Genomic DNA, 71,433 nt, shown 5'->3' on the forward strand with positions numbered 1-71,433 from the left:
GGCCAGAGAGAGAGCTCAAAGGAATAAAAGTCATTTCCCAAATCGTCTTGAAATCCTTTAAATCTCCTTCTCAAAGCCCAAGGATTTCCCCAGCTTTCCCATCCCCCTTGACACTTCCCACTTCCCCTTTTCTTTTCCTGCAGCTCCAGGTGATTAACGGGGGACGTATTTCCAATCAATTCCTCCCACGGCCCCTGCAACCTTTGCCAAAGTCTCACCAAAACAAAGGCCTTTTGCCTAAATACACTCAAAGCACAAAAAATTGCCACCCACCTGCTTCCCGGCTGCTGTCGTCACCGGGACCGAGACGGGACCCACCCTCACCTCCCCCCAAAAGCATCTCGGGCTTTTGAGGGACAATTTCCATCTCCTGCTGCCTCCAGCCACAGTTTCTGGGCACAAACAAGGGCAGGAGGGGGTTTTCTGCCATCAGCCAAGTCAAAGACATCCAAACTTGGCAAATTCTTCTCTGAAATCCCTGCTGAATCCTTTCTCCATTGCTCCACTCTCCGCACTGGAAGGGATCTGCTCCGTGCCCCTCAACCACCAATTAAAGCCAATGAAATGGGGCTTAATTTGCAGAACTGGAGGGCAGGAGGGCAACGAGCCTCCGAAAGGAAATGTGAAAAAGGGGAAAGGAAGGAAGATTTGGCGTTGCTGAGCAAACCCCAAGCCCTACCACAACCAGCCCCAGATAAAAGGTACCTCATGGGAGAAGAAATCCCCATTTCTGGTTAAAACCCCAGGACAGGAGCTGCCGGGCCCCCCAGGTGGGCTCTGGGGAGGGAAGAGGGTCTTTTCATGGAAAGATGCAGAAAGAGAAGGGGCAGAAGCATTTCCCCCACCCTGGGAGAGGCCGAGGGGCAGGAAGAAGGAGGGAAAGGCTGCCCAGGAGTGGGCTTTGGGGGAGTTTGGGGGTTCTCCATGGGGCAATCACTGCTCCCGCCATCGCAGGAGGCAGCGGGACCACCCCAGGGCCAGGTTTTGGGCTGAAGGAGCCTCCATCTCCGAGGGAAAGCCTGCTCTGGCCTCGCAGGAGGCTCTGGGGTCACCCTGGGGATGGGTTGGGGGCAGTCTGGGCTCTGTCACCTTCCTCTGGGTCACACTCCCAGGATGTCACCGACCCCTGGGTCACACCATCTTCCATGACATGGCAGGGTGCCAGACGCTCCTGCCCTCGGGCACGGCATGGGACAGTGACAGCCTGATGGCACTGCTCACACCGCTGCACGGACCCACTCGCACACGCAAACCCGTGACCAACCACCTGTACCTGCTGGCGGATCACCAACCCTTGGAGACACGTCCAGGTGTGTACGGAAAGGACGGGTCTGTGTCAGCCGGTCGGTCAGACCACACAGAGATGGCACAATCCCATCCAAAGGCGCCCCAAAGCCACCTCGGGGAGCTCTCCTTGGCTGGTCCACGGGGGCTGCCCAGCCAAGGAGATGTCCCTTAATTATATCCATTGGAAACTTCTATGATCATCATAAGGTTGATCAGACTTGGTCCATCGACCCCAGCTCCAGCGTCACCACCCCAACGGGCTCCAGTCTGTGAGACTCGCACAGGCTCAGCTGAGAAAATGATGGCTCCAAAGGAAATGTAGCTCCAAGAGACAGAGCTCCACGGCCTGAGCGCAGCACTAACCAGAAGCTTTACTGACTCAACCGCTGCTTTTCTACCCAAACGCTGCTCATCTCCAGGGAGAGAAAGCTGCTTTAGCCACTTCTCCTCCAAAGCCCTCACAGGGCTAAAGCCACACAGTCAGGAGCACCCCTCTGCACAGAGACACAGCCAGCACAAAGGCAATCCTTTGGGAAATCCATCGGGACACCCATTCCAGCAGAAAAGAGAATCCTTACCAGGCTGGTGGCAAAACTCCCCGCGTCTCTGGGCCAGGGGGACGTCACCAATGCGTCCGCACCTCTGAGGGTTGGGGTCCACCACAAGGCTGGTTTCCGTTCTGTCACATCCTCGGAGCTAAAACTGTCGGCAGGAGATGCCTCATCCGGGGACTCGGAACCACCCGGGCACCTGACCTGCAGAACACAAGTACCTCTCAAGAGACCTTGATGTCCTGCATTAACACACCAGCCCGCTCTTGAGATCACACAACCACACAATGGTCACAGTTGGAAGGCACCTTAAAGCCCCTCCAGTGCCACCCCCTGCCCTGGGCAGGGACACCTCCCACCACACCAGGCTGCTCCAAGACCCCTCCAACCTGGCCTGGAACCCCTCCAGGGATGGGGCAGCCACAGCTTCTCGGGGAAACCTGGGCCAGGCTCTCACCACCCCCCCAGCAAACCATTTCCTCCCCACATCTCATCTCAATCTCCCCTCTTCCAGTGGCAAACCCTTCCCCCTCCTCCCACGGCTCCCCTCCCTCATCCAGAGTCCCTCCCCAGCTTTCCTGGAGCCCCCCCCTTTAGGGACTGGAAGGGGCAGAAAGGTCTCCCCGGAGCCTTCCCTTCTCCAGCCTGAACCCCCCCAACTCTCTTAGCCTGTCCTCACAGCAGAGGGGCTCCAGCAGCCCTGGCCCCCTCCCCTCTAGCACCTTTTGGGGGGTGCCTGCGCTCCCTGGCCCCGTGACAGACCCCTCCAGTCACTGGGGTGGGGGGAGGGGGTGCCAGTGTTTTTTAGGTATTTTTTCTCTACAGTGCAGTATAAACAGCCCGGTTGGGGCTGGCGCTGCCCTGTGCAGACCATGGGCTGGAAAGGGGGGGGACCCCAAAAAACACACCCTCTCCCACCCTTAAGTCACCCCTTCTCCCACCCTCCCACCCCAAAACCACCCATTCTCCCAACCCCCAAAAAACCGTCTTCCAAACCCCCCACCCCCAAAGAACATCCCTCTTCCTAACCCTGCACCCCAAAATCTCCTCCCATTCCAAACTCCTCTTACCAGCTCAAAAAACCCAACCCCAAACTCCACCTTTCTGTAACCCCCCAAACTCCCTCTCAACACCCCCATCCCAAAAGACCCTCTCCCACCCCATCCCCTTTTTACATGCATAAGAAGACTTTTCGCCTCATCCAGAAGGAGGTAAAGCCGTTGGAGCGGGGCGGAGCTGGTTAGCGGGGAGGCTTTTAACCCAGAAAGCCCTATTTTCAATCCCCCGTTGGAATCCTGTCCTTAGGACCCTTCTTCCTGCTCAAAACCCAGCGGGAGAAGACATCATTGCCCTCCTTTGTAATGACAAGGGAGTCTTTAATATCCCTGGATTTCTCCCCATAGATCCAGAGGCAAACCGTGGCCCAGTGTGTTGACTCTTGTTACTTCTGGAGGAAGACAGCGCGATTTGGGTGCACCTGACCTCGCCTGCTGGAGAAAAGGGTCAAGAGAGTCCGGGATGAGGTGGAAAAAGCCAAAGGCGAGGTAAAAAAGCTGCTGGGGGGGGTTGTTTCCTCGACGAATCCATCTGCTCAAACGTTCCTTGCCAGGAAAGAGGGATTTGCTTCACGGAAAGAGATATTATTTTAATTTTAGGTGGGCGGGGGAAGGGGGTGGCTGTGTGGCTTCAGTGTGTGGGAATTGCACCTTTTCAGCCCCTTTGATAGATTTTGTGGAGGAAAGTGCTTTTCCGCTTGGGAGAGTACAAATAATACAGTTTTTCTTGCACCCCGTTGTGGCTTTGCACCCCGTTTTCCCATTGGTTTTTTGGCTGTTTAGACTTTACCTGGGCTGATAAACCGCGTGAAATCCATGGCCAAAAAATCTTATTTTTCTGCCTTTTTGAGCCATTTCAAGTTATTTTGTCCCTGGTTTGCAGGCCGTCTGCCACCAGAAGAAGAGGCCACGTGCGACCCCCAAAGACAAGCCCCCGCCGGGGCGTCACCACCCGCAGCCCCACAGCGCCTGCGGCTCCTCCGGGGATGCCGGGACCTCCCTGTGCTGGGACTTGCCCTGAGGTGAGTGCGGAAGGTCAGCCCTCCCTTTTTCTTCCCCAAATGCCTCCTTTGGGTTCAGAAAAGCACCCTGGGGGAGGGGAGGGGGGGCGGGGGCAGAAGGGAAGGGCAGCTGGAGGATTGCCCTTGCCCAGGTGCCTCTTGGTGGTTTTATTTGACTTTCAACCCCCAACATTCTGTCTTTTTGGAGTCGGGGAGACCTTCCCCGGAGCCGTGAGGTTCAGAGCGGCCCCTCCTTGTGCAAAAGCCTCAGGTTTCCCCTTTTTGCCCAGGACAAACTCAAGTTCCATTGAGTTTTGTGGCCCGAGGCTTGCCCACTCCAGTCCCTCACAGCCAGCAAAATGCCTCCAGTTTTAATTTGACCTCATTTGAAGTGATCGCCCAATTAATTCTCCTACTTTAACCCCCCCAAAATCCATCCTCTTTAACCACCAGCATCCAGACCGGTGTCGTTTCTATGAAGCTGGGTCTAATGGATTTCTAGAGGAAGGACTTAAAAAATCCCTTTTTCCTTTGTTCTGCTGCCTTGTCCCTAAGGGCAGTTTCCCACGGGGTCCTATTTCCTAACTCCTTGAAGAGCTGGAAGTTTGCATTCTTAAAATGTGGCGTTAAAAAAGCCAAAGGCGAGGTAAAAAAGCTGCTGTGGTGTTTGTTTCGTCGCCCAATGTCATAGAGGGGGATGTGATGTCATAGAGGGAGGGTTGTGATGTCATATAGGGAGGGTTGTGACATCATAGAAGGGCATTGTGATTTCACAGAGTGTGGTTCTGACATCATAGTGGGCTTTGTAATGTCACAGAGTCGGGTTGTGACGTCATAGAGTGGGGTTATGATGTCATAGAGTGGGGTTGTGATGTCATAGAAGTAGGGTTGTGACATCATAGAGGGCCGTTTGATTTCACAGAGTTGGGCTGTGATGTCATAGTGGGGTTTGTGATGTCACAGAGTGGTTTGTGATGTCATAGAGTGGGGTTGTGACGTCATAGAGTGGGGTTGTGATGTTGTAAAGGGGGTTGTGACGTCATAGAGTGCGGTTGTGATGTCATAGTGGTGTTTGTGATGTCACAGAGTCCGGTTGTGATGTCATAGATTGGGATTGTGATGTCATAGAGGGAGGGTTGTGATGTCATAGAGGTAGGGTTGTGGCGTCATAGAAGGGCGTTGTGATTTCACAGAGTGTGGTTGTGACATCATAGTGGGGTTTGTGTTGTCACAGAGTGGTTTGTGATGTCATAGAGTGTGGTTGTGATGTCATAGAGGGGGATTATGGTGTCAAAGAGTGGGGTTGTGACATCATAGTGGAGTTTGTGTTGTCACAGAGCGGTTTGTGATGTCATAGAGGGGGTTATGATGTCATAGTGGTAGGGTTGTGACGTCATAGTAGGTTTTGCGATGTCATAGAGCTCGGTTGTGACGTCATAGAGGGACGTTGTGATTTCACAGAGTTGGGTTATGACATCATAATGGGGTTTGTGATGTCACAGAGTGGTTTGTGATGTCATAGAGCTGGGTTGTGACATCATAGAGTGTGGTTGTGATATCACAGAGTTGGGTTGTGACGTCATAGAGGGGGGTTGTGGTGTCATAAAGGGAGGGTTGTGACGTCATAGAGGGGTTGTGATGTCATATAGGGAGGGTTGTGACGTCATAGAAGGGTGTTGTGATTTCACAGAGTGTGGTTGTGATGTCATAGTGGGGTTTGTGATGTCACAGAGTCGGGTTATGACGTCATAGAGTAGGATTGTGATGTCATAGAGGTAGGGTTGTGACGTCATAGAGGGGCATTGTGATTTCACAGAATTGGGTTGTGACACCATAGTGGGGTTTGTGATGTCACAGAGTTGTTTGTGACGTCATAGTGGGGTTTGATGTCATAGAGTTGGGTTGTGATGTCATAGAGTGGGGTTGTGGTGTCATAGAGGTAGGGTTGTGACGTCATAGAGGGACGTTGTGATTTCACAGAGTTGGGTTATGACATCATAATGGGGTTTGTGATGTCACAGAGTGGTTTGTGATGTCATAGAGCTGGGTTGTGACGTCATAGAGTGTGGTTGTGATATCACAGAGTTGGGTTGTGACGTCATAGAGGGGGGTTGTGGTGTCATAAAGGGAGGGTTGTGACGTCATAGAGGGGTTGTGGTGTCATATAGGAAGGGTTGTGACGTCATAGAAGGGTGTTGTGATTTCACAGAGTGTGGTTGTGATGTCATAGTGGGGTTTGTGATGTCACAGAGTCGGGTTATGACGTCATAGAGTAGGATTGTGATGTCATAGAGGTAGGGTTGTGACGTCATAGAGGGGCATTGTGATTTCACAGAATTGGGTTGTGACACCATAGTGGGGTTTGTGATGTCACAGTGTTGTTTGTGACGTCATAGTGGGGTTTGATGTCATAGAGTCGGGTTGTGATGTCATAGAGTGGGGTTGTGGTGTCATAGAGGTAGGGTTGTGACGTCATAGAGGGACGTTGTGATTTCACAGAGTTGGGTTATGACATCATAGTGGGGTTTGTGATGTCACAGAGTGGTTTGTGATGTCATAGAGCTGGGTTGTGACGTCATAGAGTGTGGTTGTGATATCACAGAGTTGGGTTGTGACGTCATAGAGGGGGGTTGTGGTGTCATAAAGGGAGGGTTGTGACGTCATAGAGGGGTTGTGGTGTCATAGAGGTAGGGTTGTGACGTCATAGAAGGGCGTTGTGATTTCACAGAGTGTGGTTGTGACGTCATAGTGGGCTTTGTGATGTCACAGAGTCGGGTTATGACGTCATAGAGTGGGATTGTGATGTCATAGAGGTAGGGTTGTGACGTCATAGAGGGGCGTTGTGATTTCACAGAGTTGGGTTGTGACGTCATAGTGGGGTTTGTGATGTCATAGAGTGGGGTTGTGACATCATAGAGGTAGCATTGTGACGTTATAGTAGGGCGTTGTGTTTTCATAGAGTGCTGTTGTGAAGCAATAGTGAGGTTTGTGATGTCACAGAGTCGGGTTGTGATGTCATAGAGTGAGGTTGTGGTGTCATAGAGGGGTTATGATGTCATAGAGTGGGGTTGTGATGTCATAGAGGTAGGGTTGTGACATCATAGAAGGGTGTTGTGATTTCACAGAGTGTGGTTGTGACGTCATAATGGGGTTTGTGATGTCACAGAGTGGTTTCTGATGTCATAGAGTGGGGTTGTGACGTCATAGAGGGGGTTGTGATTCAGAAAACGAACGGTTACAGGTTGTTAGTGCATATGTAATACAGCCTGGGAAAGAACAAAAGCTCGGAGCCCAGCATTCCAAGATAAAGAAATGGCCTTGTGTATAAGATAGCGGGAGCAGCCTGCATGCTAAGGAGGGACCCAACTGTCTGGGAAAGGTGTCCATCTGGTCGGGACTGGCTTTGCGGTTTGGGATCTGGCCAACCCGGCAAATATGGGCCAAAGGTGAAGGTACCCGGTGAAGAAGACAGCGAGCCTTCCTCCAGAAGACCCCGGCCCATGACCACCAGGCGGCAGTGCGCATGCGGCAAGGGGAGGAGATTTATGATAATGAGTTCTTAGAAATAATTACAATAGTAACGCCTTTTCTTAGAATTAATTAGAATAACCCAGCCCACCTTAATGAATATGTACGCTTTTCACCATAAATAGACGCTTGTTTCACAAACCGGTGTGCAAGTTTGGAGGAGAAATCCCCCTTGCACCCGGCGCCGCAATAAACACACCTGCTTTATAACTCTCTGCGAGTTGTAAGGTTTGTTTCCGCGCGTCAATTTGGCACCCCAGATGGGACCCTCTCTGTCCGGCTGCGGGACCTGCTGAGGACGGGACTCCTCTGGGCGCCCCCGAGATTTCTCGGAAGGACTCCCCAACTCATCCAGATCACCGCGGGGACAGACAAGGACCATCTCCTGCGGACCAGGTATGTTCAGGGTTTCTTAAGGGGGGGACCTGTAAGTCGTGAGGAGACGTCCTACGCGTGGTAAAGAGTCGGCGTACTCGCCCCGGGGTATGCTCAAGCTTGGGCTAATGGTTGGTGTGGGATCCCTCGGTTTCGGGTTTTTGTGTTAGTATGTAGAATTGCAATACTGCTGGCTACTTGTTGTATTTGTCATAAGGTACCGCTATTTCCGCTATTTCTGCTATCGTGTTATTGTCTGACATAAGGTGGAAATTGTTGTATGAGTGAAATGAGTGATTGAGACGCGGCACTGCTGCGGAGCGAGTGCGGAGTTCTGATCCACAGTTCCGTGTTCTCCGTGAGGAGAGCGGCCGGAGACGAACGAAGCGTGTGACAGACTGTAAAGAAGCATTGTGTGAACCTAATATTGAGAATATTAAGTGGCAGTGTCTTGGACATTCAGATAACGTTTGTGATCCTATTTTTGTCTTAAAGTGCTTTGCTTGTAATACAGAGGTTTGGGTAGATCAGGAGGACGATTTTTGGTGTTCACAGTGTGGTAGCTGGACTGAGTGGGAAAAGATCGAGCGGGCGGGAGAGTTGGAACAAGTAATCTGTGGAGACATAGCCTACCCCTGGAGATAAAGGTAGCGGCAGGGATATAGCTGTACCGTTTCCCGGGAGGGGAACAGGGGTAACACCCAAGTGACACACGGAGATCAGGGTCACCTCTGAACTAAGGGGGTAAGGGGAACATAAAATGGGCAATAATCAAGGAAGTGAGATACTGAAAAGGAGTCCCCTAGGGTGTATTTTAGCACACTGGAAGGAGATCGGGGGCTCACCAGGTGGCAGCGTGAACAAGAAAACCTTAATTAAATATTGTAATCAATGGTGGCCCCTTTACAAGTTAGATGATCAGGAGAAATGGCCCGTTAACAGGACCCTTAATTACAATACTGTATTACAATTAATGCTATTCCTTAGAAGGGAAAGAAAGTGGGATGAAGTCACATATGCGGACATGTTTTTCACCCTTCGGAACCACCCAGAGTACCAACGGGACTGCGGGCTGTTACCTCCACAAGACCCGATGGTATTAGCCTTAGAGAAAGAAAAAATGAAAGAAATGAAAGCAGACATAAAAAGATGTTGCTCAGCCTGCAGCATAGGGCAAAGGTGCACAAGGCCTGAAAAGATTCAGGGTTTTGAAGAAGAAGATTTACTTAGAACTTACCGCCGGTTAAGGTAATTGGAGACAAAAATGTTTCCCAAGAAGATAGAGACGCTGATTCCGGAATCCCACCTGATAGCCCGGTATCGTCCCGTACCCGAAAGAGAACAGGGTGAGCATTGATTCAGGCACCCTTAAGGGAAGCCGTGGGTCTGGAAGGGCCAATATTGATAAGAGTCCCTTTTTCCTCATTTGATTTAGAAACCTGGAAAAACGTGGCAAAGAATTATCGGAATGATCCTGTAGGGGTTACTAAACATTTTCAGTTTCTGGTAAAGCAGCACAATCCTGACTGGGGTGATATCCAGTTATTATTAGATCACCTGACAGAAACCGAGAAACAACTGGTTTTGAAAGCTGCTCAAGATATAGCCACGGACCACCTGAAAGATTCAGGAAGAGACATTAAAGATTATTTCCCCTTGCAGGACCCTTATTGGGACCCAAATAGGAGCATTCACTCAGAAGCACTACAAAGTTATAGAGATTGGGTTATAAGGGGGATGGAGAGGGCTATCCCGAAAGCTATTAACTGGTCGATGCTGTATGCTGTAAGACAAGGGCCGAAGGAGAGTCCCTCGGAGTTCTTGGATAAATTATGAGACGCAATGAGACGCTACACCCCCTTGGACCCTGGATCAGAGATAGGAATCCAGCAGTTAGTGTCTCTCTTCATAGGGCAGTCCACTACCGATATCCGGAGGAAGCTGCAAAAGCTAAGGACAACTGAAAGCAGAAATCTAGAGACTCTGTTAGATGAGGCATGGAGAGTATTTAACAACCGAGAAGAAGAGGATAGGAGAAAGGACAAACGGACACTGGTAGTAGCATTACAAGACGGGGGGGGAATAAGAAATGGGAACTTCAGAAAATTACTAGAAAGGGATCAATGCGCATGGTGTAAGCAGAAAGGACACTGGAAGAATGAGTGTCCAAAGAGACGAAAAGAAAAAGTTCAGGCCCATTTTAAGAAAGACTGACGGGGACCGGAGGAATCTACCCTAGCGGATCCACTGGTTACCCTAAGGCTAGGGAAAAAGCAACAAGAAATAGAATTTTTGCTAGATACAGGAGCCACATTCTCGGTTTTGAATCAAGCCCTGACCCCTATTGATACTGATTTTGTAACAGTAAAGGGAGCCACTGGCCAGAGTGAAAAGGCATATTTTCTCAAACCTCTTAGGTTCAAATTGGGAAAACAATTGGGGATACACAAATTCTTATATATGCCTAGTTCCCCGAAACCCCTGCTAGGGCGGGACTTATTAGAACAATTGGGAGCAGAAATTAAATTCAAAAAAGGAAAAATTGAACTTCGGATAAGAGAAGATCAACTAATTGAAGTACTAAGTTTGGCCCTGATAGGAACTCCCATTACTCCAGGAGTGCCTGAGGAGATTAGAGACCAAATTTATCCGGGGTATGGGCCTCGGGAGTGCCGGGGAGAGCAAAAAGTGCTTCCCCAATAGTGATAAAACCTCAACAAGGAGCACGACCGGTGAGAATCAAACAGTATCCCCTTAGGATAGAGGACAGGGAGGGAATCCGACAAATTATCGATCAGTTCATCGAGTATGGGCTGCTAAAAGAATGCGAATCAGAGTATAACACTCCAATATTACCTGTTAAAAGGCCAGATGGCAGCTATCGCATAGTACAGGATCTCAGGGCTATCAACAAAATTGTTGAAGATTTACACCTGGTAGTAGCAAATCCATACACTCTCCTAACTCAATTGGTACCTGAATTGGCATGGTTTACCGTCCTGGACCTAAAGGATGCCTTTTTCTGCTTGCCTCTGAGCCCAGAGAGCCAACTTTTATTTGCATTCGAGTAGGAAAACCCAGAATCTGGAAGGAAAACACAGCTTACATGGACTGTGCTACCACAGGGCTTTAAAAATAGCCCAACACTTTTTGGAAATCAGCTAGCCAAAGACTTAGAACAGTGGAAATGCCCGCCTGGGACAGGAGTGGTTTTGCAGTATGTGGACGATATGTTACTCGCCACTGACACCAGAGAGACATGCCTAGAATGGACTGTGAGCCTGCTAAATTTTCTTGGACTTAATGGCTATAAAGTTTCTCCACAGAAGGCACAGATAGCCCAGCAGCAAGTGACCTATCTGGGATATGAAATAACCGCAGGCCAACGGACACTGGGGAAGGAGAGGAAAGAGGCCATCTGCCAGACACCTCGACCACAGACGCCTAAGGAACTTCGGACCTTCCTAGGAATGACAGGATGGTGCCGTCTCTGGATATATAACTACGGACTTTTGGTAAAGCCTCTATACGAGTTATTAAAATCTGACTCAAAGAATATTATATGGAATAGGGAAGCAGACAAAGCCTTCCATCAATTAAAAAAGAGGTTAATGGAAGCGCCTGCCCTGGGATTACCTGACACTACTAAACCTTTCTGGTTGTTTTCCTATGAGAAGCAAGGAATGGCCTTAGGAGTCCTAGCTCAGAATCTGGGACCCTATCGAAGGGCGGTGGCATACTTCTCCAAACAGCTCGACGGAGTAAGTAAAGGGTGGCCTAGCTGTCTCCGAGCGGTGGCAGCAGTGGTAATAAACATCCAAGAGGCCCGTAAGTTCACCCTAGGCCAGAAAATCACAGTTATGGTTTCACACACCGTCTCAGCAGTACTGGAAGTAAAAGGGGGGCATTGGCTTTCACCTCAGAGGTTTCTTAAGTACCAGGCTATCCTGATAGAGCAAGATGATGTAGAAATAACGGTAACTAATATTGTCAATCCAGCCTCTTTCCTCAGCGGAACCGAAGGAGAATCAGTGACCCATGACTGCTTGGAAACAATCGAGGCGGTGTACTCCAGCCGACCAGACCTGAAAGAAGAACCATTGGAGGATGCAGAGGATTCCTGGTTCACCGACGGGAGCAGCTTCATTCAACAGGGGATACGCAAAGCTGGCTATGCGGTAACCACCACAGAGAAGGTAATAGAATCCAAAGCTCTGGCCCCAAATACATCAGCCCAAAAGGCTGAGATAATAGCACTAACCCGAGCGCTGGAATTGGCCAAAGGAAAACGGATCAATATCTGGACAGACTCTAAATATGCTTTTGGGGTGGTGCATGCTCACGGGGCGGTCTGGAGAGAAAGAGGACTCTTATCTGCACAAGGGAAACACATCAAACATGCTGAAGAAATTCTCAAGCTCTTAGATGCAGTATTACTGCCTGCCAAAGTGGCTATCATGCACTGCAAAGCCCACCAAAAAGGGAACACCGCTGTGGAACTGGGCAACGCACTGGCGGACCGAGAAGCCAAAAGGGCAGCGGAAATGGGTAATGCGGAGATACAATCCTTGGTCCCAGATGGTAAAATACAAATTGACGACGAACCTAAATATTCTAGGGACGATCACAAATTGATCAAAGACTTAAATGGGAAAATTGAAGGGAAATGGGCCAAAACCCCACAGGGAAAAATAATAGTGCCTTTCTCGTTACTATGGGCTGTAGTCATGGCAGAACATAGAAAATCCCACTGGGGAACAGAGGCACTTTACAGATACCTGAATAGGCTAATATGTGCTCGGAATCTATATGCCACTGTCAAACAAGTCACTCAGCAGCGTGAGGTATGTCTACAGAACAACCCTAGGACAGGCCCCAGAGTCCAATTTGGCCAGATAGGGAAGGGAAACTATCCGGGACAACAATGGCAAATTGATTTTTCAGAACTTCCAAGAAAAGGGGGGTTTCGATACCTATTGGTGCTAACTGATACCTTTTCAGGATGGCCAGAGGCATTTCCCTGCCGAACCAATAAAACAAGAGAAGTGGTCAAAGCATTGTTGCAAGAAATTATACCGAGATTTGGGGTTCCCGCAGTAATTTCCTCGGACCGAGGATCTCATTTCACTGCAAGGGTTGTTTCAAAAGTAAGCAGATTATTGGGTATAGACTGGCAACTTCACACCCCATACAACCCACGATCGAGTGGTCAGGTAGAAAAGATGAATCACTTGATCAAAACGCAGATTGTGAAATTAGGCCAGGAAGCTAACTTGGCCTGGCCTCAGTCATTACCATTAGCCCTTCTCAGGATAAGAACAAAACCCAGAACCAAAGAATGATTGAGCCCCTTTGAAATACTGTATGGGAGACCATATAGTGTACAGGATGGGATATCCACAGAGTTGGGGAATGAAATATTGACAGATTACCTGATAAATTTACAAAAACAGCTCCGAGAGGTAGAAAAACTGGTTCTGGGAACAAGAGCTCGTGGGCTGGATGGACCAGTACACGAGATCGAACCTGGGGACTATGTATATGTTAAGTCTTTTACAGATTCACCACTGAAGCCAAAGCGGGAAGGTCCCTTCCAGGTACTGCTGACCACTCACACGGCCATAAAGATCAAGGAACAAGCCGCTTGGATCCATTGGACTCGTGTCAAGAGGGCTCCAGAACCCCAATGGACATCAACGCAGGCCGGACCCCTGAAACTTCGCCTCCAACGAAAAGATGGACATTAATGACATTAATAGTCATAAACATGCCAGGACTTTGTGTTTCAGGGGGAGGGACATGGGATGTGAATACATATACACGAAGTCTGGAAACATTGGTAAATGCTACTAATCTGTCAGATTGTTGGGTATGTACCACCTTACCTAAAGGAGAAATGAAATTACCTCTATATGGGATGGCAGCAAGCAATTGGAACTATGCCAACGTAACCTGGCCTAAATTTTGGGCAAAAGGGGGAGATGAGTCGAATGGGTATTGTGAGTACGATGATAATATTTACCCCTTAGGACCCAGATTTGATTTACAACTGTTGAAAGAAGAGTTTGTGGTATTAACTAGCAATAACAATTGTGCCTGGGAACACGGGGAACATAGACACAGGGGGCCGGTGAATAAGACAATAGCCTGGGGATGGAGCAAGTACTGGATTAATAAGACAACTGTTGATGTGGGAAGTTGGGATCTAACAGGGATAAGGGTAACATATATTGACTTTTGCGACAAAACACAACTAGTTGCATATAAAAGTAGTGGTATTTCTGAAGGAGAAGGATATTTGTGGGAGTATGGATGGTACCAGGCGTGGAAATTTTTAGGTGCGAATTTGACGGCAACTATTGGACCCTGTAAGTTACCTCAAGGGTATTGGTGGTTGTGTGGAGATGGATATAGCAGAAAACAGCTGCCCGCAGGATGGAAGGGAACTTGCACGATAGGCTATCTAACTAGCCAGGATACGGTGTTTAATCAGTCTGAAATCCCCTCAGGAATGCTGAGAACACCTTGGAGGAGAATTCGGGGAGTAGAAAACCCTCTAGTGACGAGGGGAACAAGATCCCATAGCTTTGTAAGGTGGCTTATACCGTTCCTGGGCGTCAGTGAATTGGAAAAGGCAATTGTGAACATATCGGCCACTATAGAAGTGCTTGAGAAATCTACAATCGATGCTATACGGGCACTTCAACAAGAAGTCCAGTCATTAGCAAATGTGGTGGGACAAAACAGAATGGCATTAGACTTATTAACCTGGAAAGAAGGAGGCTTATGTGCAGTGATTAATCAAAGCTGTTGCTCATATGTAAACCAAAACGGAAGAATAGAGAAAGACTTACAAAATCTCATAGCTAAAACTCAGATTTTGCATTTGACTGCGCAAGATGACACCACATTCGGGTTTTCTGATCTTTGGGAAAAGTTAACCTCGTGGTTACCTAACTTGGCTTGGCTTAAGCGACTGTTTCTCCTTCTAGTAGCAATACTTATGTTAGGAACTTTAGTGTGTGCATTAATTAGATGTCTTATGTGTTGTACCAGGGGGGCCAAAGACGAATACATTCAATGGAAGAAGCATCAGCTCCGTGAACGGGTGGAATCTGGGAAGTATTTTAGAAATCAGATGGGGAGAGAGAATGTGTTATAGGTGATTGTAAAAGAATTTACAAAGGTGAAAGAAAAGGGGGGACTTGATTCAGAAAACGAACGGTTACAGGTTGTTAGTGCGGATGTAATACAGCCTGGGAAAGAACAAAAGCTCGGAGCCCAGCATTCCAAGATAAAGAAATGGCCTTGTGTATAAGATAGCGGGAGCAGCCTGCATGCTAAGGAGGTGCTGAGGAGGAACCTAACTGTCTGGGAAAGGTGTCCATCTGGTCAGGACAGGGGAGGAGATTTTTGATAATGAGTTCTTAGAAATAATTAGAATAGTAACGCCTTTAATTATAATAACCTGCCCACCTTAATGAATATGTACGCTTTTCACCATAAATGGACGCTTGCTTCACAAACCGGTGTGCAAGTTTGGTGGAGAAATCCCCCTTGCACCCAGCGCTGCAATAAACAGACCTGCTTTATAACTCTCTGCGAGTTGTAAGGTTTGTTTCCACGCGTCAGTGGGAGAATGTGAGGGGGTTTTGGGGCTGTCTGGGTTGGGAGAGAGGGGAGTTTGGGGTGGGAGAGGGTTTTTTGGGGGATGGAGGAGTTGGGAGAGGGGTCTTTTTGGGTGAGGAAGTGTGTTTTGGGGTGGGGAGTGAGAGAATTGGTGGTTTTTGGGGTGGGGGGGTTGGGAAAACGGGTCTTTTTGTGGTGCCCCCCCCTTCCCAGTCCCTGGTGCGCACAGAGCAGCGCCTGCCCCGTCTGGGCCGTTTATACTGCACTGCAGAGAAAAAACAGCTGAAAACCACTGACAAACACCCCCCCCCCCCCCCACACACACACACACTCACACCCCAACCCCCACACACCCAAACCAAGTGAATGGAGGGGTCTGTCATGGGCCCAGGGGGTGCAGGTACCCCCCAAAAGGTGCTTGAGGGGAGGGGGTCACCACCTCATACACACCTCCTCCTCATCCCCCTCGTAGGTACCTGGAGATCACCCCCATCACCCTGATGGACACCCCTGGAAGCCCCCAAAATTAATGCCCCCCACCCCCAATAATGCTTGGGGACGGTGACCAGGGCTTTGGCAAGGGGGGCGGCTGATGTCAACATTCTACGGGGCAAAATGGGGTTCTGGGGGAGGTTCTCCAAAATCTACCACCCCCCCAATTTCAGGGGGGTTTAATGAGATCTGTCCCCTCTTTTGGGGTTTTTTTTGGGGGGCTCCTCCCTTACCTGTGGCCGCTCGCGGTGGGTGTTCACTGCCTCCCCCTTGTACCCTGGTTCCCCGGGAGGCAACAGCGTTTGGGGGGGGGCAGCCCCCTTTTTGGGGGTGTTGTCCCTGTTTTGGGGGGCACACCCGGGGAGGGGACAGTCCCCTTTTTGGGGAGGTTGTCCCCTTTTTTGGGGGCAGACAGGGTGGGCACTGCCATGGGGTGGGGCAACCCCTGGCCACGCCCTCCCTTGAAATGATGGGGGCTGCTGGGGCTGTGTCTTGGCCCTGTTAGCCCCACCCCTTTGTGGGTGTGGTCTTCTCATTTAGCCCCACCCCTTTGTGGGTGTGGCCTTCCAGCTCTTGTGGGCGGGGTTCACTGCCTTAGCCCTGCCTCTTGCAGGAGGCCCTGTGGGCGTGGCTTGTTTCCCCTGTCTCCACCCCTTTGTGTCCCTATCTCACCTGGGGGTGTGGCTTCCTCCCTTAGCCACGCCCCTTCCCTTCAGCTCCACCCTTTCCCCCTTAACAATGCCCCTCTGTCCCTGCCTGTAGTAGCCCTTGGGGGTGTGGCTTGTTCCCTTAGCACCGCCCCCCCAGGGTGTTCCCTGTGGGTGTGACCTCCCTTGGCCCCACCCCTTCCCCGTGGCTCCGCCCCTGCCCATAGCCCAGCCCCTCCCTTGTGTGAGTGGTAGGTGTGGCCTCCCTTGGCCCCACCCACTTTTCCCACCCTCACCCTTCTAGGGGTAACTCCCACTGGTGGGCGTGGCCTTGTCCTTTAGCTCCACCTCCTCCCTGAGTCTGTGGGCGTGGCCTCCCAGAGCCCCACCCCCTTCCCCCTAGCCCTGCCCTTCCCTGGGGTGCCTCTGGTGGGTGTGGCCTTCTTTCTTAGCCCCACCCCTTTCTTTAGCCCCACCCCTTCCTGACCTGCCGGCTGGGTGTGGCCTCAGCCCCGCCCCTGTCCCCACCCCTCTCACCGTCCCTCCTGTGCCCCCCCCAGCCTGTCCCTGCTTGGTCCCACCTCACAGACATGTCCTGCCCCCCCCCGCTGTCCCCGAGGGGAGACCCCCGTGTCCCCCTCGATGCGGGTTGAGCTTCACTTGCTGGGGGGAGGGTGTCTGCACGGGTTTTTTTGGGGGGGTGGGCATGATTTTTGGGGGACCCCCCACCTCAAGGTTCTCCCCTCGGTGTCGCTTCTGCCCCCCCAGGGTCTCACCTTGATGTTCCCCTCGATGCTGGCGGGGTCGACACAGATGGATTCCACGCAGAGAACCTGGATGGGGGGAAAAAGGGGGTCATCGATGCCCCCCTGCCCCCTGTGCTGTGATCACCCCCAAAGCAGTGCCACCCCCCCCATGCTGTGAGCACCCCCAAAGCAGTGCCACCCCCCCTGTGCTGTGAAAACCTGTCCCCTTGGGTGTGGGAGCAATCTCCGGCCCTTGGGTGCTGCGGCCCTTGGGTGCTCCTTTTGAGCCTGGCCCTGGGGAGAGGGAGAAAGGTGGTTTTGAGGAAGAAAAGGTGGTTTTGAGGATGAAGTTGCCAAGAGGAAACCAAGCCAGGAGGATGAAACCACCAACGCCGTTTGCAGCTTAACGTCGCCAGGAGACGTTTCCTTCACTCGACGTCTTTCGTTCTATTTCTTGTGGCTTCATTTTTAAAAACTATTTTCAAACTTTCCCTCACAGCAGGGCCAACAACCTTCAAAAAGCGAGTTTTGGGGTTTTGCACAGAGCTCAGGGCCCCAAAGCGCTCCCTGCGCTGGACTGTCCCTGTCACCTCGACCTCCTGTCACCGAGAGAGTCCCACCGGGAGGTGCTGGTGGCGGAAGAGGGTAAAAACCTTCCGTGAAACACCCAGTTCCTCCAGAAACCACGTTTCTGAGCAAGAGTGCCGAGGAAGGCGCTCTGTTCCGAGGAATGGCTGTGTTTGTCCTGTTGTTGTCCCCCCGTCCCCTGCCCCGTGGGGTCTCCTTTCCCCCGCGCTGGTCAGGCCCTGTTTCTTCCTGGGCTTTGAGGAACGTTATCCCTGAAGATGCAGGAGAGACTGAGCCCCTTTTGCCTCTGGGACGGTCCCAGCAGTTCCTCAGCGAGGTGGGATCAGCTCTCCCGCAGTCCTGTGCGATGAGTGTGCCAGTTGTCCTGCTTCTCCACCCTCTGCCCAGAGCCAGAGGGACATGGGCAGGATGGAGGTGGCTCCTGTGACCCTCCTGAAGTTCCACCAGGCCAAGTGCAAGGTGCAAGGTACAAATCCAGGCTGGGTGGAGAATGGCTGGAGAGCAGCCCTGAGGAGAAGGGCTTGGGGGTGTTGGTGGGTGAGAAGCTCCACAGGAGCCAACAATGTGGAGTGTGGGCCAGAGGAGGCCACGGAGATGCTGGGAGGGCTGGAGCCCCTCTGCTGTGAGGAAAGGCTAAGAGAGTTGGGGGTTCAGCCTGGAGAAGGGAAGGCTCCAATGAGACCTTTGTTGCCCTTCCAGTCCCTAAAGTGGCTCTAGGAAAGCTGGGGAGGGACTCTGGATGAGGGAGGGGAGCCGTGGGAGGAGTGGGAAGGGTTTGCCACTGGAAGAGGGGAGATTGAGATGAGATGTGGGGAGGAAATGGTTTGCTGGGGGGGTGGTGAGAGCCTGGCCCAGGTTGCCCCGAGAAGCTGTGGCTGCCCCATCCCTGGAGTGGTTCCAGGCCGGGTTGGAGGGGTCTTGGAGCAGCCTGGTGTGGTGGGAGGTGTCCCTGCCCAGGGCAGGGGGTGGGACTGGAGGGGCTTTAAGGTGCCTTCCAACTGTGACCATTGTGTGGTTGTGTGATCTCAAGAGCGTGCTGGTGTGTTAATGCAGGACATCAAGGTCTCTTGAGAGGTACTTGTGTTCTGCAGGTCAGGTGCCCGGGTGGTTCCGAGTCCCCGGATGAGGCAGCTCCTGCCGACAGTTTTAGCTCCGAGGATGTGACAGAACGGAAACCAGCCTTGTGGTGGACCCCAACCCTCAGAGGTGCGGACGCGTTGGTGACGTCCCCCTGGCCCAGAGACGCGGGGAGTTTTGCCACCAGCCTGGTAAGGATTCTCTCCTGGTAAGGAATGGGTGTCCCGATGGATTTCCCAAAGGATTGCCTTTGTGCTGGCTGTGTCTCTGTGCAGAGGGGTGCTCCTGACTGTGTGGCTTTAGCCCTGTGAGGGCTTTGGAGGAGAAGTGGCTAAAGCAGCTTTCTCTCCCTGGAGATGAGCAGCGTTTGGGTAGAAAAGCAGCGGTTGAGTCAGTAAAGCTTCTGGTTAGTGCTGCGCTCAGGCCGTGGAGCTCTGTCTCCTGGAGCTACATTTCCTTTGGAGCCATCATTTTCTCAGCTGAGCCTGTGCGAGTCTCACAGACTGGAGCCCGTTGGGGTGGTGACGCTGGAGCTGGGGTCCATGGACCAAGTCTGATCAACCTTCTGATGATAATAGAAGTTGCCAATGGATATAATTAAGGGACATCTCCTTGGCTGGGCAGCCCCCATGGACCAGCAAAGTTTGGATGTCTTTGACTTGGCTGATGGCAGAAAACCCCCCCCTGCCCTTGTTTGTGCCCAGAAACTGTGGCTGGAGGCAGCAGGAGATGGAAATTGTCCCTCAAAAGCCCGAGATGCTTTTGGGGGGAGGTGAGGGTGGGTCCCGTCTCGGTCCCGGTGACGACAGCAGCCGGGAAGCAGGTGGGTGGCAATTTTTTGTGCTTTGAGTGTATTTAGGCAAAAGGCCTTTGTTTTGGTGAGACTTTGGCAAAGGTTGCAGGGGCCGTGGGAGGAATTGATTGGAAATACGTCCCCCATTAATCACCTGGAGCTGCAGGAAAAGAAAAGGGGAGGTGGGAAGTGTCAAGGGGGATGGGAAAGCTGGGGAAATCCTTGGGCTTTGAGGAGGAGATTTGAGGGATTTCAAGACGATTTGGGAAATTACTTTTATTCCTTTGAGCTCTGTCTCTGGCCACACAAAATCTGGCGGGGGGCTTTCTTCTCCCCAGCTCCTGTTCTCAGGAGAACTGGAAAGGAATCCAACCAGCTGTCATTACATGGAGCAACTCCACCCATTTGGAGGCATTTTCTGCCAGAGAATCCCTAAAATCAAACATTGTCCCCCTTCCTGGGGGATCAATGACCGCGGTGGAAACCCGGGTGTTGACAGGGAGCAGTTGGAGCTCCTCCTAAAGCCACCACCTGGTTTTTATGGTGCGAGTTTGAGGTTCAAAACTGAATCCAATCATTAAAAAGAGGTGGTGGTTGGACCCAAACCAGCATGTCCGGGGCGCAGCCGCCCACTCCATCCCAGTTTCACTACTGGGCTCGGCTTCTGCTTACTGGTTTTGACACCTGGAGTTACTGGGAGACGAGGAGTTGAGCCCACAGGCCCCGGCTCTGCTTTTGCTTCCTAAAAAAGCTGGAAAGAGTAAAAAGGAGGGGATTTTTCCCTGGGGATTGGGGGATTGGGGGATGGAAAGGGCCCCCGGGGTTTCGCTTTGCTCCTTTTGCTTCTAGAAAAGCCCCAAATGGCTCAATCCCCGCCTTCTGGCCCGGGGCAGCCGCAGGGGTGAAGTGGTAGCCGGAGGGTCCATCTCCAGAGCCATGATTTCCCTGAGAAGGGGGAAATTTTGTGGGGGATGGAGTGGTGTGTGAGGAGGAGGAGGAGGGCAAGGAAGGCTAAAGGAGGGTCTTGGCGGAAAGATTTTTATCCCCAGCGTGGTTTTGTCAGATTTTTTGGGCAGAACCTCCAGGATTTTGGGGTTCTTTTGATGGAGGATGAGGCAAAAATCCACGTTGAGCCGTGGGAATGAGGGCGACCCCTGGGAAAACGGGAGGAGGGAACTGGGGGTGGGGGTGGGTGTCGCTCGGCCCCTTCTCCACAGCGTGTTTTTGGGTGGAGGGTCCCCCATATGGGCCAGAACCCCCCCCAAACGCCCAGTGCTGTCCCAGTAAAGCACTGGTTTTGCTGACGTCACAGGCCGTTGCCGGCCTCCCGCGTTCCACACAACATTCCGAGGCGGCGGTCGCTCGCTGGCCGTGGCTGTGGCAGCTTCCTACCGCTGTGGAGAGTGACATTCAGCAGTTGGATTGTTTTTTTGGGGAAACCCCCAAATTGTCCTGCCCGATGGGGCCCAAAAAGCCTCCAGTGGCCGAAGGGTAACGCTGGGGGTGGGAAGGGGCGGTGGAAGTTGGTGGCGGAAGACTGAGTGATGTTTTGCTGGGAAATAGGGACCGGTTTTGCCCCACCTCACCACGTTTTCCGTCTTTTGAAGCGTTTGTTGCGCCGTATCCATTCCCGACGTGCCTTCCTCCCCCTCCTCTTCCTCCCCCTTTCAGCCGCATCAATGCCGGGGAGCAGTTGCAGGCGGAGCTGCCTGCCCTGCGGGACAGATCCCTCTTGGAAGAGGAGGACGAAGGAGCCTCCCTGGTTTGGAAGCCCTGGGGTGACATGGAAAGCAAGCCCGAGCCGCAGGAGAAAGGTTTCTCTTCAGGCTTTTCTTGTGGGAAAGGGGCAAATTCCCCCTTTTCAGAGTTACTTGATAGGGCGTTTGGGTTCTCTCCCGTCTTGTCTTGGCCCCGTAGCGTTGGAGGGAAGGAGATGGCTCGTTTTTGGGAGGAAAGTGGCTAGATAAGAGCCGATGGTGCTCTCGGGAGCATCTTCCATGAGAAATGGGGGGTTTTGGCGGTCCCAGCTCATCTGCAGCCAGGGAGGAGTTTCTCTCTGGAGATCCCGCTCGCAAAGCTCTTGAAAGAGCCTTTTTTTTGTCCATCAGAAGACTTTTGGCCTCATCCAGAAGGAGGTAAAGCCGTTGGAGCGGGGCGGAGCTGGTTAGCGGGGAGGCTTTTAACCCAGAAAGCCCTATTTTCAATCCCCCGTTGGAATCCTGTCCTTAGGACCCTTCTTCCTGCTCAAAACCCAGCGGGAGAAGACATCATTGCCCTCCTTTGTAATGACAAGGGAGTCTTTAATATCCCTGGATTTCTCCCCATAGATCCAGAGGCAAACCGTGGCCCAGTGTGTTGACTCTTGTTACTTCTGGAGGAAGACAGTGCGATTTGGGTGCACCTGACCTCGCCTGCTGGAGAAAAGGGTCAAGAGAGTCCGGGATGAAGTGGAAAAAGCCAAAGGCGAGGTAAAAAAGCTGCTGGGGGGGTTTGTTTCCTGGACGAATCCATCTGCTCAAACGTTCCTTGCCAGGAAACAGGGATTTGCTGCCGTGATGGAGAGACGGGACCCAGCTTGATGCAAGCAAAATGTCGGTTTATTACAAGTTTCACATATACTTATACAGATTCAAGGCTACATACATAGATCACAAAATAGCGTGTTCCTTTCTAATTGGTTACTTCGTACATCAGGCACTGGCTGATTGGTTGCTGTTAGTCTTAATGCAGTTGCAAGGTCTGTTTTATGTTATACAGCACGTATACATGTCCTGTTTAAGGAAGGCTTACTGCCCAACATAAGATAAGCATCCTTTGTTCTCCTTTTGACCCCCGGGGGGCAGAGAGTAAACATTCTTTTGCTCCTCATTTTACTTCCTCCTAGGCTAGCCTGTTTTGTTCCCCCAGGGCTTGTGACCAACAAGTTCCAGCACGTCCATTTCCTTCTTTTCATTCTTTTCTATCAGTTGTGTGACAGACGATGTTTTGCTAAGGCTTTGGCCTTCATCTCCCCCTTCTTGTTGCACAATAAGGACTTTCTTAACAGAGTTTGCTATCAACTTTTGCACACATTGCAACAGACAAGGCAAACAAAGCAACAAAAGGACAAAAACAACTAAAATATACACAATCGTTTTAACTAAACTTCTCAGCCATCCGGACAGACCTAGCCAGTCTCCAAGAGCATCCAGGCCAAAGAATCCAGAATCTTGTTGTATCTTTTGAGTATGCATCATTAGATATTGAATTTCTTTATGGATAGATCTTGAGTGATCCTCTAGGTCCATACAACACATTCCATCAAAATCCTCACAGCCATGTCCGTGGGCTAGCAAAAGGAAATCTATCGCGGCTCCATTCTGTAATACCGCGTGTTGCACTGTGGACAGATCGTCTGCAAGTTCGGACAGGACTCTGCTTGTTGCGTTGGCTTGTTTTGCCACCCAACATGCTATACTATTCAAATTTTTATGGGCTCGTGCTGCGGCAACACCTGGCGTAAAAAAGGATGCGAAGATGACTTCCCATTTGTTCCAAAGATTAACTTGGTCGGAACAATCGTTAGTCAGGCTGTGGAAGTGTCTCTTGTAAATCGATATCAGTGAGGGTGCATTAATGGTGCAGCTAGACTAAGTTGGCCTATAGTACATGGTCCTCCTTGAGGGTTGGAAGGGATTCCTGACCATGCTCGGTTGCCGCATATTAAAAAGAATCCTTTTGGAAGGCGCCTGGGCAGTATGGTGCCAGGGGCTGGAGAACTCTCATCGCGATCTATTTTCTGACACCAGGTGCCTCTCCAACCACTATGATTTCCTATTGGAAAGAGGATTGTAGGGGCCGTCTCATTAACTATGTGTCCTTCTTTTTGCTCTCCTGTCCAACTCTCAGCACCAATATATATACAATGACTAGCGTTGAGGGAGTCCGCTAGATCAATCTCCTGTGGTTCAGGACCTACAGGGAGTTTATCGTCCTAATTATCATAGTTTTCAAACATTTCCGCAATGTCATTCCACATGAATTGGCCTTTGCTTGTCACCTTATACTGTTGTCTTAATTCTGAGAGGGATTCATTAAATACCTTAAAGGTGACATCGGTCAAGGGCACCCCCACAAGGCATGTAGTAAATGGGGAACTAGGTGTTGCTAGGCTTGCACAAAAGCTGGTCGTGTTGAGTGATCGAGCTAAAGTTACCCACACATTTTCCCGCGGGTCAAACGTTCTGCTATATGGGATGGCTCTTATACTTACAGTTAAGACAACTACTATAAAACCTTTTATACCTAAAATATCCATTTTCAATCAGCTGATACTAAACACTTCTTATTACACTTTATGCTAATGATTATTACTTATACAGTAAACAGGCCCACTGGCGGTAATTAATATAATCTCCTTTGTTATCTTCTGCTATGTGTCCTGCGATTTTGAGACCGAGGGTTCAGGAGTTTGTTGATCAAAGAGACGATCAGGGTCGTTACTGGATGATTGTGGTAGGGATTCACGGAAGGGTCGTACACTCTTTGCCGGGATCCATCGGGGGCCTTTTTCTGTGGAAACACAAGCATAACCTCTTCCCCATGTAACAAGAGGATACGGTCCCATGATCTTACCTGTTTCCGGATCACGAACCAACACGGGGGCTTTGACTCGCACCTCAAGTGAAGTGTTTGTGTAAAAATGTCGGACTATTGGAGGGTTGCTATCTAACAAAGAGCAATTCAAAAAGTTAAAAACATACAAAGCTTTCTGCAGACGTTCCTCAGGAGTGGTAGTTCCTACTCCCCCTTTTTGTTTTTGTAACAAACGCTTCAAAGATTGGTGAGAGCGTTCAATTAGAGATTGACCTGTAGGGGAATGAGGAATACCAGTAATATGAGTCACACCCCAGGAATCAAAAAATGCTTTTGTTGCCGTAGAGACATAAGCAGGACCGTTGTCCGTCTTTATTTGTGAAGGTATACCTAAAGTAGCAAAAGCGCGCATCAAGTGTTTGCGGACATCACGTGCCTTCTCTCCTGTGTGGCAAGAAGCAAATAAAGCACCTGGAAAGGTGTCAATGGAGGAATGGACATATTTCAATTTACCAAACTCCGGATAATGCGTAACATCTGTTTGCCATAGCTGTAGACTCTGCAGTCCTCTGGGATTAACTCCTCCTGCGACTGACGGGAAAGAATGCCTTTGGCAGTCAGGACATAGAGCGATAATGTTAGATGCTTGTTGGGAGGTAAGTCCAAACTGCCGTTTGAGACCTCCAGCATTCTGGTGAAAAAAGGAATGGCTGAGTTTAGCCTGTGCCACGCGATCCGGCAACACCTGTACTGGTAATGTCAGCAAATCAGCTCGTCGGTTCCCTTCTGCAATAAAACCAGGTAGAGAAGTGTGTGACCTGACATGCCTAACAAAATAGGGGTGAGGGCGAGAGTCCAAGAGAAAGATAAGTTCTTGTAATAAAGCAAATAGGTCAGAATGTGGGACGTTGCGTAACACAGATGCTTCAGCTCGCTCAACAATCCCCGCAACATAGGCTGAATCAGTGATGAGGTTAAGCGGTGTGGACCACCTCCGAAAAACTCGAACAACCGCAGTTAACTCCACTATCTGGGGAGAACCAGGAACAGTCTCTATGTCCGAGTCCCATCGTCCATGCTGGTTGTCCCACCATAAAATGACTGATTTGTGCGATTTTCCAGACCCGTCTGTAAATACAGTAAGGGCTTGTAATGGCTGATCGCTCCTTTTCGGCCTAGGTATCAAGCGAAAATCAACATTAAGCAGCTTATGCGAAGGTGGGTGGGATGTGAGTTGACCCGTATAGTCTGCCAACGCCATAATAAAGGTGTCTGACTGCTGATAAAGCCATTGTAGATACATATTTGTCGCAGGTAAGCAAATACAAGCAAAGTCTACTCCTGATAACGTTAACAAGCGTTGCCTGGCTTTAATTATCAAAGAAGCAAACATCTCATGCTGCGTCGAAATGGTTTTTGTAGATTGATTCGGCAAGAAAACCCATTCGATAATCAGCAGTGGGTCTGATTTTTGAGAGTCCCATTGAAATATTAGTGCATGAGGCTGTCGAGCGGGGTTTAAAATAATTAGATAGAAAGGTAATTCGGGAGCCCACCGGTGTGCTTGTTTAAGAGTGATTGCGGTAGCAACCTTTTGTAAGGAGTCAATGGCCTCAGGATCAAGACTGCGGTGGGAACGCAAGTCAGTATCTCCTTTAAGGAGTTCGAATAAAGGACCTAAGTCCACATTAGAAATTCCCAACAGCGGTCGGACCCAATTGATTGTTCCCAGCAATTTTTGCACATCATGCAAGTTTTTTATATCTGTCTGTATCTGTAAAGGTTGAGGAACTATAGTTTGAGCCCTTATGCGCCAGCCTAAATATTTCCACGGCGGTGTTTTCTGAATTTTTTCCGGCGCGATACAGAGGCCTGCCGAATTAACGGCAGCCGTGACAAGGGCTACAGCTTCCTCCATGACCTCGTGATGTTGCGCAGCCACCAGGATATCATCCATATAGTGGTACAGTAAGACACTAGACGTTGCAGTCCTGACTGGACTAAGCACTTTGGCTACATACCATTGGCACATCGTGGGGCTATTTTTCATTCCTTGTGGCAGCACAACCCACTGGTATCTTTGCAACGGGGCTTGCATGTTGACGCTTGGAACTGAAAAAGCAAATTTAGGAGCGTCATTTGGATGCAGGGGGATATTAAAAAAACAATCTTTGAGGTCAATAACAGTCAAATGCCAATCTCGAGGAATCATAGTAGGGGACGGGAGTCCGGGTTGTAGGGCTCCCATGTCTTCCATAGCATCATTAATTTTTCTAAGGTCATGGAGCAAGCGCCACTTGCCAGCCTGTTTTTTAATAACAAAAACAGGTGAATTCCAGGGGCTAGTAGAAGGCACAACGTGTCCTTTCATTAACTGTTCCGTAACTAATTCTTGGAGGGCGCGAAGCTTTTCTAAAGGTAGGGGCCATTGATCTACCCAAATAGGGGTATCGGTTTTCCAGGTTAATTTTAGGGTGTCGCGCACTTCAATGGCCCTGCCTAAAAATGGGTCCGAATGGACATTCCCCACTGGGACAGCACATCGCACCCCCACAAAATCATGGGAACAGGCAGCCCAAAAGGCTTAACAGAGGCTATACGCCCCTCTGGACCTTGAATTTGGATTAATTCCAGACTTTGGTGACTGCTGCCAGTTCCGCTGATTCCTGCCAACGTCTGGGAAGTGTTGGCCAGAGGCCACTGTGGGGGCCATTTAGCCTGAGATATTACTGTAACATCAGCCCCGGTATCAATAATCCCATTTAACACGACTTGCTGTCCCCCGCAAATAAGGGTGCATTGACATATAGGTCGTTTCTGGGAGATAGACTGTACCCATAAGATTTGTGGGTTCCCCGTAGATCTGAACCCTTCCCACCTTTGTTGGGGCTGACTAGAAACTGGGGAGTCCGTCCCCGTGGGAATCAGTATCAGTTGCGCTATACGGCTACCTTTCGGTACAGTGCAGGGAGGAAACGGGGTCCATGGCATAATCTTAATTTCATCAGTGCTATCAGAGTCAATGACCCCTGGTAACACAAAAAGCCCTGACAACGTTGTAGATGATCTTCCTAACAATAACGCTTGTGTCTTAGGGGGTAAAGGTCCCGAGACATTTGTTGACAAAAGGTGAACCGAGGAATCGAGTAATGTTACTGTGTGAGCGGTTGCCAGGTCCACTCCGGCGCTGCCTGCTGTTGCTGGGCGAAGACCTGAGGCACTGCTGCTTCCCTCCGAGGGGGTTGGAACGTCGACTGCGCTATTTGTGTCTGCACGCGTCGCTGCCCCGCGCTCCGTGATCGGTTTCCCTGTATCGGTTGTCCCTGAAAATCATACTTAGACCGACATTGATTAGCATAATGACGCCCTTTTCGGCACCTGGGACAAATCCCAGGGGCTTGGGGTCTAGCACTGGCATTGGCATTTAGACAATTTTTCTTCAGATGGCCGGGTTTGCCACAACCATAACAGTTCCCCGGTCCTGTTGGGCCACGCATGGCTGCGAAAGCAGCGGCCATGGCCTCAGATTTATGATCCATAGTACCAATTCTATTACAAGCCTCCACCATTTCAACCAATGTAGGGTTCGGATTCAGGAGAGACTTTAACAACTTTTTACAATCCACATCAGCATTCTCGACGGCTAATTTTAGCAACAAAATTTCCCGTGCCTCTGTATTATCTATTTGGCGCTCCAAAGCTTGTTTTAGTCTATCGATAAACTGCATATAAGGATCTCAGGGTTCCTGGGTAATAGTAGTAAAAGCCTTTTGTGGCTTCTGAGAGTCGGGAACCTTAAAAAAGGCCTTTTTTGCTTCTTCACGATTGCCTCAAGGGCTTCCCGTGGAATTCGAGCCTGATCCACAGGATTGGTGTGCTGACCTGTACCTGTGAGGTGCTCTATAGTCAGCGCGGTGATAGCTGCGTCGCCGTGACCTACGTAAGTTAAGAGGAGTGTTTGGAGTCCCCCTCTCCAATGAGCCTCCCACAAAGTGTATTGTATTGATGTCACTAGCAATCGCACTAAGGATTTTAAATCATGCGGAGTCACTTTTATAAGGGAAGCAGGTGACACAAAGAAGGTACATGTCTCAGGTGCAGGGATGCAAACGCAAACATTTCTGTAGAACTAAAATAAACATGAACACAAATAACAACAGCAATCATGATAACTAAAATGCTTTAAAATAAAAAAAAAAAAAAAAAGGAAGTAATCAGATAGTGTGGGAATCATTGGTGGGGAGACGTAGCAAATTTGTCGCTCTTGGAGAAGGTCCATGAAATCAGCCTCCTAATGGCATCCTTGAGCTCTTTGTTTCTCATGCTGTAGATGAGGGGGTTCACTGCTGGAGGAAGCACTGAGTACAGAACAGTCACCACCAGATCCAGGTATGGAGAGGAGATGGAGGAGGGCTTCAGGTGGGAAAACACTGCAGTGCTGACAAAGAGGGAGACCACGGCCAGGTGAGGGAGGCACGTGGAAAAGGCTTTGTGCCGTCCCTGCTCAGAGGGGATCCTCATCACAGCCCTGAAGATCTGCACGTAGGACACCACAATGAAAACAAAACAACCAAAGCCTAAACAGACACTGACCACAAGAAGCCCAAGTTCCCTGAGGTAGGAGTGTGAGCAGGAGAGCTTGAGGATCTGGGGAACTTCACAGAAGAACTGGTCCAGGACATTGCCCTGGCAGAGGGGTAGGGAAAATGTATTGGCCGTGTGCAGGAGAGCATTGAGAAACCCACTGCCCCAGGCAGCTGCTGCCATGTGGACACAAGCTCTGCTGCCCAGGAGGGTCCCGTAGTGCAGGGGTTGGCAGATGGCAACGTAGCGGTCGTAGGACATGACAGTGAGAAGACAATACTCTGCTGTGATAAAGAAGAAAAAGAACAAGACCTGGGCCACACATCCCCAGTAGGAGATGGCCCTGGATTCCCAGAGGGAAACTGCAAGAGATTTGGGGACAGTGGTGGAGATGGAGCCCAGGTCAAGAACAGAGAGGTTGAGGAGGAAGAAGTACATGGGGGTGTGGAGGCGGTGGTCACAGGCGATGGCGGTGATGATGAGTGCGTTTCCCAGGAGGGCAGCCAGGTAGATGCCCAGGAAGAGCCCGAAGTGCAAGCGCTGCAGCTCCTTCTTGTTTTCAAATGCCAGGAGGAGGAACTGGGTGATGGAGCTGCTGTTGGACATTTTCTTTCAGCAGGCTTGGAGACCTGTCCATGGAAGGAAAGAGAGTGAGAAGACAGGGCAGAATTCTCAGAAAAAAAAAGTTTTCAATTTCTCTTAGAGACCCACCCAACTGGCTTTTCCATTTCAAGAAGACCTTTAGTACTTCCATTTTGCACACTCTGGTGGGTGCTGGCTGACGATCCATCAGGGAGCTGTGAGCGCTGCGGGATTCACTCCTGCCCTACAGCAATAGTTAAACAGAAACTCGGGGCGATCTCTGATTAAATCCACTCCTGGCATCAAAGGGCTTTTCAGCTTTGTCACTCCCAATTCGCCCGACGGCAGAGCAGAGCTGGTCGGACTTTTTTTGTTTGATCTGTTTCAGTTTTCCCCACCACACCCGAGGAGTGTTTTTAAGGCAGAAATCTTTGGCATTTCTGATATGCCCCGAGCAAAACCTTGTGTGTCCTAAGAGCCAAGGGGACTGTCCCTCCGTGCAGAGCGAGGACAGCCCGTCTGTCCATCGGGATTGCTCTCAGCTACACTGGGCTGGTACCACTTTGAGATGGAGAAAGATTGATCACACCAGATATTCCCCTGAGAAGAAATGGACACTGCTGAGAGAAGAAGAGCCAAATTTACAAGTGGAGGTCTCCCAACCCCCCACCCCATCTCGCTGGACCCGAGAAGGATCTCAGCTCTCCCCTCCCAGTCGGGGACACAGAGGGCTCATTGCAGCTGCCTACATTCAGCCCTCCAGCAGGACTGACATGGCCTTGCCACTGTCACGTCTATTCCGTGGGGTTCCTAGAAAACACAGAGATGCCGTGGGAAAGCTGTGCCCTTCTGGAGGGCAGCGTGGCACCCAACAGGACCCTCCAAGGAAAGAGTCCACTGTCCTATAGATGAGGAGTTTTGATGGGAGGGTCGACTTACCCTCAGCCCCACACAGTGCAGTCCCCAGAGACCCAGATATTCAGCAATTTGGATGCTTTTTCTCCACGGATAAACCTGGATGACAGGATGCAGCACCAGCATTCAGCTGCACCTGAATCCTCACCCCCCACCACAGCCAAAAGAAGGGGAAGAACAAGGGCAGCAGGGACAAGAGGGGAACACGCCAAAGTTCTCCTGCCAAGAGAGGCAGGACAGGGAGACACAGTCAGACACGCGAGCATTTCTCCTCTTTGGTGCTTGGGCTGCTGGGAGGGAGACTCAGGACTAAGCCCCCAAGATATGAAGGGGTTGGGGATTCTACTGTGTGGGAGAGGGAAGTTGCTGCAGGGAAGGCATCTGCGCTGCAGGGGATGGCAGGGAGGTGCTGGAATCCCCCCTCCCATCACCCTTCCTGTAGCAGCTCCCTCTCACTCCCTGCCCATGCCTCTGCTGCCTGCACTGTCGCTGCTGGGGGCTGTTTCTCTGCCCCCAGGTCTCCTCCCTTTCAGTGCTCAGAGACTCCATCCCAGCTGCTGAGGGCTCAGCTCTGCCCTGCAGACACCTTCTGCAGCAGGGAATGGCCCAGGGGCATCTCTGGGTGTGCACGGGCTAAAGGAGCAGCTCGGACAAGTGCTAACAAAAACTGGGGTCTCATTGCCTTCATGGGAATGGAGATGTAAATTCAGATCTCCCACCGCCCATCTAACCAACCAAGAGGGGAAAATTCAAAGCACAGATTCCATTTCTTTTGGCTAAATGCTGCCTCTGTGTCCTTCTTCAAAAGGACCCTCTGCAAATGTCCTGGGGGTGATGTGGAGCTGTGAGCAAACCTGACCCACGCAGCATCCTCTCGACTGCAGAAGGACCCTGCCATGCCCAGACTGGGGTCACCCCTTCCCTCCACAGCTTCTCCCCACACTGTCATGGGGAGCTCCCCGGGCAGGCTGAGAGCTGACCCTGGCAGGAGACAGAGTCCCTGCCCCAGCACACAGTTCCCTGGGACACAGGGACCCTGCTCGGAAGGACAGCCCTGGGCACCCCTGGCTGCACGCCCACCTTCACAGCCCTGCAGCCACCCCTGGGAGAAGGCAGCCGACACGTCCTGGCACTTTGATGATGTGGTGGGCATCCACTGCTCTCAAGAAAATCCTTCTCAGCACCAACAGATCCCTGAGAGCCTTCCTGACAGATCACATGAGACACGGGCTATGCCAGCTTTAGGAGACTGCTCCAGGAAGCCTCTCTGCATTATACTGCACCAGAGAGAAACATCACGCCCTGTCCCTCTGCCCCTGCAGCAGGGAAGCCCTGCTCCACAAGTTCTCCTTCTCCTCTACACTAGAGAAACTGTGAGAGTTGTACTTACAGATCCCACGGGCTGTGGGTTGTGCAGCTTCTGGATCCCTCCAGCAACTGCAGAGTCAATGCCCTGCAGCCAGAGACTTATTTTGTGAAGGGCGGTGAAGGTTTCTCCCCCAGTGAGCTCTCAGTTTTCATCCATTCCTGAATGCTTTTCAGCTCTCCTGGCCTCACAAGTTGTCTCTCAGTGCCTGCAGGCAGTGCCCTCAGCCCTGCTGCGCTTGGCAGAGGAGCTGCTCCTGGGCAGAGCTGTCTCTCTGCCGCGCTGCCCCATGGCCAGGAGCTCCCTCCATCCCAGGAGCCCGGCCCAGCTCAGCAGCAGAGCAACAGCCCAAGGAACAGCCCAAGGCATCACTTTCTCTGCCCCCTCTGGGATCCCCGGAGATGTCCCTGGGGCTTCAGGAGAACCAGCTGTGAAACAGGATGAAGTCAGCCCTGATGTTCTCTCAGGAGATGGGAGAGATTGTGGGAGAGATTCATTTCCAGCAGTGTCATTTCTCCTGTCAGGAGAAGACTTGGGTATGAGAACCATGAGAATCCTAAGAGTCGCCTTTCCTTATCCTATCGTGAGGCAGCACACCAGGAGGGTGACAGGGCAGGATCTGATTTCTACAAGCTGGGGGGCTGTCTTTGGGTTAGTGTATGAGAGAGTCCTTTTTCATAACATTTGCAGATGACCTCACAAGGAAGAGAGCAGACACTGCACTGCAGGGCAAGGTTGCCATCCGGAGGGACCTAGACAGGCTGGAGGGATAGACCGATAGGAACTTCAGGAGAGCCAATAGGTCCTGACCTGGAGGTGGACTAAACCCATGCCATGACAGAGACCAGGGACTGCCCAGGTGGGCAGCAGCTCTGAGGGAAAGGCTCTGGTGGCCCTTGGGTTCTATTGGGTAAAACATGAGCCATCAGCAAAGGTGGCCAAGAGCTCCCTGAGCTGCAGGAGCACAGCCAGTCTGCTCAGCACTTGTTACACCTTATCCAGAATACTTCCCTAGGTTTTGACACCACACCGTGCCAGAGAGACCTTGCAAAGTGGAGCCAGGTCACTGGAGGGACACCAACGTTGACAGAGCTTGTACTGTGAGAAGAGGCTTAGAGAGCTGGGCTTGTTCAGCTTGGAGGAGAGGAGCTCTTGGGGGGAACATGGAGCAGCATCGCACAGTTACCAGGAAGACTAAGCCTGAGTCAAATCCATGGTAGAAGATACAAGGACAAGAGGCAATGGGCTGAGAAAAGGGACGGTCAAGCCAGATAAGGCGGAACTTTTTCCAGCATGAGGATAGTCAAGCACTGGAAGCTGTTTCCCAGAGAGCGTGCAACAGCTCTGTCCTGGAAAGGGATCCAGACATCTTTGAACAAAGCCCTGACCCTTCAGGTCTGACCCTGTTTTCAATGGGAGGTTGGTCAAGACATCCTCCAATTCCCTTTGAGCCTGAATGATGCTGTCCTCCTCCTGTCCTTCCATCTGCAGGCTGAGATATTTCCCCTCTTGGAGCAGACATTCTGAAAAACCACTCCAAATCTGGAAAGACTCTTCAATGCTCCAAATACATTCAGGTCGGGGGGAAAAAAAAAAACCAAAACCAAAACTATGCTGGATTATTTTTTCACAGAGACAGTTTTAAAGGGTCAAAGTAGATTCAATGCATGAATTCTGACAGTCAAGTTACAAAGAGGGAGGAAAAAAAGTCAACAAAATCTTTGTCAGTAAAGAAAAACTCCCCCAGCCTGTGGGATGTCCTCATTAGTTGGCCCTATAGGAACTGGGATCCTTGGGCTTCTTGGTCTTAAGTGGGAGCTCAAATCCTGAACTGGAAGGACAACATTGGCTGCAGGTACACACCGTTTTCTTGACACGACTGTGAGCTCGGACCCAGTGGATGGAGTTTCTCACACAGGTCACGGATGAGGGCAGGATGTCGGGGAGAGGGGCTCACGCTTCAGTTTCCCAAATCCCATGAGTTTTCCCAACCCATCCTTCTCTTGACCTCTGGCATCCTATTTCTTGAGATGCAAAGCTGGCGGGTCTTCTGTTGATAAAGCATCAGTGATCCTTCCAGTGATTCTGTGATTTCCTTTAGAGTGGCAAAAAATAATAATAATGATGAAAAGAAATGTTAAAGTAACAGTCTACTTCCACAATAGCAAATCTGGACAATGGCAATTAAATTAGTATTTGCCATATAAGGTATGATATCCCATCCTGAAGTACATATTGAAAGTGGTTCAGATGAAGGGTGGTCTTGCAAAAGTCACCCCTTGTGTCCCCGTGTGGCACAGACGCTGCTGGTTTCCCTCTCCAGAGAGTGGCAGAGGCCGGATCACCTTCTCAGAAGAGGCTCCTTGCCAGGGAGCCACAGCCATGGGGGGACCTCACCTGGTTCTTACTGGCACTTCACTCAACTGCTATTTGGATACTTTTGGTGCTTTTCTGGGATGACTATTCCCACACAGAGGATCATAAAAAGACGACTGTTTCTTAAGAGATGGTGAAAAAGGCCCTGTTTGGCCAAGAAAGCCCACCATGTGCTCTGGAGGGAGCGAGGAAGATTATAAAAAGCACTAGGAAAGTCCAAAATGCTCTTCCAAAGGGCGAGTGGCCCTGAGCAGTGGTGATTGGCCACGTGTAAGTCTGTTAGAGAGGGTCAAGCAATGTCAGCGAGAAGCAAGGGGACGGCTGATGGCTTTAGCCAATCACACTTGGATGGACTTCAGGAAACATCCATGAGCCTGGAGGATGCACAAACCTCCTGGGCTGAGGTCTCAGCACTGCAGGGGCAGAGGAAGGGTTTGTGAGACACATGGGCGTGCAGGGAGAGAGCAGTGTGGGGGCAGCAGTGAGTGTGCTAAAGGCAGGAAGAAGAAATGAAATATTGGGGGTTGGCTGTTCAGTGCTGGGATGTGGAGCTACAGAGAGGATTCTGGCACGGATTCTCCAGGATTCTGGAGCTTGGAAATCTTGGGGATAAATGAGCAGTAGCAAGGCTTTGGAGGAAACCAGGTGAGATGTGGGGAACTCACTGGCATTGGCAAATCCTCAGACACCCACATTTTGGTGTCGGAAACAAGGAAGCAGGCACAGGCACAGGACAGCGTAGCTGTGGTGGGGATGGCCAAGGGCCTTGGTGGGGCGTTGACCCCCCAACAGATCTGAGACCCTTGCTCTCTTGCCTATGGCTTCTGTCTCTTCCACTGAGACCCACGAGAGAACACAAGGTCCTTCCAGCTCCAGTGCCTCGTTGCCTCCTCAGCCACCCCCCATAAATCCTGGGAGGTGCCCTACTGCTGACCTGCACCTGGCAACACACACTCCCAATCACATTGCCCCCAGGAAGAGCCCCGAACATGCCAAGAGGGAAAGGAGCCCCATCTGTAGGGGATGTGGGTAAGGACGTGGCCTTCCTGCTTGGAAGAGCTCATCAAGGGCTTCCACAGTGATCTCTACATTTAAATTTTCCGTTGTACCAAGTGTCTCCAACTTCCTGCTTCACCAGCCCCCAGGGACAGGACCCTTGTCTGCTCATTCCCTCCATGGTTTCTTCAGTGATGGACTTCAGCAGGGCCTGCAAACACTCTCAGAAACCTGGAGGTTTGCTGCTGGCTCTTAGTCCTCTAGAGACTTGGTCAGCCTTTAGAGATCTGCAGTTCAGGAACTCGGCACCAGAGGGTTCATTAACATGCAAAACGCCCTGAGGAGCCAAGCCAGGCCATAATTTTCCCTTCGTCTTCAATTCTTCTGTGGTTGATTAGAGAGCTTTCGGGAGTGGAGTCAAAGCGAAAAGATGTCAAGGTGAAGAGGCCAAGTGCATGAAATGCTTGATTTCAACTTGCCAATTCTACATTAACGCCAAGGAATTTGGGTTACAGGAATGTCTCCAAGTAGAGTCTGCACCATCCAGACCCATGTGGATGGGCTGGCAGAGCCACCCCCAGCAGGGGGATCCCCATCGCCCACGCTGAGGCAGTCAGGATGCAAATATCTGCAGTGCCCACTTGTCACAGGCCTCCAGGCAGAGGGTGACTCATTCCCATGACCCTCGAAGCCTGGATCAGCTCCTTGTGCTTTTGCTGTCCTTCCCTTCATCTGTCAAGCCCATGGGAGCTTTGGCTTTGACATCGTCCCTACGTCCTGGGACAAGGTTTCTCAATTCCTCCTCTGCAGCTTCCCTGCTTCCACCTCCTCTGTGCTGCCTCTTTGTCCTGGAGCTCAGACAGTTCCAACAAGCAGCCTCCTGAGACGGTGGCTTCTTTTCAAGGGGAGTTGGAGAGATCATTTTTGTGCCTGGAGGAGGCTGTCCTGTAAGGCCTATCAGATTTTCCATCATCCTTCAGCCTTCAGAGCTGCTTCCCATGGCACCACTCGCATCAGTCTCCCAAGTACATCAAAGTCTTCTTCTCTGGAGTCCACCCGTTTTTGCTCTGCTGCTGGCCTTCCTCACTCCTCTTCGGCACCTGGGACCCCACTATTTCCTGGTGACAGCAGCCAAGGCTGACACTGATTTTCACCTCCCTGACCACTCTTTTTTTTTTTTTTTATTTGTTTTTTGCCAGGACCAGGTCCAGGTGAGCATCACCCTTGTTTGCCCACCTGGCAGCTGTGTTAAGAAGTTGTCCCAAGGTCCTCCAGGCTGCTGGCACCCTGTGTCTTTGCCTGGCCAGTGAATGCCAGGGCAACTACTCTTCCCCATAGGAACCTGCTCATTGACTCGGAGACTTCTTCAGGTTGCTGTTAGAAGACTTATTCTGCCTACTATGCCCGATCAAGTGGGTTATAATGGCCAAGACATTTTCACCCTTACTGGCTTCTCCTCTCATCCTCACTCACACGAGCTCACTCAACCCTTGCCCCATCTCATACAGGAGCTCCATAGATCTGAGCTGCTCCTTCACTCAGGGGGCATTCTGCTGGTCGTCCTCTTCCCTGCTACTCCCTCCAGCAGAGCCTGTACCCTTCCATTGCAGTACCACAGCTCAGCAAGATGTCCCACCACATCTCATTCAATCCAAAACCATCCCAAACCAGCTGCCACCTCTGCAGCGAGGAAAGCTCTGTCCCTTCTCTACGCAGTAGATGTCCAGGAACACAAGGCACATCACACCGGGGCCTCCACTCACATCCCCATATGAAATATGAAATGGAGATGTGAAATGTCCTGATAGAAACATGTCCTCGAAACAGAGTTTGTCCATTCAGTGTGTTGGGAGGAAATGTGTTCATGCAAATGGCTGCATAAATCTATATGTACATAGGGGCAGAGAAAGTGTCATCACCTTGCTGGTCCATGTCCCATGAAAAACAATCATGAGAATTTACAGACCAGTGTCAAAGACTTCTTAAGTTCCTGTTACACCAAGGCCTTTTCGGCATATGTTGCAACTTCTGCCTGACATCTTCCATCAGGGGTTGATTCGATTGCCCACACCGGGCGGTGGCTTCTTCCTCCAGGATGCATGGGAGACGCTGAAGCTTCCACTTGGGACTGGGAAATGCAAGCCAGGAGCTACAGGAACCTCTCTGGAGCAGGCGCTGGGTGATTGGCAGGGTAGGTCAAGGCGTCTCGGTTGAGACAACTGATTTCTCTCCTTTGGCTCCAAAGGGAAGCCTGGGCAATTGCACCCAAGGTGTCCAATGTTAAAGGAGATCACTCTCATCCCTGCCTTCACCTACACCGGAGGCACATGTAACTCACCCTGCAGGGAATGCAAAATGAGTGGGTGTAGATGCTGCAGAGTCTGCCTGACGGTGCTCCAGTAACCAGAGGCACAGGGCTTAGTGCAGATTTGGCTGTTCAAAGGAGAGCATTTAATTCACCTTGTCTCTTTGCTGCCCTCTGTGAATCGAGGGAGCTCGTGACTTCAGTCTGTGTCTCACTGTGTGCAAAGAACGAAAATGGACAATCAAACAAAGTGCAGGGCAGGGAGTGTTTTGGGAGATGCTGGGATCTCTGCTTGACACAAAACTGTGTTTCCTCTTGGTCTAAGTCTATCCAGTGTCGGAAGTGGGTCTGAGTGGAGGTAAAGTGGACTTAATGTACAGCTGAAGAGTGTCCTTTGTCCTTTACTGAACTCTGCCTTCCTTTGTTTTTCTTTGTGAACAAAAAAAACATCCCTCTGTGTCTGGGTGCAGCTTGCTCTCCAAGGAAAGCAGGTGGGAATTGGTGCCAATGAGCTGAAACGTGCAGCTACAGACCTTACTGAGAAAATGAGTGCCCGTGGAGAGTCTGACATAAAGGGTCTTGACTTGCATATTCAAACTGCATCGGGAGACATTCAGGATCAATATTGACTGGAGATTGCTGATATCACCCCAGGTGTAAGAAAAAAATAGATAAAATATTAAAGAGAAGAAATAGTTTCTTATTTTTTAGTATTGTGATACTGTCACTTCTGAAATCCCGATCAGTAACTGCATAAGAACCGAGGGATTCCTGAAAACTGCCCAGAGGCTTGGCTTGTTAGGGCGTTTTGCATGTTAATGAGCCAAGTTCCTGAACTGCAGATCCTGCCTTGTGAAGTTCAGGAGGAAAAGAAATGCTTCAGTCTCTGGAAGCAAGGTCAGGCTTCGCAGGAAGATTACAGAGCTGTGGTTCGTATATGCAGGGAGAAGGCAGGAAAGGCCAAAGCTCAATTAGAGTTGAAACTGGCCAGTGTTGTCTCAGAAAACAAGAAGGGCTTTTTAAAGTATGCTAATAGCAAGGGGAGGTCAAAAGAAAGCATTGGACCAATACTTGTTGAAGATGGCCATCTGACTAATAGGGATGAAGAGAAAGCAGAGGCATGCCATGCTTTTTTGGCCTCAGGCTTTAATAATGCAGCTAGAGCTTGGGCTGCCTGGTCCCCTGAGTCGGAGGAGCTCGGCTGTGGGAACAGAGACTGTCCATTTGTGGACACTGAAATCATGAGGCACCAACTGGATCAGATTAATGTTCACAAGTCCACGGGGCCTGATGGGATTCACCCCAGAGCACTGAAGGAGCTGGTGAATGTGATGGCAGGACCCCTGTCGATCACCTACCAAATGTTTTGGGAGTCAGGAGAGGTCCCCCCTGACTGGGACGTAGCCATTGCTATTCCAATTTACCCAGAGGGTGTGAGGGAAGACCCAGGGAACTACAGACCCGTTAGTCTAAGCTCAGTTCCTGGAAAAATTTATGGAGAAGGTTATACTGGGTCCTATTGAAAGGCACTTAAAGAACAGTCAATAGGGGTTCACAAAGGGAAAGTCCTGCCTAACTGATTTGATATCCTTCTATGATAAGGTCACCCGCCCACTGGATGAAGGGAAAGCAGTGGATGTAGATTTTCTGGGTTTTAGTAAGGCTTTTGATACTGTCCCTCCCAGCATCCTTCTAGACGAGCTTCTGGGTTCACGGTGCACTGGGTGAAGAAGCGGCTGAAGGGCAGAGCTCAAAGGGTTGCAGTGAATAGGGCTACCAGTGGTGCTCCTCAGGGTTCAATTCTAGGGCTGGTTCTATCCAATACGTTTATCAGCGATCTGGACGCAGGAGTTGAATGCACCGTGAGCAAGTCTGCTGATGATCCCAAACTGGGCGTTGCTATTGACCCTCTTGTGGGACAAGATGCCTTGCAGAGAGATCTAGAGAGATTGGAGCACTGGCCGATGATTGATGTGATGAAATTTAACACGTCCAAATGCCAGATCCTTCGCCTAGGACGGAGTATTGCCGGGCACAAGTATAAATTGGGAGAGGAGTGGCTGGAGAGCTGCCCTGCAGAAAGGGATCTGGGGTGCTGGTTGGCAGCAGGAGTCCCAGCAGGAGTCCCTGGGAGTCAGCAGGGAGCCCTGGCAGCCAAGAGGGCAAACCACACGCTGGGGGGCATCAAAGACAGTAGAACCAGCCGGTCGAGAGAGGGGATTATCCCACTGCATTCAGTGTTGGTGTGGCCTCACCTTGAATAGCGTGTGCTGTTCAAGGCCCCACCATTTAAGAAGGATGTGAAGGTCTTTGAAAGCGTCCAGAGGAGGGCATTAAAGCTGGTGAAAGGGCTGGAAGGCACGATGAGGATCGGCTGAGGACTTTGGGCTTGTCTAGTTTGGGCAAAAGGAGGCAGAAGGATGACCTCCTTGTTCTCTACAGTCCCCTGAGGTGGGGAAGTGGAGAGGGAGGTGCTGGTCTCTTCTCCCTGGGAACCAGGGATAGGACGTGTGGGAATGGTTCAAAGCTGGAGCAGGGGAGGTTTAGACTGGACATCCAGAAGCTTTCCTTTACCGAGAGGGTGGTCAAACACTGGAACAGGCTTCCCAGAGAGGTGGTTGATGCCCCAAGCCTGGCAGTGATTAAGAGGCATTTGGAAATGCCTTTAAATACACGCTTTAACTTTTGACCAGCCCTGAATTGGCCGGGCAGTTGGACTAGATGATTGATGTAGGTCCTTCCAATTGAAATTATTCTATTCTATTCTATTCTATTCTATTCTATTCTATTCTATTCTATTCTATTTGATTCCCAAGTTGTCAGAACCCTTCGATCCTGCCCCACCACTTCATGTCTGAGCTTGCTCAAGTAACCCCTGACTTGCCCCACATCCACTGCTGGTTGTTCTCCTCCAGAGTCCTGCTTCAAGGAACACAGGCCTGGGAGACCTTATGGCTGAAGACAAAGAGGACAAAGAGGACCTCAGACACATCTGCACCTTCTCTGACAAAATTCAGCAGTAGCCACACCTGTAAAGAGGAAATGAAATGTCCCTGAGGAGAGCAAACCCTTCGGACCAGAGAGACGCAGGGCTGGACTGCGCGGCCCTGGCAGGAGAGGGCTTTGCTGCCTGTGGTGTCTCTGCAGCCCTGGAGGGCCTGTGGTGCAGGTGAAGCTGATCTCCAGGAAGGACAAGGTGCTCTTGAAAATGTCCTTGGCTACGGACAACCTGTGATCCAACACTGTGAAAACCATTGCTCTGCTCCTTGATTGCATCATCAAAGGGATGACTAAAGGATGCGGGAGCAGCACTGCCAGCATCTACTGGATGGAGAAGGGACAGGACTTGACCCCCTGCAGTTGCTTTAATGAAAACCTTGAACGTGTCTGAGGTTCTCCTGGGGTCTGTGACGATGTGGCTGCTCTGAATGGGGATGGTGTTCCTGCAAGTCCTGTGCTGTCCCTGCTGGCTGCGTGCTGCTGTGCTGGAGAGCCCTGGCACCTCAGGCAGCACCACAGGATGGAGTCAACCTCCAAATTGAGCAGCTGCCCTGAGTTAGGTGAGGCCTTGGAGGGGTGTCTCTGAGAAACCTGCCCTCACTGCCCCTGGAGAGCTGGTAAATGCAGCTGGTGGAGAAGAGAGAGGCTTAGCTCTCCTGATGGCAATGACTCCGTTCTCTCAGAGGAATAGCTCTATGGGCTGCCCTGGACACAATGAGCAGGATCAGCTTCATGGCCCTAAATGGGGACATCTGCTGTCACTTCAGCTGGCCAAAGGCATGCTCCACCAGCCTCCGAGGGAGGAGGTGGTGAGGAGGAGGAGATGAGCCCAGGTGCTGCCCAGTCCTTCTGAATGTTTCCATCAGTTATCTGCAAGTGTCTTGGACCACCTCTGGCACCTCAAATGCCACCTGTGGTTTGCATGGGTACAGGAGGTAGAGGAGATTCCTCCCTTTCACTGCCTGGGTGTCCTGTCTCACAGTGACCTCAAGAAGAGGTCATTCTTGGACCTAACTCTGTCTCTGAGAGGGGAAATGCCACTGCTGGAAAGAAGTGTCTCTCCCCAGCGGAAGGAACAAACATCATTAATGACTTCAGTTGGTTTCAGAGTCAGTTGCCCTGGAGCCCCAGGGACATCTCTGAGGGAGCCCAGAGGGGCCAGAGGAAGCGCTGCCTTGGGCTGTTGCTCTGCTGCTGAGCTGGGCCGGGCTCCTGGGATGGAGGGAGCTCCTGGCCATGGGGCAGCGCGGCAGAGAGACAGCTCTGCCCAGGAGCAGCTCCTCTGCCAAGCGCAGCAGGGCTGAGGGCACTGCCTGCAGGCACCGAGGGGAGACAAGAGATGTGAGAGAGAGGTAAAGGCAGGCTGGGGTGGTGAGTGAGAGCTCACCAAGGGGAGAAATCTTCCCAGGCTTTGACACGGTAAGTCTCTGGCTGCAGGGCAATGCAGCTGAGTTCCTGGAAGCGTCTCCTAGACCTGGCACATGCCACGACCGATAGGACCTGTCGGGAAGGTTCTGCTGGGTTTTCTGGTGTGGAGGAGGAGGACATGCTTCAGAGAAGGCCTTGGGGCATCAGAGGCGTGAAGCCGCGTGTGCAAACAGGGCTGCCCAGGGCTGTCCATCAGAGCAGGGACCCTACACCCCAGGGCACTGTGTGCTGGGAAGGGATTCTGCTGCTGCCAGGGTCAGCTGTAGCCTGCCCGGGGAGTGTGGGGAGAAGCTGTGGGTGGAAGGAGTGACCACCACAACGGTAGGGTAGGGACGAGCAGGTGAGGGCACGGTGCCTCTGCTGTCAAGAGAGTGCTGCATGGGTCAGGGCTTCTCAGGGGTTAAGCTCTTCCTCGTGACATTTCTAAGGGGACTTCTCAGGAAGCACATTCACTCAGCAGCATCTTCCCCTTTGCAGCCGCATCAGGTTTTGTGTGATCTGCTCTTTAGCCCCTGCACACGCAGAGATGCCCCTGGGAGGTGTTTGCAGGCAGAGGTGGGCGCCCAGCGGGTGGGATGGGGTTTGTGAGCACTGGCAGGAGTTGAGCTGGGGACAGGGAGACGGCTCCTGGCAGCAGAGACATGGGCAGGGAGTGAGAGGGAGCTGCTGCCAGAAAGGCTGGGGAAGGGGATGTGGGCACCTCCCTGCTGTCCCTGCAGCACAGACACCTTCCCCTGAGCAGCTCCTCCCTGGTCTCCTTTCCCAGCCCAGGCAGAGCCTCTGTCCTCAGGCCCATGGGGTCTTGGCTGCGCATCACCCCTGCAGCAGCCAGAGCCCAGGAAAGGGCAAACCCCTGATTTCCATCTTGTTTGTGTGTCCCTCCTCCCTTGGCCAGGAGCATTGTGGCGTTTCACTGCCGTCCCCTCCTGCCTGTGCTGCCCTGGTTCTCACCATTGGCTTTCCTGAGTCAGTGCCGGGGGTGGGGGTCGGGGGCGGCAGATTCAGCTCCTGTTCAGACTCCCATCCTTTGGGTCCTGCTCTACAGACGTGTCTAGGGGAGAAACGTGCCCAAGTCTCCTCCAGGCCAGCTCAGGACATTCAGCTTTTTCCCTGGGGTGTCCTGTGGGGCTGCAGGGTGCCCTCCAGAAGGGCACAGCTCTCCCAGAGTATCTCTGTGCTGCCCAGGATGCCCATGGAGAAGACATCTGGGTGCTGAGGCCATGGAAATGCTGCTGGGCAGCGTTAGATGGGCCACTGCAGTGATCCCTCTGTGTCCCAGTCTGGGAGGGGAGAGATGAGAAAGGGCGAGGAGTCTGTGAATCTGCTCTTTGAACCTGGATTCCTCTGCTCTCTGCAGCGTCCTCTTTCTTTTTAGGGGGACATCGGAGTGTGACCCTCCTCCAGGTCCAAGCTGCCAACACAGGGCAGCTGAGAACAGGACCGATGGGCAGAGCAGCTCTCCTCTCTCTGCACTAAGGGACAGTCCCTTTGCTGCTCGGGACCCACAGGATTTCACTTGGAGTGCATTAGAAATGTGAGGGATTTCAAGCATCCAAACCCACTCCTAAACGTGGCAGGTGAATCTAGAACACATTAAACAAAACAAAATCCCCTCAGCTCAGTTCTGCAGCTGGGAAAATTGCAGAGAACAGAGACAAAAAGTTCTTTGATGTCTCACAAGTACATTTAATTTGAGATCACCCTGTGGCACAGCCAGAAGGACTCCTCAGTTTCCCATTCCGGAGTCCCTGCTCCCAATGGCACCCTCATCCAGCAAAAGCCAGGGCTCAAGTGAGGGAGCTGCAGGGAGGTCTTCCTGAAAAGAGAGAGCCTGAGTGGGGGGTAGCAATGAGACATGCAATCAGTTTTGCTCAGAGAAGTCAGGGTGAACTTTGTACTGCCTTTTCCTTCTCAACAGATAACCACAGCCAGTGGTAGCAAATGCCCAACAGCAGCTCCATCACCCAGTTCCTCCTCCTGGCATTCACAGACACACGGGAGCTGCAGCTCTTGAACTTCGGGCTCTTCCTGGGCATCTACCTGGCTGCCCTCCTGGGAAACGCACTCATCATCACCGCCATCGCCTGTGACCACCGCCTCCACACCCCCATTTACTTCTTCCTCCTCAACCTCTCCGTTCTTGACCTGGGCTCCATCTCCACCACTGTCCCCAAAGCCATGGCCAATTCCCTGTGGGATACCAGGGCCATCTCCTACTGGGGGTGTGCTGCCCAGATATTTCTTTTTCTCTTTTTGATGTCATCAGAATATTTTCTTCTCACTGTCATGTCCTACGACCGCTACGTTGCCATCTGCCAACCTCTGCACTACGGGACCCTCCTGGGCAGCAGAGCTTGTGTCCACATGGCAGCAGCTGCCTGGGGCAGTGGGTTTCTCAATGCTCTCCTGCACACGGCCAATACATTTTCCCTACCCCTCTGCCAGGGCAATGTCCTGGACCAGTTCTTCTGTGAAGTTCCCCAGATCCTCAAGCTCTCCTGCTCACACTCCTACCTCAGGGAAGTTGGGCTTCTTGTGGTCAGTGCCTGTTTAGCATTTGGGTGTTTCATTTCCATTGTGGTGTCCTATGTGCAGATCTTCAGGGCCGTGCTGAGGATCCCCTCTGAGCAGGGACGGCACAAAGCCTTTTCCACGTGCCTCCCTCACCTGGCCGTGGTCTCCCTGTTTCTCAGCACTGGCATGTTTGCCCACCTGAAGCCCCCCTCCATCTCCTCCGAAGTTCTAGACCTGGTGGTGGCTGTTCTGTACTCGGTGGTGCCTCCAGCAGTGAACCCCCTCATCTACAGCATGAGGAACCAGGAGCTCAAAGGTGCAGTGTGGAAACTGATGACCAGATGATTTTCTGAAACAATAAGCTGTTTTCTTCTACAAATCACTGTTAATGTAACTCATTATATGTCAAGCTCATGTACTGTAGTTTATGTTAGTTTTAATTCTGTGTTTAGGCCTTTGTTTGGCTTTTGTTGGTTTTTTTTTTTGCTTTACTTTGTATAATGTTTTCTACCAAAAAACCCAACTTGTTTTGCTGTTTCGAATTATGTATTTTTCCAAATTTGTGAAATCTACATACTGTATAAATGAGGACCTGCTCTCTCTGTGTATTAAAATAAAATATAAAACCATCCAGCGACCTGTTGCCTGAAATCCTTCTTCTCAGGCTTTCTCTGGAGCTGCAGGGCAATGCCTCTGAGCAGAGGTGGAGGGGAAAGAGTCCGAGCACAGCAGCTCTGTCAGCGAGCACCAACCTTGGTCTTTTCCAGCTTGTGCTCTTTCCACTCCCACGCTCTCCTTCTGAGCCCTTGCCTTGCTATGGAGCCCGAGTGCTCTGGCAGCTCATCCTCCTGCTGTGGGGCAGCCCTGGACCACAGGTCGGGACAGGCACTGGGCAATTCCCTTCCAGAACTCCCTAACAGCACTACCCACACAAACCAAAAAACAAAGAAACCAAACACCAAAACCGAAACCGAAACCACACAAAACAAACACCCACAACCACACAGCACACCCACCCACAAACAGACACAACCCAACAATCTTGGGCACTAGAGCATGCCCTGAAGTGCCATGTCTACACGTTCCTTAAATCCCTCTAGGGATGGTGACTCCACCACCTCCCTGGGCAGGCTGTTCCAGGGCCTGACCACTCTCTCACTCAAGTAATTCTTCCTAATATCTAATCTAAACCTCCCCTGCCCCAACTTCAGACCATTCCCTCTGGTCCTGCCATTATTCCCTTGGGAGAAGAGGCCAACACCCACCTCTCTACACCCTCCTTTCAGGGAGTTGTAGAGGGCAATGAGGTCTCCCCTCAGCCTCCTCTTCTCCAAACTAAACATGCCCAGTTCCCTCAGCCTCTGCTCGTATGACTTGTTCTCCAGACCCCTCACCAGCTTGGTGGCTCTCCTCTGGACACGCTCCAGCAGCTCAGTGTCCTTCCTGTAGTGAGGGGCCCAGAACTGAACACAGCCCTCGAGGTGAGGCCTCACCAGGGCCCAGTACAGAGGCACCATCACTGCCCTCCTCCTGCTGGCCACGCTGTTCCTGATACAGGCCAGGATGCCGTTGGCCTTCTTGGCCACCTGGGCACACTGCTGGCTCATGTTAAGCCAGCTGTCCACCATCATCCCCAGGTCCTTTTCTGCTGGGCAGCTTTCCAGCCACTCTTCCCTGAGCTTGTAGCGTTGCCTGGGGTTGTTGTGACCGAAATGCAGGAGCCAGCACTTGGCCTTATTAAACCTCATTCCATTGGCCTTGACCCAATGATCCAACCTTTCCAGGTCCCTCTGTAGAGCCTGCAGACCCTCAAGCAGATCAACACTCCCACCAGGTTTGATGTCATCTGCAAACTTACTGAGGGTGCACTCAATCCCCTTATTCAGATCATCAATAAAGATATTAAACAAGACTGGCCCCAAAACTGAGCCCTGAGGGACACCACTGGTGACCGGCCGCCAACTGGATTTCACCCCATTAATTACAATTCTCTGGGCACAGCCATCCAGCCAGTTTTTACCCAGTAAAAAGTGCACTTGTCTATGCCATGATTCGCCAGCTTCTCCAGGAGAACGCTGTGGGGGACTCACCAAAGTCCAGGTAGACAACGTCCACAGCCTTCCCCACATGGAGAAGGCGGGTCCCATGGTCATAGAAAGAGGTCAAGTTGGTTAAGCAGGACCTCCCTTTCATAAACCCATGCTGGCTGGCACAGATCCCTCGGCTGCCCTGCACTTGCCGTGAGAGCTCACTCAAGATGATCCTCTCCATGATCTTTCCCGGTACTGAGGTCAGACTGACAGGCATAGAGTTTCCTGGATCCTCCTTCCGGCCCTTCTTGTAGATGGGCGTCACATTGGCCACCCTCCAGTCATATGGTACCTCTCCTGTTGACCAGGATTGTTGATAGATAATGGAGAGAGGCTTGGTGAGCTCTCCCGCCAGCTCCCTGAGTACCCTTGGGTGAATCTCATCCGGCCCCATAGACTTATGCGTGTCCAGGTGCATAGGCAAATCATTAACTACTTCCTCCTGGATTACGGGGGGGTTGTTCTGCTCTCCATCCTTATCTTCCAGACCAGGAGGCTGTACACGCTGGGGGTAGCTGGTCCGACTATTGAAGACGGAAGCAAAGAAGGCATTAAGTATCTCAGCCTTCTCCTTGTCCTTGGTCGCAATGTTCCCCCCGCATCCAGGAAGGGATGGAGATTCTCCCTGATTCTCTTTTTGTTGACGTATTTACAAAAACTTTTTTTGTTGTCCCTTATATTAATGGCCAGGTTGAGTTCCAGCTGGGCTTTTGCCTTCCTAATTTTTTCTCTGTGTAACCTAACAAGATCTCTGTACTCCTCCTGAGTTGCCTGTCCCTTCATCCAAAGGTGGTAAATCTTCCTTTTTTCCCCTAAGTCCCATCAAAAGCTCTTTGCTCATCCAGGCCGGCCATTTTCCCCACCCTTTAATTTTGCGTCTCATGAGGACAGCCTGCTCCTGGGCCTTTAGGATTTCCTTCTTGAAGAGCATCCAGCCCTCCTGGACCCCTTTGCCCCGCTGGATTATCTCCCAAGGGACCCTCCCAACCAGGGCTCTGAACAGGCTAAAGTCCACCCTCCGGAAGTCCAAGGTGGAGGTTTTGCTCACCCCCTTCCTTACCTCACTAAGAAAACTTGACCATTTCATGATTGCTAAGACCAAGACGTCCTCCTACCTCCACATCTCCCAGTAGTCCTTCTTTGTTTGTGAAAAGTAGGTCTAGTGAGGCGCCTCCCCTGGTAGGCTCTCCTACCAGTTGTGTCAGGAAGTTATCTTCCATACACTCAAGGAACCTCCTAGACTGCCTGCTCTCTGCTGTGTTGTATTGCCGGCATATATCCGGTAGGTTGAAGTCCCCAACCAGAACAAGGGCTGGCAATTGCGAGACTTCAGCCAGCCGCTTACAGAACACTTCATCAACCTGCTCATCCTGGTTGGGTGGTCTATAACAGACTCCCAGCACAAAATCCCCCTTGTTAGCCTTCCCCTTCATCCTTACCCATAAACACTCAACTTCATCGTCACCGGAATCAAGCTCTATACAGTCAAACACTCCCAAATGTACAGAGCCACACCCCCGCCTCTCCTTCCTTGCCTATTCCTTCTGAGGAGCTTATAGCCACTCATCGCAGCATTCCAGTCGTGACCGTCGTCCCACCGCATTTCTGTGATGGCGACTATGTCATAGCTGTCCTGCTGCACGATGGCTTCCAACTCATCCTGTTTGTTGCCCGTGCTACGTGCATTAGCGTAGATGCACTTGAGCTGGGCTCCCCATTTCACCCTCATCCTTGCCCCTTTACCCTCCCAGGGCCAGTGGGCCCGGTTTTATCCCCTTCCCCTTCACTTCTAGTTTAAAGCTCTGTCCATGAGCTTTGTTAACTCCTGGCCTAGTACCCTTCTCCCCTTTCGGGAGAGGGTTTTCCCATTGTTCGCAATCAGAAATTTCTAAACGTCTATCCCTTTGCTCAAATGAAATGGCAGAGCGAGAGTCCTCACTAGTCCAGCATCCTTCAAGCCCTGGCGTGCTTCCCTTGGGTTTAATCCTGACAGGCCCAGTTATCTCCCCTTCCCCCCTCATATCAAATTTAAAGCCCTGTCAATGAGCCCTGCTAACTCCTGCCCCAAAATTCTTTTCCCCCTCTGGGATAGGTGCATCCCACCTGCCACCAGCAGGTGCTGATGTTCATCCTGAGTCAGGGTGCCTCTAGCAAGAGCATCATTGTAGAAGCTGCAGGACGCTACAGATAAGAAGACAGTACTGGTGTAATGGAGTTGCTAATCAAAGTAGAAAGCACTGGGATACCATCTCAGAAACAGCAAAGGTGGGAGCAAAGTGAGGAAAGGCAGCGCCAGTGGGGAAATGGTGAAAAGGGGTTGACTTTTTGCAAGGGAGAGGATGAAGTTGGTTAAAGAGTGGGACTTGAGACGTGGGAAAATAGTGCAATGGGAATGAACGGTTAAGCAAAGGAAATGATCTGGGCTGTTTGGAGATACCTGTCAAGTAGCCCTGCATCTGAGCAACCCTGCCTGGAGCAGGACAAGAAAGCTGCAGCTGGTCTGACTGTACCAACATCTGACTGACTTCCATGGACACAGGAAACCCGAGAGCTTTCCCTGCTGTCACCACTTCCTCACTGAGGCTTGATTTACCCTTGGAAAGTCCATGCTGACTGCTTTTGGACACATTGTTCTCTTTCAGGGGCCCAGAAATGTCACCCAAGGGGACTCTCATTGATGGCACACTAATCACCCCAGGGAGCTTGTACAGCCTGTGGGTCCCTGGGCTGGGCCTCTTTCAAAGGTGGGGGCAACATTGGCTTGTCCTCACTCACAAGAGAGCTCTGCCAAGCCTGTCGCCTTCCAGGGGTGATATTCCAAAGAAATCTCAGTCTTCCCTTGTGACTTCACTACAACTATTTTGTCTGTTATATGGTGTATTTTGTTTCTCTAATCTTTCCTATACTTACACTTGTCCTGATACAATGGTCATTTGCAAAGTCATCTTTTCAGATGCAGACTGTCTAGGAAAAGGCCCTCTCCATCATTCTCCAGTTTTCTCCTCCCTTTACTCTTTGTTCATCCAGGTACCTCTCACCTCTGCTGCTCTTTCACCCTCAGGGAGTAAAACCTTGCCTGGCTCTCAGTAGTCTCATTGTCTCCTCAGCCAGCTCTTTCATTATGTTTATATCTATCTTTGTGTATCTACCTACCTCAACTATTTCTCCTAAGATTATCCCTTGTAGAAAGGCAACCTCATTAGAGGCAGTTTGTACTTTGCGTATGATTACACAGTGTTTTCTTGTTTATGAAAACTGACTGTGCTTTACTTTTCTTTTCTGAAGAACAGGCAGAATTCCCCTGTGGCTGTGAGCAGCCAGGTCTCTGAGGAGAGCAGGTGGGAGATGGTGCAATGGAGCTGTCACATCCAGACTGGAGTGGAGAAGTCTGATGCAAGGAACAGTGATGTCAGTCCCAGGTGGGTGAGGTCAGACCTGGTGGGGTTGGGGAGGTGAGGAGCAAAGCTGTCCATACAGGGATGGACATCACGGGACTGCTTTTCCTGACCTGGCCAGACCTCCTGAGGAGACACTCGGCCTCAGTATCCCTTGGAGAATGCTTCCATCACCTCCTCTGTAAACTGAACACTCATAAAATACATCCTTTACAATCAAGAAAGCATTTTCATTAGATGCACTTTGAAAAAATTGTCATTAACTACACCACAAAACCTCCCCAGGTAGCTGTACAAGGGTTTAAGGCTTGAAGGAAATTGCAAAGAGATAAATTCCTTGTTAAGGCTTTCTGTTTCCAAGGAGGCCCATGGGGTATTTGCTGCTGAGTCCATGAGCCTCAGATACTGAGAGAAGATTGAAGAAAGTGCTCAAGAAATCAGAAGCACAACCCAAACTTCCTGGAAGCCTTAAGGAGCCCCACTGAGGGCAGTTACTGACAAAGGCTCCCTGGGGACTCGTTAGAGCAGATAATTGGAGGCTGTGATTGCAGGTAGGCAAAGGCAGAGTACAGGTGGCTGTAATGCTGAGGAAAGCCTGGCTTTGTCTGAGGAAGCAGAAAGGCCAAGCCCTCACCCCCAGGCCCTGGCAAGGCAGATCCTGCCCCTCACTTGTGGCTCAGGGCTCTTCCTGGGGGCAGTGGGATGTGGGGGTGAGCAGTGCCCAGGGCAGGAAAATTCTGTGACACCTCCTGGCCTCCCAAAGAAGGGGCGAGGATGAAACCAAGTCCCAAGATTCAAAAGAATCGTAGACTCATAGAATCATTTAGGATGGAAAGGACCTTTACGGTCATTGAGTCCCTCACACTCCCATGTCCACACCTAAACTACATCCCTATGTGCCCCATCTACACATCTTATAAACACCTCCAGGGATGGTGTCTCAGCCACTTCCCTGGGCAGCCTGTTCCAGCGCTTGACAAACTCTTCAGTGAAGACATTTTTTCTAATATACAATCTATATCTCCCCTCGTGTAACTTGCAGCCATTTCCTCGTGTCCTAACACTATTTACTTGGGAAGGGAGACTAACACCAACCTCGTTATAACCTCCTTTCAGTAGTTGTAGAGAGTGACAAGGTGCTCAGCCTCCTTTTCTCCAGGCTGAACAACCCCAGTTCCCTCAGCCGCTCCTCACAAGACTTGTTCTCCAGACCCCTCATCAGCTTTGTTGATCTTTGGGAATGCTCCTCCAAAGACCTCCACGTCTTTCTCGTAGTGAGGAGCCCAAACCTGGACATAGCACTCAAGATGGGGCCTCACCAGTTCTGAGCACAGGAGAGACAATCACTTCCCTAGTCCTGCTGGCCACACTGTTCCTGATACAGGCAGGGATGCTGTTGGCCTCCTTGGCCACCTTGGCACACTGCTGGCTCATATCCAGCCGGCTGTCGACAAACACCCCCAGGTCCTTTTCCTCCAGGCAGCTCCAGCCACTCTTCCTGCCTCTTGTGGCGTCCATGGGGTTGCTGTGACCCAAGTGCAGGACTTGGGACTTGGCCTTGTTGAACCTCATACCATTGGCCTCAGCCCATTGATCCAGCCTGTCCAGATCCTTCTGTACAGACAGCCTAACCTCCAGCAGATCAACACTCCCACCCAACTTGGTGTCATCTGCAACCTTACTGAGGGTGCAGTTGATCCTTTTATCCATATCACTGATAAGGATATTAAAGTGAACTGGCCCCAGTACCAAGCCCTGGGGAACACCACTCGTGACCAGCCACCAACTGGATTGAACTCCATTCACCACCACTCTCTGGGCCACACCCTCCAGCCAGGTTTTTTCCCAGCAAAGCATACACCTATCCAAGCCATAAGCACCAGTTCCTTCAGGAGAATGCTGTGGGAGATGGTGTCAAAGGCCTTACTAAAATCCAGGTAGACAACATCCACAGCCTTTCCCTCATCCACCAAGAGGGTTTCCTTGTCATAGAAGGAGATCAGGTTTGTCAAGCAGGACCTGCCTTTCACAAACCCATGCTGACTGGGCCTGGTTGTCCTTTCCATGCAGCTTGATGGCACTCAGGATGGTCTTCTCCATAACATTCCCAGGCACTGAGGTCAGACTGACAGGCCTGGAGTTCCCCGGATCTTCCTTGTTGCTCTTCTTGTAGATGGGCACCACATTTGCTTACCTCTGGTCAACTGGGACCTCCCCGTTCAGCCAGGACTGCTGATACATGATGGACAGTGACTCAGTGAGCACTTCCACCAGCTCCCACACTACCCTTGGGTGGATCCCATCCAGAGCCATACACTCGTGTGCCTCTAAGGGCTGTAGCTGGTCACTAACTGTTTCCCCTTGGATTATGGAGGCTTCACTCTGCTCCCCTTACCTGCCTTGCAGCCCAGGGGTCTGGGTACCTGGAGGACAACTGGTCTTACTGAGGCCAAGAAGGCATTAAGTACCTCAGCCTTTTCTCATCCTTGGGCACCATGTTTCCCCCTGCATCCAATAAAGGATGGAGATTGTCCTTAGCCCTCTTTTAGTTCCTAATGTATTTATAGAAACTTTTTAATTGTCTTTTAAGGCAATATCCAGGTTAAGTTCCAGTTGGGTTTTGGCCATTCTACTTTTCGCCCTGCATAACCTTACGACATCCTTGTAGTCCTCTGGAGTTGCTCGCCCCTTCTTCCAAAGGTCATAAATTCTGGTTTTTTTCCTGAGTTCCAGACAAAGCTCTCTGTTTGGCCAGGCCAGTCTTCTTCCCTGCCGGTTCGTCTTTTGGCACGTGGTGATGGCCTGCTCCTGTGCCTTTAAGATTTCCTTTCTGAAGAATTGCCATCCTTCCTGGGCCTCTTTTGCACGTCAAGAGAGCCATCCAAGGACAACCAGGTCTTTAAACATACCAAATCTGCCCTCCAGAAGTCAAAGGGAGAGGTTTTTCTAACCCCCCTCCTTATTTCTCCCAGAAATAAAAACTCTATCATTTCATGATTGCTGCCTCCAAGACGGCTGCCAACCACCAGGTCACCCACAAGTCCTTCTCTACTGGAAAACAACAGGTCCAGTGGGGCGCCTTTCCTACCTAGTTGGATCACTCATCAAGTGTGTCAGGAAGGCCTCTTCCACACACTCCAGGAACCTGCAAGACTGTTTTCTCTCCGCTCTATTGTCTTTACAGCCAACATTTGGCACGTTGAAGTCATCCACGAGAACAAGGGCCAGCGATTGTGAGACTTCTCCCAGCTGCTGACAGACTATTTAGTCTGCCTCTCGATCCTGGTTGGGTGGTCTATAACAGACTCCCACCGTGATACCTGCCTTGTTGGCCTTTCCCCTCATTCTTACCCATAAACACTCGACCTTTTCATCACCATCGTCAAGCTCTAGACAGTTAAAACACTCCCTAACATCCAGGGACACTCCACCGCCTCTCCTTCCTTGCCTGTCCCTTCTGTAGGGTTTATAGCCATCCCTTGCAGCACCCCAGTCGTGTGAGTCATCCCACCACGTTTCCGTTATGGCGACTATGTTGTAGTCTTCCATCTGCATAAGAGCTTCCAACTCCTGTTTGTTGCCCCGATGCTGTGGGCATTAGTGTAGATGCACTTCAGTTGGGCTATTGATCCTGCTACTTTTCTTGGAGGGAGAAGCCCTAATTCCTGCGGGAGAGTTCTCAAGCACTTCTGTGATTTCTAACAATTCAACAACCCTGTGGAGCCATGGGCTTGCTTTTCTTTCATAATAAACAATCCCAGGCAGTGCTACAGGCTTGGGGAAGAGTGGCTGGAAAACTGCCCAGCAGAAAAGGACCTGGGGGTGTTGGTGGACAGCCAACTTAACATGAGCCAGCAGTGTGCCCAGGTGGCCAAGAAGGCCAACGGCCTGTATCAGGAATAGCGTGGCCAGCAGGAGCAGGGCAGTGATGGTGCCTCTGTACTCGGCACTGGTGAGGCCTCACCTCGAGTGCTGTGTTCAGTTCTGGACCCCTCACTACAGGAAGGACATTGAGCTGCTGGAGCGTGTCCAGAGGAGAGCCACCAAGCTGGTGAGGGGTCTGGAGAACAAGTCATACAAGGAGAGGCTGAGGGAACTGAACATATTTAGTGTGGAGAAGAGGAGGCTGAGGGGAGACCTCATTGCCCTCTACAACTCCCTGAAAGGAGGTTGCAGAGAGGTGGGTGTTGGCCTCTTCTCCCAAGGGAATAATGGCGGGACCAGAGGGAATGGTCTGAAGTTGCAGCAGGGGAGGTTTAGGTTAGATATTAGGAAGAATTACTTGAGTGAGAGAGTGGTCATGCACTGGAACGGCCTGCCCAGGGACGTGGTGGAGTCACCATCCCTAGAGGGATTTAAGGAACGTGTAGACATGGCACTTCAGGGCATGCTCTAGTGCCCGAGATTGTTGGGTTGTGTCTGTTTGTGGATGGGTGTGGGGTGGGGTTGTGGGTGTTTGTTTTGTGTGGTTTTCATTTTTGTTTTGGTGTTTGGTTTTTTCTGTTTGTTTGTTTGTTTTTTATTTTGTTTTGTTGTGGGTTTTGTTGTTGTTGGTTTTTTTGTTGTGGGGTTTTTTTGTTTTTTTGATGATCTCAAAGGTCCCTTCCAACCAAGGAGATTCTGTGATTCTGTAATTGTTTTCCCAAAGAAATAACATATTTTTCTAAATAGGAATTTCCCAACTGGTTGAAATCTTCTCCTTTATATTCTGTCTGGTACAATCTCCCACATAACATTTCAAAGCAGCTTAGGTTCTCTTTAGCTCTTGGCTTTACACGTAGTCTGAGCAGAGCTATGGGTAATGCCTGATACCAATACAAATTCGCTTCCTGACATATTTTGGCTATCTGCTGTTTTCTCGCGTGATTCATTTTTTCTACTTGCCCGCTGGCCTGCGGCCTATATGGGGTGTGTCATTGCCAATCAATTCCCAATCGTTTACTAACTTGTTGCACTACTTGTGCACAGAAGTGAGTACCTCTATCTGATGAGACGACTGTAGCTACCCCGAATCGAGGCATTACCTCGTTCAATAGCACTTTAGTCACTTCTCTCGCTTTGCTTGTTCTACAGGGAAAAGCCTCTGGCCATCCAGAAAAGGTGTCTGTAAGTACCAATAAGTGCTTGTACCCCCCTTTTCTTGGGAGTTCGGAAAAATCGATTTGCCAATGGCCTCCTGGTGTGTTTCCTTTCCCAATAGTTCCTCACTGTACTCGATTACCTGTGTTGGGGTTGTTTCTTGAACACATTTCACACTGCTGAGTCACTTGTCGAACAGTGGTATATAAATTCTGTCCTATCCATTTCTGACTCAAAAATTTATATAACGAATCTGCTCCCCAACGTGTCTTATCGTGTTCTTCTCTAACAAGTCCCCACACTAGTTTGGCAGGTATGATAATCCTACCGTCACTCAAATGAGCCCATCCCCTGGAGGGAACTTGTCCTCCTAGTTCTTGGATGAGCTCCTGGTCTGGTCTAGAATATTCAATGCCCTCCTGGTCGTCCAGGTCTTTATTTCTACTGTCTGGAATTAAAGCTGAAATGGGTTCTTTCTGGGTTCTTTCTGCTGCCTGTTTAGCCTCACAGTCAGCCAAGCTCTTACCTCTTTCTTGGTCAGTGTTCCCCCTCAGATGTCCTCGGCAATGCATGATGGCCACTCTAGCTGGTAACCGTACTGCCTCCAATAGGCGAAGTATTTCTTCTGCGTGTTTGATCTGTTTTCCTTGTGCGGTGAGCAATCCTCGTTCCTTCCAGACTGCTCCATGGGCATGAACAACTCCAAAGGCATATTTAGAGTCTGTCCACGTATTTATCTTTTTCCCTTTTACCAATTCCAAAGCCCTGCTCAAGGCAATAATCTCAGCCTTTGGAGCTGACGTCCCGGTAGGCAATGGTTGGGATTCAATTACCTTATTTGTTGTGGTCACTGCATATCCAGCTTTACGGATTCCTTGTCAGACAAAGCTGCTTCCATCCATAAGCCAGGAGTCCTGTGCGTCCTCCAGGGGTTCTTCTTTCAGATCTGCTCTGCTGGAGTACACAGTCTCTATTGTTTCCAAACAGTCATGTGCCAGTGGTTCAGTTGTTGCCTCACTAAGGAAAGACGCTGGGTTCACAACGCTAGTCACCTCAATTTTAACATCATCCGATTCAACCAGGATGGGCTGGTATTTCACAAATCTGGATGGGGAAAGCCTGTGATCCCCTCTCTGTTCTAATACAGTGGATACCGAATGTGAAACCAATACCGTCATCTTCAGGCCCAAACCACATTTCTGGGCTTCCTCAATATTTAGTATTATGGCCGCTACTGCTCGGAAACATCCTGGCCATCCTTTACTTACTTCATCTAATTGTTTAGAGAAGTAAGCTATGGCTCTTTTGTAGGGTCCCAGCCGTTGAGCTAGAAGTCCTAGAGCTATTCCTTGTTTCTCGTGAGAAAAGAGCCAAAAAGGTTTGGTTACATCAGGCAAGCCCAAAGCTGGGGCTCTCACGAGCTCTTTCTTGAGTATTTCAAATGCATTCTGGGCTTCTTTGGACCATATCAATTGAGTGGGATTATTTTTCAAAAGTTCATATAAAGGTTTTACTATCATCCCATAGTTGTAAATCCCTAATCAACACCAACCCGTCATTCCCGAAAAATTTCTGAGTTCTTTTACCGCCCGAGGGAGAGGGGTCCTGCAGATGGCTTCTTTTCGTTCCGTTCCCAATTCCCATTGTCCTCCAGACAGCTCGTATCCCTAGTAGGTTACTTGCCTCTGCACCATCAGAGCTTTCTGTTGAGAAACCCGATATCCCTTTGATCCCAAAAAGTTTAACAAGCTAACAGTCCACTGGGTACAGTCATGTTTTGTTTCGGTTGCTATCAATAGATCATCCACATACTGTAAAAGGGTTCCGTTTTTGGAAGGAGGCTTCCATACCTCAAGCTCTTGTGCTAACTGATTTCCAAACATTGTCGGACTGTTTTGGAAACCTTGGGGTAACACTGTCCGGGTAAGCTGGGTTTTCCTACCAGTGGTAGGGCTCTCCCACTCGAAGGCAAACAACTTTTGACTTTCTTTGGCCAAAGGCAGACAAAAGATTTAAATAGTCGCTGGACACCGTGTTGTTTGGTTGTTCTCGTGGCTGTCTTATGTAAATTCCTATATGCTCTAGGTACTCCTCACGATGCTGGAGTCGGGGATACAGAGGATGCAAAGCCCCCTTTGTTCAAACTGAAAAAGAGATATTGGCAGCATATGAAAGGGTTCGAGCTGCTCCAGGAGTGGTTGGTACAGAAGCAGAGCTCCTCTTAGCACCTCGGCTGCCGGTGCTGGATGTCCAAAGAAAGGGTCCCTGCCACACATTGTGCAACTGATGCCACATGGAGAAAGTGGTTTTCCCTGATCACAGGGAACTCGAACGGGAAACCCCAGTCACCCTGGAATTCTGGAAGTGATCATGGACTGAAGGTAAGGATTTCTAATGTCACCAGAGGAGGAGGTGACACACGTGGCAGAGGCTCCACTCTATGAAATACTACCAGAAAGTGAGATGTGCCCTCTTCACTGATGGGTCCTGCCGGATTGTGGGAAACATGGAAAGGGGAAGGCGGCCTTGTGGAGTCCTACACAACAAGTTGCAGAAGCCACTGAAGGACAAGGTGAATGGAGCCGGTTTGCAGAGGTGAAAGCCATTGAACTGGCCCTAGCCATTGCCGGAAGAGAGAAATGGCCAGTACTTTGTCTCTACACCCATTCATGGATGGTGGCAAATGCTCTGTGGGGGTGGTTACGGCAGTGGAAGCAGAGCAACCGGCAGCGCAGAGGCGAACCCATCTGGGCTGCTGAACTGTGGCAAGATATTGCTGCCCGGGTAGAGAATCTGGTTGTGAAAGTACGTCACATAGATGCCCATGTACCCAAGAGTCAGGCCACTGAGGAACATCAGAACAACCAGCAGGTGGATCGAGCTGCTAAGATTGAAGTGGCTCAGGTGGATCCGGACTGGCAACATCAGGGTGAGTTATTCATAGCTCGATGGGCCCATGACACCTCAGGCCATCAAGGAAGAGATGCCACATATAGATGGGCTCGTGACTGAGGGGTGGATTTGACCATGGACACTATTGCACAGGTCATCCATGAACGTGAGACGTGCTGCAATCAAACAAGCCAAGCGGTTAAAACCTCTCTGGTGTGGAGGACGATGGCTGAAATATAAATCTGGGGAGGCCTGGCAGATCGATTCTATCACACTCCCACAAACCCGTGAAGGGAAGCGCCATGTGCCCACAATGGTGGAAACAACCACCGGATGGCTGGAAACATACCCTGTGCCCCACGCCACCGCCCAGAACGCCATCCTGGGCCTTGAAAAGCAAGTCCTGTGGCGACATGGCACTCCAGAGAGAATTGAGTCGGACAACGGGACTCATTTCCAAAACAGCCTCATTGACACCTGGACCAAAGAGCACGGCATTGAATGGGTCTGTCACATCCCCCACCACGCACCAGCCTCTGGGAAGGTCGAAGGGTACAATGGGCTGTTAAAAATGACACTGAGAGCAAGAGGTGGTGGGACTTTAAAACATCGGGATACACATTTAGCAAAGGCCACCTGGCTAGTTAACACCAGGGGAGCTACCAACCGAGCTGGCCCTGCCCAATCAAAACCTCCACGTGCTGTGGAAGGAGATAAAGTCCCCATAGTGCACATGAAGAATATGTCAGGGAAGGCCGTCGGGGTTAGTCCTGCCTCGGGCAAAGGCAAACCCATCCATGGGATTGCCTTTGCTCAGGGACCTGGGTGCACTTGGCGGGTGATGCGGAAGGACGGGGAAGTGCAACGTGTCCCTCATGGGGACCCGATTTTGGGCAAGAATAGCCAGTGAATGAAACTGTATGATGTTAATTGCTAAATGACCCTGCCGCTGCACATCTCATTTCTATAACCGCTCTTGGTTGCACTACAGCAAGAATCACCCAAACTAATGGACTCTGATGAAAAATCAAGTAAAGTGCAGCGGTGACGGCATCAGAACTGACCTCAGCAGCTGGCACCCAGCAACTTCGTCGAGGTCTACATCTTCAACCCATGGACCGTGGCATAAAACATCAGCAGCTACAGCTACAAAACGTTCTTCCTGATCCTGGCACCAGCCATTCCCAAGGATGTCATGGCCTTTAGGGGGTTAGTTGAGATTTTGCACTCACAGCTCCCCGCCTGCACCACCGGGCCCCAGGGCACCCCTTCACCAGCTCCCTCTCCCCAAAGCCCCCCGCAGCCTCCCCCGCAGCCTGCGCTGTGCACTCCACGGGTCGCCCCGAGTCGGGGAAAGGGCCACTACCAGCAGCAGGAATGGCAGCAGGGAAAGGAGGGCTTTGCTCGGGGCTTCGTCTCTGCTCATGGCCCAGGGGAAAACCAGGCAGGAGGAGAAGCAAAGCCCTGAGTGTGGGGACTTGAAAGGTTCAAGATTTTGCCTCTTGCGTCGCAGTGGCCTGATCCCGGCTCGTGCCCCGTGAGTCCCTTCCCTTTCCCTCCAGCAGGAAGGGGAGCAGAAGGTTTCCTGCTGCTTTGACGGCATCACGGCAGGGGTGGGTCACCTCAGAGCTCAGGCTTCTGCTGGGGACCCCGTTGCTGCTGGGGACACCGCTCTCCAGCAGCCCATGAACCCCGCTGCTGCCCAGTGCCGTCCCCTGCGTCAGCGGGACCCCTCTGTGCACAGGGACCCCCTGCCCCCGGGGCGGCCGTGCCAGCACCCCCAGCCCCCTCCAGCCCCGGGAACCCCCAGCGAGTGGAAACCACAGCTCTGCAAACGCCGCGGGTGCCCAAGGAAACACAGAGAGAGCTTGGGTCTGAAAAACATACATACAACTCTTTATGAACAACAAAACAACTTTCAACAACTGTTTACAACACAACAACAACTCTGTAAAACTATTTCCAAAAAAAAAAACACCCAACCCTGTAAAACTATTAACAAAACACCAACTCTCTAGAACTATTTACAGCGCTTCCTCTTCATCATTCCTCTTTCTCGCCGTCGGTCCCCACAGCTCTGCTGGCCCTGGAAGCAAAGCAAGCGTCATTTGGCTAACGAGCAGCGCCTTGCCCAGCAGAGCTGGGGCTTCCTGCGCCGGCTCAGCGGCAGCAGCTGCTTGGGCTGGGGCTTGCCCCTGACGGGCATTCGATGGCCACAGCCCTGGGACACGCTGGGGAGAGCGGGACTCTGCCGCCAGCGCTGAGCCCCGTCTGGGCTCCGGCTTAGACTTGGGTGTCCCGGCCCCGAGAACCCGCTCCCGTCCCAAAGCGGACGGGGGCTCAGGGCAGCGCGGTGGGGGCGGTTGTGCCGCCAGGACGAGGGCACCGGGAGCCCTGTCCCTGCAGTGGGGACCCCCCAGCCCCAGCCCGGTGGCAGGAGACCCTCCCTCCCTGCGGGCAGTGGGTGGGGAGCACGTGCCTGTGCTGCTGGTGGGGGGTCTACATCCATTGCCTCCTCCTCCTCATCCACCTCCATCTGCTCCTGCTCATCCTCATCGATCTCCATTGCCAGCTCCAGGTCGATCCACTCTTTTACACTTTGGGCAGCTGCCTCTGCAGACTCAAGGGCAACTTGGCACATCCTAAGCCCAGAGGCAAGCAGAAAAGTGCATTGGTCCTGCCCTGGCCAGCCAAGAGGACCCGTGGAACAGGGGTCTCGCCACCCGGCAAGAGCCGTGGGGTGATGGGACCCCTGGGCATGTCCCCAGTAGGAGCTGGCTGGACCTGGGCGACTCCTTGGCCACCAGCACCTACCAGCAGTCGAGGGCCACTGCTTGCAGCTGCAGGCTCCTCACCTTCTTCTCCTTCCTGAGTTTGGGGTGTGTCAAGGTCTTCTGGATCTGCCGGAGCAGAGAGGAGAGGGGTGAGCGGCCCTGCTCCCTGCCCCGTGGGGCCCGGGCACAGACCCCGGCCCCGCAGGCGCAGACCCCGGCCCCGCGCCTGCCTGGGTGCCAAGAAGCTCCTTACTCTGTGCAGCCGCCCTTTGGGCTCGGCGCTGCTCTGGGGGCAGGGCTCGGCTCCCCCGGCTCCAGCCTGGAAAGGGGCAGAGGAGGCACCGGCTCAGGCTCCGGGCAGCACCCGGCTGCTCCCGGCGAGCATCCCTGCGGCACCAGCCCGGGGCGCCCTGGGCTCCCCCGGGGACGTGTCCCCCCGCGCAGGGATGCTCCATCCCAGCAGGGCACAAGCAGCCCAGGAGAGCTTCTGCCAGCCCCTGGCCTTGCAGGGCTGGGAGGAGAGGGGGAGCCCAGCTCCTGGCCGCCCGAGCTCCCCAGAGCGGGGTCCCTGCCCCATCCCACCCCATCCCTGTGGAGCCTTCTCCATCCTGCCTGGGCACTGGGGGGTGCCCACCTCCGTGGAGCGGGGCCGTACCTCTGCCAGCACAAGCGACCTCTTCCTGAGGGCCTTCATGATTCCCAGAGTGCAAAAGAGAGGGAGGAAGGTGGTTTTGGGAGCGGGAAGGGAAGGGCTGGGTCGTTGGTCCAAGGCACCGGGAGCAGGGCAGAAGGGCTGTGGGGCGCAGGGCAGAAGGCTGCGTCGTGCCCGTCACCAGGCACTGGCAGTTGCAGATGGAACACGGGCCATGGCAACGGGATGCGCAGCGGGGGTGGGGACGAGTCCCCTTAACGGGGGGGCAGCTTAATACGTACACCCCCCCAAAGTTAATAATCCCAACACATTTCGCTTCCTTCCTGTCCTAAGCACTTCTCCCCAACCATCCCATCACTGATCAAGTGGGTTTTGCCCAGAGCCTTGCAGACTGTCTGTGGGACGCCGGGGCAAGTGGTGCCCGTCCTTCCCAAAGAGGTCTGGATGTATGGAAATGCCACGGGAAAACCCAGCCCCTCCTCACGGACAAGTGCCAGCCCAGTCTCCAGGCGGCTCCTGCCGGGCCTTTGAGCCACCCACCCCTCCCCATCCTCCATTCCTTACGTCTCATCACACGGCAGCTCTTACGGGTCAGGAGGTGACCAGCCAGAACAAAGACCCAGCTTTTGTCTCACGGAGAAAGCTGGAGGGGCTGCTCCAGCTCTGTTCAGCCTGGGCTTTGGTGGTCTCTGTGCTGAGATCCTTTCTCCAGGGCTCTTTCTCCTCAGACCAAGAAGCCCTGCACCAACCCTTGCTCTCGCCGCTGCGGGGAGGGACAGTGGCGACTCCCCCTGGGGACCGCTCTGCCACATGTCCTTTGGGTCCCCTCGGTCCGGAGCGGGGAGGCAGGTCTATTGTGGAGGCCCAGGATGGTGCAGGGGAGCAGGTTCCAGCAGCCGGTGCCAGGGCTCACCCAAAGGGAGCTGCAGCAGGGAATGGGAAAAAACGGGGCGGGAGGAGATGTCCCTGAATCAGGGCCCTTCACCCGCTGTGTAAAATCCAACCAACCCGCTCAGTCGAGAAATCTGTCTTTATTTCAGTTCTCCAGCTAACCCAGTTTTCTCAATTGAATTTAACCGTTTCCCCAGACTAATTACATATTGTGGTAAATAATTGTCACCTAATTGTGTAAGATCTCTGGCATACTGCAATTGCTAGGGTCTTCCACACAGAATTTCAAAAGGGCTGATTCCTTCCTTGGACCTTGCCTTGGTTCGGATCCTTAGCAAGGCCAAAGGAAGGGCCTGATCCCAGTGCAAATTAATCTCCTGAGAAAGTTTAGCCAATTGTTTTTTTATCAGATGGTTCGTTTTCTCCCCCTGGCCGCTGGCCTGTGGGCGGTATGGAGTATGTAACTGCCAATCCGTTCCTAAAATGTTACTGACTTCTTTGACCACCTTAGTTGCCAAGCCACTTTCCATGATATTTGAAAAGTCGTGGCGGTCAGGTGAAGTCCCTGCAGACTGGAAGAGAGGAAACATCACACCCATTTTTAAAAAGGGTAGAAAGGAGGACCCTGGGAACTACCGACCTGTCAGCCTCACCTCCGTGCCTGGGAAGATCATGGAACAGATCCTTCTAGATGCCATGCTTGGGCCCACGGAGGACACGGAGATGATTCAAGATAGCCAGCACGGCTTTACTAGGGGCAGGTCCTGCCTGCCTAACCTAGTGGCCTTCTATGATAGAGTGACTAGGTCAGTAGATAAGGGGCGACCTATGGACGTGATCTATCTGGACTTCAGTAAGGCCTTTGACATGGTCCCTCACAACATCCTGCTTGCCAAATTGGAGGGATACAGATTTGATGGGTGGACTGTTCAGTGGATAAGGAATTGGCTGGATGGTCGCACCCAGAGGGTGGTACTCAATGGCTTGAATTCCAGAGGGAGAGCAGTGACAAGTGGTGTCCCTCAAGGGTCCGTGCTGTGACCGGTACTGTTTAACATTTTTAAGGGAAGGCAACCCAGGAGGAGTACAGAGATCTTGTTAGGTTCCACAGAGAAAAAATTAGGAAGGCAAAAGCCCAGCTGGAACTCAACCTGGCCATTAATATAAGGGACAACAAAAAAAGTTTTTATAAATACGTCAACAAAAAGAGAGTCAGGGAGAATCTCCATCCCTTCCTGGATGCGGGGGGAAACATTGCGACCAAGGTCGAGGAGAAGGCTGAGATACTTAATGCCTTCTTTGCCTCTGTCTTCAATAGTCGGACCAGCTACCCCCAGGTTGTTCAGCCTCCTGGGCTGGAAGATAAGGATGGAGAGCAGAACAACCACCCCATAGTCCAGGAGGAAGTAGTTAAGGATTTGCCTATGCACCTGGACACGCATAAGTCCATGGGGCCGGATGGGATTCACCCAAGGGTACTCAGGGAGCTGGCGGGAGAGCTCACCAAGCCTCTCTCCATTATCTATCAACAATCCTGGTCAACAGGAGAGGTACCAGATGACTGGAGGGTGGCCAATGTGACGCCCATCTACAAGAAGGGACGGAAGGAGGATGCGGGAAACTATAGGCCTGTCAGCCTGACCTCGGTACTGGGAAAGATCATGGAGAGGATCATCTTGAGTGAGCTCTCACGGCAAGTGCAGTTTTCTCTGCCCCCTCTGGGATCCCTGGAGATGTCCCTGAGGCTTCAGGATAACCCGCTGTGAAACAGGATGAAGTCAGCCCTGATGTTCTCTCAGGAGATGGGAGAGATTGTGGGAGAGATTCATTTCCAGCAGTGTCATTTCTCCTGTCAGGAGAAGACTTGGGCATGAGAACCATGAGAATCCTAAGAATCACCTTTCCTTATCCTATCGTGAGGCAGCACACCAGGAGGGTGACAGGGCAGGATCTGATTTCTACAAGCTGGGGGGCTGTCTTTGGGTTAGTGTAGGAGAGAGTCCTTTTTCATAACATTTGCAGATGACTTCACAAGGAAGAGAGCAGACACTGCACTGCAGGGCAAGGTTGCCATCCGGAGGGACCTAGACAGGCTGGAGGGATAGACCGATAGGAACTTCAGGAGAGCCAATAGGTCCTGACCTGGAGGTGGACTAAACCCATGCCATGACAGAGACCAGGGACTGCCCAGGTGGGCAGCAGCTCTGAGGGAAAGGCCCTGGTGGCCCTTGGGTTCTATTGGGTAAAACATGAGCCATCAGCAAAGGTGGCCAAGAGCTTCCTGAGCTGCAGGAGCACAGCCAGTCTGCTCAGCACTTGTTACACCTTATCCAGAATACTTCCCTAGGTTTTGACACCACACCGTGCCAGAGAGACCTGGTCACTGGAGGGACACCAACATTGACAGAGCTTGTACTGTGAGAAGAGGCTTAGAGAGCTGGGCTTGTTCAGCTTGGAGGAGAGGAGCTCTTGGGGGGAACATGGAGCAGCATTGCACAGTTACCAGGAAGACTGAGCCTGAGTCAAATCCATGGTAGAAGATACAAGGACAAGAGGCAATGGGCTGAGAAAAGGGACGGTCAAGCCACATAAGGAGGAACTTTTTCCAGCATGAGGATAGTCAAGCACTGGAAGCTGTTTCCCAGAGAGCGTGCAACAGCTCTGTCCTGGAAAGGGATCCAGACATCTTTGAACAAAGCCCTGACCCTTCAGGTCTGACCCTGTTTTCAATGGGAGGTTGGTCAAGACACCCTCCAATTCCCTTTGAGCCTGAATGATGCTGTCCTCCTCCTGTCCTTCCATCTGCAGGCTGAGATATTTCCCCTCTTGGAGCAGACATTCTGAAAAACCACTCCAAATCTGGAAAGACTCTTCAATGCTCCAAGTACAGTTGGGATGGGAAAAAAAAAAGAAACAAAAAAACCAAAACTATGCTGGATTATTTTTTCACAGAGACAGTTTTAAAGGGTCAAAGTAGATTCAATGCATGAATTCTGACAGTCAAGTTACAAAGAGGGAGGAAAAAAAGTCAACAAAATCTTTGTCAGTAAAGAAAAACTCCCCCAGCCTGTGGGATGTCCTCATTAGTTGGCCCTATAGGAACCGGGATCCTTGGGCTTCTTGGTCTTAAGTGGGAGCTCAAATCCTGAACTGGAAGGACAACATTGGCTGCAGGTACACACCGTTTTCTTGACACGACTGTGAGCTCAGACCCAGTTGATGGAGTTTCTCACACAGGGCACGGAGGAGGGCAGGATGTCGGGGAGAGGGGCTCACGCTTCAGTTTCCCAAATCCCATGAGTTTTCCCAACCCATCCTTCTCTTGACCTCTGGCATCCTATTTCTTGAGATGCAAAGCTGGCGGGTCTTCTTTTGATAAAGCATCAGTGATCCTTCCAGTGATTCTGTGATTTCCTTTAGAGTGGCAAAAAATAATAATAATGATGAAAAGAAATGTTAAAGTAACAGTCTACTTCCACAATAGCAAATCTGGACAAAGGCAATTAAATTAGTATTTGCCATATAAGGTATGATATCCCATCCTGAAGTACATATTGAAAGTGGTTCAGATGAAGGGTGGTCTTGCAAAAGTCACCCCTTGTGTCCCCGTGTGGCACAGACGCTGCTGGTTTCCCTCTCCAGAGAGTGGCAGAGGCCGGATCACCTTCTCAGAAGAGGCTCCTTGCCAGGGAGCCACGGCCATGGGGGGAGCTCACCTGGTTCTTACTGGCACTTCACTCAACTGCTATTTGGATACATTTGGTGCTTTTCTGGGATGACTATTCCTGCACAGAGGATCATAAAAAGACGACTGTTTCTTAAGAGATGGTGAAAAAGGCCCTGTTTGGCCAAGAAAGCCCACCATGTGCTCTGGAGGGAGCGAGGAAGATTATAAAAAGCACTAGGAAAGTCCAAAATGCTCTTCCAAAGGGCGAGTGGCCCTGAGCAGTGGTGATTGGCCACGTGTAAGTCTGTTAGAGAGGGTCAAGCAATGTCAGCGAGAAGCAAGGGGACGGCTGATGGCTTTAGCCAATCCTTACAGCCATGTCTGAAGCCAGCCGTGGGAAGCAGTGGATGTTTGTGGGCAGAGGCTGAGGAAGAGGCTTCTCCTGGGACAATGGCAGGAAGGAAGACCCTTCCTCTGCAAACCAGGGGTGATACAGACATTCATCTCTTGTGTGCCTGCCTCAGCCTGGCGGATGGGGAATGCCCACTGCTGGGGGTGGCTGTTCTTAGGAATGCCCCATGGGCTGACAACTTGCTCCTTTCCCCTCCTTCACTGCCCACACTTGGATGGACTTCAGGAAACATCCATGAGCCTGGAGGATGCACAAACCTCCTGGGCTGAGGTCTCAGCGCTGCAGGGGCAGAGGAAGGGTTTGTGAGACACATGGGCGTGCAGGGAGAGAGCAGTGTGGGGGCAGCAGTGAGTGTGCTAAAGGCAGGAAGAAGAAATGAAATATTGGGGGTTGGCTGTTCAGTGCTGGGATGTGGAGCTACAGAGAGGATTCTGGCATGGATTCTCCAGGATTCTGGAGCTTGGAAATCTTGGGGATAAATGAGCAGTAGCAAGGCTTTGGAGGAAACCAGGTGAGATGTGGGGAACTCACTGGCATTGGCAAATCCTCAGACACCCACAGTGTTTTGAAGTTGGAAACAAGGAAGCAGGCACAGGCACAGGACAGCGTAGCTGTGGTGGGGATGGCCAAGGGCCTTGGTGGGGCGTTGACACCCCAACAGATCTGAGACCCTTGTTCTCTTGCCTGTGGCTTCTGTCTCTTCCACTGAGACCCAGGAGAGAACACAAGGTCCTTCCAGCTCCAGTGCCTCGTTGCCTCCTCAGCCACCCCCCATAAATCCTGGGAGGTGCCCTACTGCTGACCTGCACCTGGCAACACACACTCCCAATCACATTGCCCCCAGGAAAAGCCCCGAACATGCCAAGAGGGAAAGGAGCCCCATCTGTAGGGGATGTGGGTAAGGACGTGGCCTTCCTGCTTGGAAGAGCTCATCAAGGGCTTCCACAGTGATCTCTACATTTAAATTTTCCGTTGTACCAAGTGTCTCCAACTTCCTGCTTCACCAGCCCCCAGGGACAGGACCCTTGTCTGCTCATTCCCTCCATGGTTTCTTCAGTGATGGACTTCAGCAGGGCCTGCAAACACTCTCAGAAACCTGGAGGTTTGCTGCTGGCTCTTAGTCCTCTAGAGACTTAGTCAGCCTTTAGAGATCTGCAGTTCAGGAACTCGGCACCAGAGGGTTCATTAACATGCAAAACGCCCTGAGGAGCCAAGCCAGGCCATAATTTTCCTTTCGTCTTCAATTCTTCTGTGGTTAATTAGAGAGCTTTCGGGAGTGGAGACAAAGCGAAAAGATGTCAAGGCGAAGAGGCCAAGTGCATGAAATGCTTGATTTCAACTTGCCAATTCTGCATTAACGCCAAGGAATTTGGGTTACAGGAATGTCTCCAAGTAGAGTCTGCACCATCCAGACCCATGTGGATGGGCTGGCAGAGCCACCCCCAGCAGGGGGATCCCCATCGCCCACGCTGAGGCAGTCAGGATGCAAATATCTGCAGTGCCCACTTGTCACAGGCCTCCAGGCAGAGGGTGACTCATTCCCATGACCCTCGAAGCCTGATCAGCTCGTTGTGCTTTTGCTGTCCTTCCCTTCATCTGTCAAGCCCATGGGAGCTTTGGCTTTAACATCGTCCCTACGTCCTGGGACAAGGTTTCTCAATTCCTCCTCTGCAGCTTCCCTGCTTCCACCTCCTTTGTGCTGCCTCTTTGTCCTGGAGCTCAGTCAGTTCCAACAAGCAGCCTCCTGAGACGGTGGCTTCTTTTCAAGGGGAGTTGGAGAGATCATTTTTGTGCCTGGAGGAGGCTGTCCTGTAAGGCCTATCAGATTTTCCATCATCCTTCAGCCTTCAGAGCTGCTTCCCATGGCACCACTCGCATCAGTTTCCCAAGTACATCAAAGTCTTCTTCTCTGGAGTCCACCCGTTTTTGCTCTGCTGCTGGCCTTCCTCACTCCTCTTCGGCACCTGGGACCCCACTATTTCCTGGTGACAGCAGCCAAGGCTGACACTGATTTTCACCTCCCTGACCACTCTCTATTTATATTTGTTTTTTGCCAGGACCCGGTCCAGGTGAGCATCACCCTTGTTTGCCCACCTGGCAGCTGTGTTAAGAAGTTGTCCCAAGGTCCTCCAGGCTGCTGGCACCCTGTGTCTTTGCCTGGCCAGTGAATGCCAGGGCAACTACTGTTCCCCATAGGAACCTGCTCATTGACTTGGAGACTTCTTCAGGTTGCTGTTAGAAGACTTATTCTGCCTACTGTGCCCGATCAAGTGGGTTATAATGGCCAAGACAGTTTCACCCTTACTGGCTTCTCCTCTCATCCTCACTCACACAAGCTCACTCAGCCCTTGAGTAGCTGCCCTGAATTCTGTTAGGCAATGAGGGGCTGAACTTGGGACAAATGCCATTGTAGTCACTGGAGATTGAGTAAATTCGGCTGATGGAAAAGAGAGAGACCTTGCTCTCCCTACAGGACATGACTGCAGTCCATTCATATGAACACCTCTGTGAACTGCCATGAACATCAGGAGTAGGAAAGGTTCCTTTTATTTGGACATCAGCTGTCATTTCACTTGGCTAAAAGAATTTCCCACCAGGCTCATGTACGATCCCTGAGATGTTTCCCCGTCTCTATCACCGTCCCCATTAGAGCTTGCAGTTTCCTGCGTGTACCTTGCACCACCTCTGGCAACTGGAATGTTCCCAGGCATTTGCATCTGAACATTTCACTCCCGCCCTCCATCTCCATTACTTAGCGTGGGAGTGGAGAAAAGAGGCTCCCATGCAGGTGCCTATTTTGTGCACAGCTCAACACCTGAGGAAAGAGGAATCCCATCTCCTGTGGGCTTCTAGCAGGCATGGGAGGGCGCTGAGTCTCCGTCAAATGCTAGGAATAGAAACGCAGGATGAGATGCCTCGATTCCCTCAGCTGAATCCCTTCCCTCAGCAGGGGTAAAGGAGATGCCTGTCTGTCCCCGTCTGGCTGTCCTGTCTAATGATGGGCCAAGGAAAGTTGATATTTAGAGGTAACTCTCCCTCTCAGCAGGGAAATGACACTTCTGGAAAGGAGTGTCTCTATCCAGCTGAGAGAGAGAACATCAGGGATTGCATCAGCAGGTTCCCCGGCAGCCCCAGGGACACCTCAAGGGATTTTAGAGGGGGGCAGAAAAGGTACTGCCTTGGGCTGTTGCTCTGCTGCTGAGCTGGGCCGGGCTCCTGGGATGGAGGGAGCTCCTGGCCGTGGGGCAGCGCGGCAGAGAGACAGCTCTGCCCAGGAGCAGCTCCTCTGCCAAGCGCAGCAGGGCTGAGGGCACTGCCTGCAGGCACCGAGGGGAGAGGAGGGAAGCAAGACAGAGGCTAAAGGCAGCCTGGGGTGGGAGGACAGATGAGAGCTCGCCTGGAGAGAAATCTTCACAGCCCTTGACAGGGTAAGTCTCTGGCTGCAGGGCAATGCAGCTGCGGTTCCTGGAAAGACCTCCTAAAGCTGGCACATCCCACAGCCCATGGGATCTGTCAGGAGGACTCTCAGTTTCCCCCGCGTAGAAAAAGGACGTGCTTTGGAGCACGGCTTCCCTGCTGCACCCTCAGCCGGCCAGGGCATGTCGGCTGCCTTCCCCTGGGGGAGGCTGCAGAGTGTGAAGCCGGGTGTGCAGCCAGGAGTACTCAGGGCTGTCCTTCAGAGCAGGGTCTCTGCACCGCAGGGGGCTGTGTGCCAGCGCAGGGACTTTGTCTCTTGCCAGGGTCAACACTCAGTCTGCCCAGGTTGTTCCCACAGCGGTGTGGGGAGAAGCTCTGGGGAGAAGCAGGAGAGGGTCCTTCTGCTGTCAAGACGGTGTTGAGTTGGTCAGGGCTGCTCACAGCTCCAGATCACCCCTACGTGCTTCCAAGGGAACTATTTCCTCAGGTTGCGTTTCCAGTTTCTTATCCGGGGGGTGCGGGGAGAGAGGTGGAAAAAGGGATGAATGTGTAAGGATCTCTCAAGTTTGCAGAAGTCACTGTGATTCCTGAGCTGCAACTTTGAGGCATCAGTTGGTCTAAAAGAAGCCTCCTAAGGGGCCTTCAGCCGCTCCTCTGCCCATGGAGAGCACCAGCATCACCTCTGCTGGACCATCAGGGTTGCTCTGACCTGCCCTTTTGCACCTGCGAACAGGAACATGAACCCAGCCCCTGCCCTGCAAACAGGCAGGTGTCTGTAGGGCCAAGGTGAGTGCACAGAGGTTGGGATGGGCTCTGTGAGTGCTGACAGGGAAAAGACACGGCACAGGGAGACACTTCCCAGGAGGAAAATCTCCTGGCAGCAGGGATATGACCAGGGAACGAGAGGAAACTTAAACCAGAAATGTTGTGGGAGGGAGAATTCCACAAATGCCGTACGATCCCCTCCAATGCAGACCCCTTCCCCTGAGCAAGCCCCCCCGTGCCTCCTCTCCCACCAAAGCCTCTGCCCTCAGGGCTGTGGGGTCCAAGGCATGAACCACCTCCTCTGCAGCCGGAGCTCCAGCAGAGCCGTGGTGCAGCTCTCCAGCCACGTGCCCCGTTCTCCCTGCAGAGCAGCGGGGCTGAGAGCGACTGCCCGGCAGCGTCGGTGTCTGGGAGGTGACAGGCACGGCTGGGTACGGGTGATGCTGTCCCGAGCGCCCGGCTGCCTCTGCCCTGGCCTCCTTCAGCCAGACCCTCGCTGCAGTTTCCCTTGTTTCTCCACTTGTCTGTGTTATTGCTGCTCTTTTCTTGTTCTCACTCTCAGGCTCTCTGGGGATGGGAGTTTCAGCTGCAGAGTCACACATTATCTTGTGCGTCCTCCCATGCAGGTGTGTCCATGGGAACAAGGGTCCCAGCTTTCCTCTCGCCTGTGCGGCTGTGGACAATGCAGCCTGTGGGGCTGGGGAATCAGCTGGTTTTCCCTTGGTGAGATAACATCGTGAAAAAACTGATGTATCTCCTTGAGGTGTCCTTCCAAGCTGTGAGCTGCCCTCCAGGATGCAAATCTGTCCCATAGCATCTTTGTGTTACCTGAAAGCCCCATGGAGAAGCGCAGAGACGCTATGACCAAGGAAATGCTGTTGGGTTGGTGAAATGAGCCCTGTGTGTCCTGGGCTGGAAGTGGTTGCTGAGACGTTGAGAAAGGGCGAGACATTTAGTTGTCTGCAGTGGATCCCTCTGCTCTCAGCAGG

Source organism: Numenius arquata, unplaced genomic scaffold, assembly GCF_964106895.1.
Source record: "Numenius arquata unplaced genomic scaffold, bNumArq3.hap1.1 HAP1_SCAFFOLD_55, whole genome shotgun sequence".
Classification (NCBI taxonomy): domain Eukaryota; kingdom Metazoa; phylum Chordata; class Aves; order Charadriiformes; family Scolopacidae; genus Numenius; species Numenius arquata.